Source organism: Anguilla anguilla, chromosome 9, assembly GCF_013347855.1.
Source record: "Anguilla anguilla isolate fAngAng1 chromosome 9, fAngAng1.pri, whole genome shotgun sequence".
Taxonomy (NCBI): domain Eukaryota; kingdom Metazoa; phylum Chordata; class Actinopteri; order Anguilliformes; family Anguillidae; genus Anguilla; species Anguilla anguilla.
In genome coordinates, this window is record NC_049209.1 from 51,331,160 (window position 1) to 51,397,351 (window position 66,192).

The window sequence follows — 66,192 nt, forward strand, 5'->3', positions numbered from 1 at the left end:
ACCAGCTGACACAAAACGTTCACAAAACGTTCTCAGAAGGTTCTCACAACGTTGCCGCTAACATTGACAAGACATTGCAGCAACGTTGCGAGGACATTTTTTTGTTTGCCGGGCGATCTGTGCTGGAATGAAAGAATGTTTGGCTGTGAAGACCTGTCGAGCCGCAGCCAATCGGATCGTGTCTGGCTGTGTGCGGGAGTTTTGGTAGATTAATCCAGAAATCATTTGAAGTGGTGCGCTGGTCTCCTGGTCGCATCGTGCCAGAGGCACAATTCGCAGCTTAATAAATAAAAATATGGAGATATTGCATTGTAAATAAACCACTGAAATATGTTTTAAATATGAGGACATGGAAAATGTATTACAATTTACTGTAGCATTATTGTTTTTAGGGTATGAATGTCTGTGAACTCATGATAAAAAAAATAAATAACTTTTCGGTAAAATTTACTGAAAAAGATTCCATTTTAATTGATTACATAAATTACATTTGTCTTCATGTGGCATATATCTGATTTTACCTCTTATTAATGACTGCGGGCTAAACTCAAGAAAGCAGACACGGGTTCGATTTCTCCGGACCCGATATGAATCGCGTCTGGAGGGAGTCTGGGTCGGGTCCTGCCGGTATCGGATCTGACTTCCTGTCGGCAACATTCTACTGACAAACGGCATCTCATAATACGCGTGCGGAAGATGCCAGACAAGCCGTTGTTAAGCTGGTTGTCAGGTCAGATTGAAAACTAGCAGAAATGGTGCCTAGACACACATAATTGGATGATAACATGTTACAAATCAAGTGACAAACGCGTGTATGGGCCATGCAGACCTCTGACCGATCAGCCGTAATGGGACAGGAGGTTGAACAGGGCCCTAAGTTTTGGGGGTGGGGCGGTAGGCGGGGGCATGGAAAGCCGTGTATCTGATACAGGTGTGTACCCCCTCCCCTCCCTGTCCCCCTCTCCTCCTCTGGTCTGAGTCTAGACTGTGCAACTGTAAATAGCTCTTTACATCATAAATTCGGGGGCGGGGAAAGTGGGGGGGGTTACCATGGAAACGATAACGAGCGGCACTGAGAGAGGGTTCCAGATGTTCAGACCCAGAAAATAAAGGGCCAGTGTGGAAGGTCACAGCGGGGACGGCAGAGGCCGCACCCCCAACGCAAACAGTCCAAGCGAAGGTGGGGTCGACGGTCACCACGGAAACGGATGATGTCATGCCATCCCGGAAAAAGGAGGAGAGGGAGAGAAAGAGAGAGGTCCGTGGAAAACGGTGGGTTCGGTGGGATATGAATCCACAGACGCCATTACGGAGGACAGGAAGAAAGAGAGGAGGGAAAACGACACTGCATTCAGAGCCAAAACATTCCGTCTGCAGCGCAGAGGATCACTACTGAGAGGGGCAGTGTAGTACAATGTAACTGTAACTCAGAGGCTGCCAGTTTGAATCCCAGGTGGGGCACTGCAGTTGTACCCTTGCCCAAGGTACAGAACCTGAAATGCTTCAGTAAATATCCAATCTATAAATGGATTGTGCTTTATAAAACCCTACAGTCTAAATTGCACGATATGCAGGTACCTGTCCAGAAGGTGAATGAGTGTGAATAACTATACAGGGTGGAAGAGTCACAGGTACAGCAAAAACTGCAAAGAAAGCAGGAAGCCTCAATCCATCATCGGCTTGGTGCACTTCAAACGCAATCCATGCCTGCAACGCAAGGGTCCCGGTACAAGACCGAGACCCAACCCTCCTCATTTTGGGCAGTATGATCTCCTGTGGGACCCCCCTGTGGCTCCTGGGGTCTGGACTGCATCTGTAAGCTGAGGTAGAGCCCCAGTGGGGGGTGGGGGGTGTGGAGGGGTCTGGTTCAGGACCAGACTGAGGTGAAAGGAACAGCAGTGTGTGCAGAGAGCAGGAAAAACACACACAGGGCCGAGGTGAGCCTGTGTGTTTATATTCCAAGGCTGTGCAGCATTGTTGTCATAGCGGCGTGCGTCATGCTAATAGATGTGGCGAGCGCTAGCATCAGAACCTCCTCCATCCCTCCCTCCCTCTCTCTCTCTCCCTCCCACCTCCCCTCTTTCCTGTCTCACTCCCTCCATTGATGCCCTTCCTCTCTCCTTCTCTCCCTCCATTGATGTGCTCCCCCCTCTCTCTCTCTCTCTCTCTCTCTCTCTCCCCTCCCCTGCATCACAGCAGATAAATGTCTTTGTCTGGGAAAAACAAAGCTGCCTTCCTGCTACCACCCATACAGATTGGCTGTGAGGTGCCCGGTGAGCTGTGATTGGCCGAGAGGCGCCCGGTGGGCTGTGATTGGCTGAAAGAGGCCCAGCCCTTGCAGTGGGGGGCAGGGGGGGTCGGAGCGAGGCTGAAAACAGACACAGCGGGGGCTAAACGCTGACACCGCGTCAGTGCTGGAGCACAGAGGCTCTGCCGCAGAGCCCGCGAATAAACCACACACACACACACACACACACACACACACACATGCTCACACACGCACGCACGCACGCACGCACACACACACACACACACACACCGCAGTGCACACACTCCCTCACACACACACACACACACACACACACACTCACACACACACATGCTCACACACACACGCACGCACGCACGCACACACACACCACACACACACCACACACACACACACACCGCAGTGCACACACTCCCTCACACACACACACACACACTCACACACACCGCAGCAGAGCACACACACATACACACACACACACACACACATGCTCACACACACGCGCACGCACGCACGCACACACACACACCGCAGTGCACACACTCCCTCACACACACACACACACTCACACACACCGCAGCACAGCACACACACATACACACACACACACACACACACACGCAGACCAAACACCACAATAAAAGGGAGGCTTCCTTACGGCCAGGAAAACAACAGCAGCTCTGTGAGCTTCTCCCAGTGACACAGCAGGAGCCTGGCTACCCAGATAACTGCTCCCCTGCACAACCAAAAACCTGGATAACTGGTCCCCCGCACAACCCCATACCCAGGTAACTGCCCCATTACACAACCTCCTATGAGCATAATTGCGCCCCTACACAACCCAAAACACGGGGTACTTAGTCCCTTGCAGCCCAAGTCATCTCTGCAGCTAACCAACTGCCTACAGGCTGCTACCTGGCCTATGGGTCACTCACAGCCTACTGACTGGCTAACTGGTCACCGGTAACTGGCCTTCCCAACCAGCCGGTCCCCAGCATCCGCACCAACGCTCCACTGTCCTTAGATTGCATCACCGTGTTATTTAACAGAGGTCAGTCCTGCTAGCCGTTAGCCGCGGCGTGCCCCAGCAGCGCGGGCAGTGCCCCCCAAGCGTGGCTACGGCAGCCCTCATTGGCTGCCTGAGGCCGTGCCGTTTACCACCGTGCGCTGCGTGGTGCGCGCCAGCGCCCTTCGGCTAACTGACGCCGGGCCCGGCGACCCCAAATATGAGGAAGGGCAAGATCGTACGACACCAGATCCCATCAGTCAATGCTACAGGAACAGCCCTCTAAAATTCTAATTCAAATTCCAAATGCTTTATTGGCATGACATATTCTGAAATATGTATTGCTAAAGCGCAATGGTCAATCAGAATTATAACAACAATGATGAAAAGGGAATAACAATAACAGTGAATATGAAGATTAAAATATGACAGTGTATTAGTATCTCTCTCTCTCGTGCTCTCTCTCTTTCTCTTTCCTCTCTATCTTTCATTATGTAACAACGTTGATCTGGTGGGGGTTGTGAAGGTCCCAGAGAAGGACAGAGGACGGCAGCTGTGTCCCCATCCTCCCCAAAGAGAACACCTCACCCCCGGCCCCGATACCTGCCAGTCTCACAGGGGGCGGGGGGGGGGGGGGAATCACGAAACAGGGTAAACACCACGTCCCCAAACAGGGACGCAGAGAGAGAGGGAGAGAGAGATAAAGAGAGAGAGAGAGAGGGAGAGCGAGAGAGGGGTAAACACTACGGCCTCAAACGGATGCAGAGAGAGAGAGCGCGAGAGATTGAGATAGAGTGAGTGTGAGAGAGATAGAAAGAGGGAGTGAGAGAGAGATAGAGAGTAATAACCCAGTGTTTTTTTAATCAGGCTGAACCTTCGCTAACCCCATTAACCCGACTGCCTTGGTGAACAAGCACTATTTACAATCTGCGCCATCGTGATGAGATGGAGGCAGCTCAGAGAGAGAGGGAAGGAGAGAGAGGGAGGGAGAGAGAGGGAAGGAGGGAAGGAGAGAGAGAGAGAGAGAGAATGAAACAGGGAATAAAGCAGGAAACTGTACCGGTGGGTTCAGTGACTGCACATAGCACAACAACTGCTGCCCGACCACGGACAGCTCCACAGTCACAGACAACTGTACACGAACCACACAACAGCAGCCACATCATCAGGGACACGCCACATCATCAGGGACACGCCACATCATCACGCACAGCCGCGTGAGAACTGCGTGAGAACCTGCCACATAGACAAAGGCAGCCCTGGACGACAGGCGGTGTTTTTTTCCCCCTGCAGACTGAGGGCTGATGCCGCTCGCCACCGTTAGCCGCTCGCCACCGTTAGCCGCAGACCCAGCCCCCCCCCCCCCCCCCCACACCGCCGTACTCACCGCTGCTCCATGACTTGAGCAGGGACTTGATGCTGATCTCGAAGAACCCGGAGTCCTGCTGGCTTGCCATGGCTGCCACATGGAGAGAGCGAGGGGGGGGGGGGGAGAGACCGGGACCGGGACTCGGATCGAGACCGGGGCGGGCGGAGGGGGGGATGGGGCGAACGGGACCGGACCGGACCGGACCGGACGTCACCTGCTGGGCACGAACGCGGACGCGGCTGAGCGAAGCCGAAAATCGCCTCCTTCCCTTCCAACGCGAGATGCTGCTCTCCTCTCCTCTTCCTGACGGCGCTTTCTCTCTCTCTTCCTCTCTCACTCCCCCTCCCTCACTGAGCTCGCTCTCACGCTCTCTCTCTCCCTCACTCACACGCTCGCTCTCTCTCTCTCTCTCTCTCCCAGCAGGCAGTGATGCTCTCTCGCTCGCTCACAGGCAGTGATGCTCGCTCGCCCTAAATGACGAGGCAGGCTGGGAGACCAGGAACCAATCCTCTTAGCAGAGAGAGCAGCTGATAAGAAGTGCCCTTGATCACTGCAGCGTGCGCGTGTGCGTGTGTGTGTGTGCGTGCGTGTGTGCGTGTGTGTGTGTGTGGCAGAACGGGAAAGGGGGGTGGGAGGTGGGGGGATATGACGATGAAGGTGACTGAGAAGAGGATGAGGGGGAGGTGTTTTGGGAGAGACTCCCCTCACACAAGAGATGTACAGGCACTGTGTCCTGCTAACAACAAGCTGTGCAGTTACTCATCATTTATTACTCTCTTTCACAACACCAGCATGCTCCACGCTGATACCTACTGTACACACAAACACACTGGCCCAGTGAACCTGTGTGTGTGTGTGTGTGTAAACTGTCCGAGAGCAAGCATGCCTTACTGTGCCATGCATATGCGTATACATTATGTGTATGTACACGCATGCTATTTGTGCATGTTCGTGTGTGTTTGTGTGTGTGTACAAGCATATGGTAATTCAATGGTGTCCTGCAGCGTGCTATTGCTAAGAACAACACACTGGTTTACACAGCGCTGGAGCACACTGCAACCGAACCAAGCCCAGTCCAGCTGACTGCCTTCACTACAGAATCACAGTGACTGCAGACAGAGACGTTAAAAAACATCACCTACATGCAGTGCAATGAGCTACCTGCTCAACTGACAAGTATTATATTTGTATTACAGCACTTAAACAGTTAAGCGTTCTCCGTAGTTTTTTGTTCGTCCCCATCGCGCTCCTGCGTCGCCTGTGTTTAACCCCTCACGCGCACAAAGAGGCGCCGACAACCGCAATAAACGTAAACGTTTAAAAAAAACGCCCGTCGCCAGGGCGACGGAGGCGCGCTCAAGGTCAGCGCTGCGTCACCGGAGCGCTCTTTGACAGGGCCGGCGCAACCGCGTTCACGCGAGCGGGCAATCCGCCAAGCGAGATAAAGGAGGGTTTAGTCGCATAATTACCGTCAAGATTTTTAAAAATAAATAAATAACTCGCAAGGTCGGTTCGATCAAATTCCACCCACGGAAAATGTTCACGAAAAATTAGCCGGCCAGCTCCTTAATCCCTTTTTATGAAATGCCCACCAATGCCTGCTCCTTCGCTGAACATCGTGCTGCTTCAGCATCCCTGCCGACTTGTTTGTCAGGTTTAAAGGTAAGATCACACCCCATCGTGGACAGGTGTTTATTAATAGACACGCGATACAATAGCTCTCGACTCCCTGAGTTTTCTTCGGCCTGCTCGGCGCCTTAACAGGAACAATAGCAGTAATTGGCTGTCACAGGCCTTGGGGCTATCCTCTGTAACACGAGATGAACGTTAACTTCACACGAACGTGTAAATAATCATTTTTTAAAAAGTGTTAAACTGAGCATTCGAAACACAACACCAGGCTACTCCGCAAATACTTCCGATGACCGACCAATCAGGGACTATTCCCATGGTGTTTTATTACCACTTACACCTTGTTTACACCTTTTAAATTGTGTATTTTTTTTTAACATCTAACGAAAACAAAAGTGTCTTATGGGAGTGTTTGGTTCAGGACACTGCCTATGTTTCACACACACAAGCACGCACGCACACACACACACATACACGTGCACGCAGGCGCGCACCCACACACACACACACACACTCTTTTCCACAGTGCTGCTTCCTGTTTTGCACACAGTCTGTGGGCTGGATGGCAGAGGTATTCACAGCTCGGGTTAATGGGCACAAGTAGGTTAAGTATATAAATAAAGATCAGCCTCAGACAGGAAAAACCACCTTGTTCAATGTCACTCTACATCTGAAAATTCTCTCTCTCTCTCTGCCTCTCTCTCTCTCTCTCTCTCCCTCTCCCTCCCCCTCTCTCTCTCTCTCTCTCTCTCTCTCTGCCGGTCTCTCTGTGTCATACAGGCACCATCCTTGTTGTGTATTACAAAGATACACAGATTCACTTTCTGAACAGGGGCTTATCAGACAGGCAGAGGTGTGGACTCTGAGTGAGATTCCCCCTTCCTAGCTTTCCCCCTCCGCTCCCTGGACACACTCAGAGGGCAAACCACGAGGACAAAGGCATCGATTTAACGGGGATCGCCGATTTTTCGCAGAGCCTCGCGTCACAGATCAGGTGACTTCGCGCTCCCGTGTTTTTTTTTAAGTGAAAGGTTAGCCAGTGTGCACCCGCAGGCTGGTGTGTTTTCCGTTTGTGGGCTGGTGATGCTGCGTTGGGGCAGCTCAGCTTGTTTGGCCAACAACACACAGTCATGTTGTGTCAACACGGCGAGGGATGCCAAGCGTGCCACTCTGCCGCACGAACGTGCCCGCGCTTTTTTTATGACCGCAAGGAACACGGCCCTCACAAGGGTTTGTGTTCTTTGGCGGGGGGACAGCCACCCTTTAGAATACCCCCGTCTTCACAAGACTGTCATGACAACCATGTGACATACAGCAAGGTGGATGTAGTATAGTGAATGTAGTATAATGGTTTGGGAACTGGGCATGTAACTCAGAGGTTGCAGGTTTCATTCCAAGGTGAGGCACAGTTGTTGTTGCCCTGGGCACGGCACTTTCACCGGAATTTAAATATCCAAATATCTAAATAGACTGCGTGTAAAAATAGAAGCCAAGTAGCATTACAAGCTGAGTAGAGAGGTAGCAATGCCTTTTAGCTCATAACGAATAATGCTAGGATATGAACAGGGCAAAACCGATCCTAGATCAGCCCAACTGGTCTGTGATGCTTTAATATAGCTCCTAGTTTCCAGCACTTCTGTTCTAAGATGCTTTATGAATACAGGTCCTGATCCAGGATCAGTTTTAGCTCACAATTCACAAAAAAGCTTTGCTATGTGCACAGAAGGCAAAAGACACAATTGCTCTCAGATGCTTTCTGAATACATGCCCTGGTTTCCAGCACTCCTGCTATGATATGCTTTATGAATACAGGTCCCAATTTACCTTGTAGCTTATAATGCACAAGGCTAGGTCACAGAAAACTAATTATAGATCAGCAGTCCTGCTCAGATGCTTTATGAATACTGGATCTGGTTTCCTGTCCATTTCTCTGTGCTTTTTGGTAAAAGATCAGACTGGGCCCATGGTGGGAGAGACCAGGGGTCACGCCCTCTGCTCTGGGGCGGAAGTGGGGGGGGGGGGTAATCCCCAAACCTGCCACTGTGCCGTGATGTAATCCCCCAACGGGCAGTTTTAGGGTTTATTTTTGACCCGCCACGGTTAAAACGGGGAAAGGGCAGGAGAAAGGGTCCGGGGCGGTGGAAACCACCAGAGATCACCCGGGGTCAGGGCCACAGGGGCCCGGGGCCCAGCCAGCATGGAATGTTCTGGCGAAAAAAAATAAAGAAATAAAGAAAACTTCACTCAATTTGGTAGAGCAACATTACGTGGGCAACATGGCAGTGCGGTGACGTTTCTTGGATAAGTGAGCTGTCCCAGACATTATGGCTCTCACCGGTCTCTGGATCACCATCGTGACGAAAAATCAGTCTCCTCGCCGAAATATGAACAGACAGAGAGACTTTTAACCCACACAGTTTGAACAGACAGCAAGACTAAACCCACCCACACAGTAAGAACAGACAGTAAGACCTAACCCACGCAGACAAGCCTACAGCATATGTTGTGGAATGTGAGATACAAATGTTCTGACAGAAACATACATGAGAAACTTGTATAAGAAAAAGGAGAATAAACAACAAACAGTCCTTTCAGCCCATCTATGTGTGCGCGTGTGTGTGTGTGCATGCCTGTGCGTGTGTGCGTGCGAGCGCATGCGTGTGCGTGTGTATGTGCGTGCATGTGAGTGTGAGTGTGTGTGTGAGACAGTAACAGGTGCAGTGCTCTGACTGCAGAATGAAAGTGCTGGTTTAGAGACTTTCCAGCTGCCCCAGCTTATCACAGGGGTCTCTCAAAGTGAAACCGCTCATGTGTCCATCTCCTCCTGCAGCTGTGCAGGAAGCCCCGCCCCCTGCCCAAACCCCGCCTCTCTCATTTACTCCAGCTCAGAGCAGGTGGCGCTCGGCCCCGCCCCCTTCACAGTGAGCCCAGACACCAGTCAGCACTCCCGTGTGAGTGACAGGCTGCTGGGCACAACTGCACCCCTATCCCTACAACTCTGTTACTGTGAATCACCCTGAAACAGGACACACACACACACACACACATATGTGCACACACTCACACACACACCCTCACATACACACACTCACACACACACACACACACACTTTCCAGTACTGCAGCCCAAACGGCCTCTGTCATGCTACGGTTCTTATGACGGATACACAGATACTGCTGACCTAACACCATAACGACCCCGTCAAAGACAACAACAGCCAGGCCCCGCCCTCTCCCGTCGCCGTGCCAACCGCGAGTGGCTAATTTCCCCCAGATTCCCAGCATTCTGTGCAAGGCCCGTCCCTGCCAGCTGCACCAGGACAGCTGTTTGGGGCTTTGGTCCGAGGCGAACACCAAAAGACCCAGGAACCGCGCCCGTGGACGGGGTCTGGTTACCCGCAGCGGGGAGCGGGAGGTTCAGGGGGTCGGGGGTCAGGGGTCAGGGGTCAGGCGTCAGGGGAGGGGCAGAAGACAGGGGGGACCCCCTTGCCTCTCTCCCGCCCTGTGAGAGCGAAAGTGTCTCTTCACACACAGCATGTGCTGCCGGGCTCTGGGACCCTCACACTTGCTGTTCCCCAAATTTATAACAGCCACATTTGGGGCGTTAGCAGAACCCCTTATCCAGAGGAGGGTACATAAAGCCTTAAACAGGGCTGCAGTGCAGTATAATAGAGAGGGAACTGGGCTTGTAACCCAGTTGTTGGTGAATGAATGAATTAATTAACTAATTAATTAGCTGTCAATTAAATAAAATTTTAGTAGACAGTTATTACACCATTTTACAGTACATATAATACAGCACTATTTTCATGATATTCATTTAAAAATATTGTAGGATTAAAAAACACAGTGACGCCAAAAATGGTTTATTTCCATTGTGGTCCTCGTAGACACTAAACTGGTTTGATTCCCAGGTAGAACACTGCTGAGCAAGGTGCTTAACGTGAGGTGCTTCAGTATATATCCAACTGAAAAAAATGCTAAAAAGTAGCGCAAGTCGCTCTGGATAACAGCACCTGCTAAAAGACACTTAATCCTTCCCCTGTGTTTAACTAAATTCAAAAAGCCATTTAGACTGCGATTTTAAAAAGTCATAACCGTTCACATGCACGCAATTTCACGTCGTCTGACTAAAACATATTCGCGTATCACACGCGAGATTACGCAGCTAAAGTGAGACCACATCGATTGACGCGGCTCTTCAGCCGAGTACACGCGCTTTTTTTTCAGCTTCGCCGTTATAAACCGCGGAACCGAAAGCAGGGGGTCGGTGGGAGAGTCAGCAGACGGCCGAAGCGCTTATTAGACGCATTTTCAGGCTCCGATGAAGAGCAGGAATGCGCGGTATGTCTGCGCGCGACCAACCGCGCAAACGCAGCCCCTGCAGTGCGAAGCATCTCTCCCTCTGTCTAATACGCTTCTGTGACCACTCGCTTTTTCTTCCTTTCTCTCTCTTTCTCTTTCACGCCCCTCTTTCTCACCCAACTGAGAGTCTCTGGCTCGTTCTCTCTCTTTATTACCTACTTTTTCTTTCTTTTTATCTCTCTCCGTTTACCACTCTCGGACCACTTCCATTTATTTTCTCTTCCTTTCTCAGGCTCTCTCCATCACATCCCCCTTTTTCTCACCCTACTGTGACTCTCTCGCTGATGTGCCATCTCTTTATCTCTCTCTCCCCCCTCCTCTTTCTCTGTCTCTCTCCCCCCATCTCATGTGGTGGTGCCGGGATGTTCACAATAACAGGAGCCTGAAATTGTTTGGTTTTCCTCTAGGCTGTCTCACAGCTGCAAGTACACACATTTAGTGTCGTTACTTTGTATTTTGAGCAGCAAACTGAAGAAATGCATGTCTCTCTCTCTCTCTCTCTCTGTCTGTCTCCCCCTCTCTTCCCCCTCGTGCAACAGGTGTTGAAACTCCACAGTAAAACTAATCAGTCATGGGTATCACGAAAAGATTCCTTCATTGCTCATGATGTTCACACTATAATATGATAGTCTGCTCCTGGTGGTGGGGTAACACTGTGAGAAGCATTCTTCTCAGACAGACAGGCAGAGGGGTCAAAACGTTGAGGCAACGTTGCAAGAAAGGTAAGCACCTCTTTAAGGACACACAGACACCCGTCTCCGGGCACAAACAATTCCCCTGCCTTAGCTTCTGTGATTCTCTACAAATATTTCTCACCATCTCAATACCAGAGCAACCCTGTCATTACAGTGAGTCATCAGGCTTACAACTCACCACAGAAATAACCACAGAAAATAAACCACAGAAATAAAGCAGGACAAAGCCCGTCATCACAAAGCTTTGTTCAGACGCGCCTAGACGCCCTCACTTCAGTAACGAGGCTAATTAATGTTTTTCCCCCCGATACAATCGTGGCAAGACGCAAGCTAAATCTCACATTACAGACTGAGCGTGAATGACAGGTGAGCAGTCAAAAGGTTGCCGGGGTGGTTGACTCTCAGCGACGGCAAAGCTGTTATCGGACGCTTCACGATAGCGAGTGAAAACGACTGTTACGGCAGCAGAATGTTACCCTCGGCAACATCCGGTGAAGCAAGACCGAATTTCGGCTTTCGAAAGCGTCCCTGAGGACAGAGGGACATAAGCCAAGGAGGTAAGGGAGGAGAAGGAGGTCTTATCCAAAAAACACGGAGGGAGGGAGCTTTTCCCCGACCTACCGTCCAGGATGGAGGGCCGGCGTTTGGAGTGGATCTTTTTAAACTTCCCGCGAAAGTCGTTGGCGGAGGACAGGGCCAGGGGCAGGCTGCTGATGCGCCCCAGCATCACCCCGTCCTGGTCCTCGCCGTGCTCCGGAACGATCCGGGCCACCACGCCGCCGCCGCCGCCGCTCCAGAGCTCCTCAGAGGACATCTCCAAAAAAAAAGAGGGGGTGGGGGATGTGGTTCCCCAAAACTGTGTCAATCTGTCTGCGGTCGCAGCATCCAGGCAGTGAGAGGGGGAGAGAGAGTGAGAGAGAGACTCTCTCTTCTTTCAGCTCGCGATGCAAGTTTGTTCTCTTCCCGTAGCTGTTCTTTCTCTCCTTCTGCTTCTTCTCTCCTTCTTTTTTCGTCTTGTCCTTCCCTCGTTCTTCTCCCTCCTCTCTGCGGTCCGTTTCCCGTGGGGGGGGGGGGGGTTCTGATGACAGAGCAGCTCGGACTGAGGCTCTCTCCGAATGACAGACGGAACCCTTCGCACCCGACAGGGCAGTTTAGCCTGTTACAGACGCGCGCGCCAGACCGTCAGGTATAGGGTTACTGCCACTCCCCTTCTCAGCAGAACGGAGAGAGAGAGAGAGAGGGAGAGAGAGAGAGAGAGAGAGAGGAGAGCAGGAGAGAGGCAGAGAGAGAGAGAGAGAGGGAGAGACGGAGCACCGACTTAGACAGTGAGAGGGAAACAGAGAGTAAGGGAGATTGAGGGAGAGTAGCACGTGCTTGATAAAACAAACACACCCACACACACACTCACACGCTCTCTCTCTCTCTCACACACACGCACGCTCTCTCTACTCTCTGTCACACATACACCCACACAGACTCACTCACACGCACTCTCTCTCTCACACACACACCCACAGCCTCTATTACTTTCACTCCTCTCTTCTCACAAATCAAATAACAAAAATGACTGAATGTCAGCTAATCTCTTAGTTACAATATAAAATATTTCAATAAAATGCTATCAATCACAATTACTGTACATTAGATGTAATCAGGCCAAAAGGGAGTTGGAAACCATTCAAAAGCATAAAAAATGTGTCCAAAATAGACAGGAGTCGATAAGCTCGTTTTAAATTTAAATTTAAACCATCCACATATCTGTGTTGCTGTATATTTGGAAACACCCACATTGTTATTGTAATCTATTGCTATTGTGTTATTGTGATGACGAGTAACACCCATCTTGTAAATACATTTTTTTTAAATAAATCATTGTAAAAATCATTAATCAAACCAGCGCCCTTAATCTCTGTAGAAGGAACAAATATTTCTTAACTGAACTCACCACACAGGGAAGCAGTGCGAGAAAGAAACAGAATATGTTTACTGTGCATTGGAGCGACCGCATGCTAAAGCTGAAGCGACAGTTTGTACTGCTCACTCTCAAATTCAAATTCAAATTCGAATGCTTTATTGGCATATTTCAAAATACATATTGGCAAAGGGTCGTGATAACAAGAGTTATAATAACGTACAAAAATCCTGTCTGGCAGTGACCACATGTGCATTCCTCTTTGGGTAGCCATGTTGTTTTTTGTGTCTTCATTTTTCAGTTGCTAAGGTGTGGTTACTGGACCAGTACTTTGTTTAGGATTTGCCACTGCTTTTTATCCCTCTCTCTCTCTCTCTCTCTCTCTCTCTTGTTTTCTCTCCCCCTCTGTCTCTCTTTCTCCCTTCTCTCAGTCTCTCTGTCTCTCTCTCCCTTCTCTCAGTCTATCTGTCTCTCTCTCCCTCTCTCAGTCTCTCTCTCTCTCTCCCCCCCCCTCTCTCTCTCTCTCTAAGCAGAGAGAAGGTTCCAGAAGGCCCAGAGCAGCAGGAATCAGGCTAAACTGGGCCGTTTCCACAGTAAGTGGGCCGTGGGGACGGCGGGTCCCACAGAAACGCCCGGCTGTACCTCCGGGGCCCGCGATGGCGCCTCTGACTCACCGTGTCTTAATCTGAGCGCTACAGCGGGACACAGACCCAAAAAAAAGCAGACGGGCCCCTTCTCACGCCACCCTACACCCCTACACCCCCCCCCCTCCATCCCCGCACCCCAAACTGATGAAAGCCCAATAGAGCACTTTTCTCAGTCCACACAGGAACTGCCATCAGCTGAGAGGAAATGGGACAAGTTCAGCCCAACAAGACTTTGCTGTCTGGAGATAATTTACCCAGCTCATCCAAAACGCTACTATACGCAACTTTGTTCTTTTTTACAGCACTGCCATAAGGTTTTAGCAACGTTTTTACGACATCTTACGCATTGTCTTTTTTTTTTTTTTTTTTTTTTTTTTAAACCACACCCCCCCAAACTACAACTTTCCAGCTATGCTATAAATAGGTCCAGGTTACACACACACACACACAAACACAGGCTCACACTCACATGCACGCATGCACAGTGCTTGTTTTTCCCCTGCAGGAAAACATTTTTTAAACAGCATCGGTGACCCAAAAAAAAAAAAATCAGGTCAAGAACACAGTGTTTTCAGCAGATTCCGCGACCTAAAAAAGAAAAAAAAAAAACTATTTAAAAACTTTAAAAGATCTGGAATCACAATGGGCCCCCAAGGCAGGGGCTGAGGTGTGCTCTGGGACAGGGAAGCCCCGCCCCCTTGTCAGCCTGACACCTGACGCGTCCGATGGCTGGAATTTAACAGGCCGCCTTGTTCTGCGAGCCCTATTAAGCACACCCGGCCCTTCTCCCTCACGACGTGACCCAAAGCACACAGACGCAGCCGCGGAAAACACACATCTCAGCGTTTACTTGTCAACCGCCTCTGTAATTCCCTCTGAAGCCGTTAGTCGTGGAAGCTGGGCGCTCACACCTGTCGTCTGTCACCTGTACACCTGAATGCCCCCCCCCCCCCAACGTTATCGTCAAAGAAACACACAGGGAACAGAAACAGGAAAGAGAGCAGGGAAATCGACGCTAGTTCGCCATGACAACCGGGGGAATCTGAGTTTGTTCAGAATTCATGGGATCGTGCAGCCAATCAGAAGGTAAGGGGTGATTAGGTAGCCAGGTGTAGATGACACCCGTTGTGTGAGATTTTTGAGCAGGACAGCAGGGTTAACTGCCATGGTCATTTGGAAAATTTATGACACGTCGTGGTGGGAGATCGAAAAAAAAAAAAAATGTTGAAGAAAAAGAAAAGAAATGTGGTTTCACAGAGCTGCACCTGAACCTGCACCTGGGGTGTGCCACCTGTTCTCTATGGGCACCAAACCACACCACCCCCCCCTGGCGTTGCCCACGTTCCCTTTGAAACATGGCTGCTGACTTCTGTATTCTGACAGCGTGGGCTCATTCCAATCGCTTATTTTATCCATCCTTGCTTCCTTTCCTAGCCTACTTTCCTAGTACGGAAGGCCAAAGGGGTCAAAAAATACGGGAATAGATACGTAAAATCACGCGGCGTTGTCAACACGTCAGGAGGCAAGGAAAGGAAGCAAGGATGAATAAAATAAGAGATTGGAATAAACCCTGAGCTAACTGTCATAGTCCTGCATTTGATGTCGGCCACACCCCTTTTCAGTGACTCGTCCAATGGGACTGAGGGGATTGGCAGGGCCAGAGACACAGCTCCAGGGTCCACCCAGGACATAAAAGGCTCTGACTTCATACACTTTTTACAGATCTATAATGCACCCGTCCTTCAGGACATGCACCTCCGAACTAACCCATAATGCACCTGTCCCTCAGAACTGACCCATAATGCACCTGTCCCTCAGAACCGACTCATAATGCACCTACCACTCAAAATTGACCCATAATGCACCTGTCCCTCCGAACTAACCCATAATGCACCTGTCCCTCAGAACTGACCCATAATGCACCTGTCCCTCTCAGTCAGCAGGTGTCGTTCACTCTGACATAATAAAAAGCCAGCGCGACATTTTCAAACCCAGTTTGGCGAGTTTTTTTTTTTGGTCATAGCTAAACTCACCGAGCCGCACTGGGGAAGGTAAAAGCAAGGTCAGCCATACAGACGCTTTTTACTGCCGGTCAATGTTAAGGAGAGACAATGACTGAATCCAGCCCAGTGTCTCTCTCGAAAGGACAAAAGAGCACTGAAATCAAACATGGAGCTGAAACCCACTGCAAAGCTTTTTGTGTGCGTTTGAATGAAAATCTGATCGGTAGGACGGTGTGTTCTGGTCAATGAGTGATTTTGTGCCTGAGCACCCACACACACACACACACACACACACATACACACAAACACACACAATATGCACAGATCCACACATACATAAAACACATGCACACACACACCCACCCAGCCTCGCACACACACACACACACATACACACACAGACTGTGTACAATACCTCTGACTGTCACTGTCCTCACAAAATGACTGAGAACAAAACACCCCGAAAAATAGGTCAAATGCAGGACGCGTTCTGGCCAAACAACACCTGCGCTTACCCACAAGCCACCTGCGCTTACCCACAAGCCATAACTCTGCTTCTCATGATCCAATCAGATCTTCATTCAGGAAGCCACACACCACATCAAAAACACATTTCATTTCATGTATTCAAATATGAAACCTGAAAGACGGCGAAGCCTCAGTCAATGACAAAGCCATCGGGGAACAGGGCTCTCAGTGTGAAGGTTGCAGGCTTGATTCCAGGTGGGACACTGCAAGGGCTGTACCCCAGAGTAAGGTACTTAACCTGAATGCTTCTGTAAATAATCCAACCGTATTAATGGATACTATGTAAAATAAAGAGAAAAAGTAGCATAACGTTTGTGCAAATACACAAACGTTATGCTACTAGGAGATATTTTTCTTCTCTTTTTTTTTTTTTTTTTTTTTTAAACAAACTTCCTCCTGAAATCTTTTCAATGCGCCTCTATCACTGGTAGGCTCATTTTTCTCCTCTCTCTCAAAAAATTTCCACGACCCAGCTCCGCCCCCCCTCCCCCTCCCCCTCCCCCTCCTCACCTGCTTGCACACCTGTTGACCTGAGGGTGGTGAGGTCAGACTGGCAGCTGTCCCACCCCCATCCCCCCCCCCGCCCCAAATCTGCCCCACCCCAGAGTCTTGCACTGCTGCCACAAGGCCCAACCTTGTTTGTAAGGAAATGAGGTCAGTCATGTATACACTACAGATGGAAAGTTACAGACAACCCTCGGTTGAGTCCAGGCCACTGGTATGATATGGTGCTGCGTTTTAACAAGACACCGTCAGTCAAAAAAAGTGTAAATCCTGCTCTGCTCCTCCTAGCCAAGGCATCTCAGTTTGACTTTTTTTCACAATCAAATTCATGCCGAAGCAACTCAGGTTAAGCGTCTTGTTCGAGGTTAGGCCAGAGCTCCGCTTGAGAATCAAACCTGCAAACCCTCAGCTACGGGCGCTAGTCATTACTGAGGATTTACCGGAAACATTTGGAGTTCAGTCACCTGGGAAAGAGGTGGACAGCGACGCTGAACAAACCAGCCTGAAGCCTCACTTCAGTAAAAACAGTTCATCTTTCTCACTTGTCCAGGAAACTGTTCAATAAACGCTGCATTTTTTACATAGTTAAAAGCACACTGTTGATTTTTCAGCATTTCTGAGGTGAGCCCGGCCATAAATAAAATGTGGCTTTATCTCCAGACCAAGCGCAGGGAGAGCAAATCGAAACTGACTGCATTTACAGGATCTGTGGCGCCATCTACTGTCCGTGACCAGAACCACATGCGTACACACACACACACACAACTATACATAAGGCAACACACATGCCTTCTCTCTCTCCCTCTCTATCTCGCGCGCACACAAACATGTGTAAGGCAAGCACATGTGCACATGCATATGCTCACACACACACACACACACACACACAGACACGCACAAGAGAAGCAGCCGGCAAATGACACAAACCGTGAGTTTCCTTTCCACATTAGAATGCAGTCACAAAGAGACAACTGGCCACTAGTAAACCAGCTAGTTCTGAATCACTACTTCGGTTCTAATGCAGGTTAAAGATGAGAGCAACTACAGAGGCCTCTGCACCTGCGCAGAGTTCCACACCCTCAGCGTCTCACTGTGATTTCCACACAAAGAAACGCGAAGGGAACAGCTGCTCACTGAGCTAATTACCCCCCAAAAAAAGTCAACTACATACTGCAGGCATTTACAGTATGTCACAGGCAGTGCAAGGCTGTTTAAGAAAAAAAGGAGGAGGAGGAGGAGGAGGATCGAGAGGAAACCATTAGCAGGGAAATTTCAAGGACAGGCATGGCTGCAGGGCAGGACACTGCGTGAGCAGGATTGCCAGATTTGAAAACAATGAACCTGCCCCAAATCCATTTTTCTCATTAAAAACCATAGCCCAATTGGGCAGGATTCCACCCAATCTGGCAACACTGCGTGGGAGAATTCTGCGTGCTGTTGCCATGGGGAGGAACAGCATTCCGTGGCCTGAGATAGAGAGAGAGTACCCTTGTAGGCGTTGGCAGTTGAATAATTGGTATGCGTGCGAGATGCAAAGAGATTGCAGCATCATCGTTTCCACCAACATCCTGAGAAGATATATATTCCGAACAGAGCAAACGTAGGAGGGCTGTCATCGCCAGGAAAGCATGCCTGCCCACACATGCAGAGCGGAGAATATCTGGGACCATGTAGTTTCTTTTAGGGTCATCAATGCCAGCACTGTTTCTGCAAGTGACTGTTACCCGGGCAACCGGCATTCCCACACATCCATCACACGTGAGCATCTGCCGACCTCCAGCACCACCAGTGCAGCAGGGAGCGGCACACCAGCAGTGGCAGTGTAGTAAAGCGGTTAGCTAGTAACTCATTGAGGTTGCGGGTTCAAATCCCAAGAGGGACACAGCCATTGTACCCCTGAATAAAAGCATCTGCTGAGCAGTTAAATTATGTAATAGCAGTAATGAGCAGTAACTGGAGAGGCCAATCCTACAGTACCACTGTACAAGAGAAAGAGGGACTCCCTCCTACAGCAGTGCAAAACAGCATTCTGGGGACATTGGAGTATTCTACTGCCCCACCCCCTACCCCCTGACAATTCCTTTTCACCTCATCCATCTTGATCCAAACACACACACACAAACATTCCGATTCCAACAACACTATAAAAGCATGAAGGCTGAGGTCCACACTTCTCATTTAACTGTAACAGTGAGGGCGTGATATTCTACACGCCCGTCAAAAATACACTACGCCTTCTTTTGCCAAATTGCCAGGTTAGATTAGCATCTGAGCTGTGATGGAAAGTGGAAAACAAACCTTACTGCCCCTCCTGCCATATCACCCCTGCCCCACCCCCCCAAACATCCAATTCCCCTGTGCTGGGCCCTGGGTGGCAGCCAAGTCCCCCCCTCCCCGGCCTGCCCCGCCTCAGCTTTCAATCCTGCCATCTGGACCACCATTTTTCCAAACCCCTCTTTCCGGATACCATCTGCTCCCCCAGCATGGATCCCCCATTACACACACAGACACACGCACACACACACAGACACACACACACACTCACAGACAGACAGACAGACACAGACAGACAGACACACACACACACACTGACAGACAGACAGACAGAGACACACACACACACAGACAGACAGACAGACACACACACACAGACAGACACACAAGTTCAAATAAGCGCTATTCTAATTAGACATATTACAGCGCATTTCCAAAAGAGGAAGCTAGTGCCGTTTAATGGTGAGAGGAGTACAGATCTTTCTCTAGGTATAAATACGCATTATAAACAGGCCTTGATTTTTGCTGTAACAGGTCTGAACTCATGACTGTAGATTTAGAGTCACCAAATGAGGCTCCACATGTTAGCCCAAAATTATTGTAATGCTGTGGTAAAAATGTCAAAATAAACTACTGTACCACCTCAGGATACAACAGGAAGAAAAATAAACAGTATTTATATTGCCTAAATATAAAACACCTAGCTATGTGGACCACCTCAGTTTAAAAAATGAACCTCAACATACCCCAGTGGTAAAACGTTGGCTTTTAAAAATGTACAATGCCTGCGTGGGGAAAACTGAAACAAAGAGCAGCCACCTCGTGACTTCATACGTCTTCCAAGCCAATCATTCCGGTTCAATTTCCGAAACAGCTGCATGCATCATCGGTGATTCACTCTCGTGCCAGACGCACCCCAATAAACCGTCTTCACCAAGTCTGCAGATGTAGCTGATGACTTTATCAAAAACGTTGTCTTAAATCATCGTTCGCAGAAGCTGGAATTAGGCTACATCATGACAGCTCAAGCCCCAGTCAGGCACTCCTGCCATGACCCAGGTATGTCTGGGGGCTTCCTACTCCAATAGCTGATCCAGGATCAGCCATCTTGCCTAAATCAGGGACGTCAGAGTCCAGTCCTGAAGAGACGGCTATTCCACATCTTTCAGCACTTAAATGATTGGTTAAAGAAGGGGTGTCCAATCTTATCTGAAAAGGGCCGGTGTGGGTGCAGGTTTTTATTTTAGTCCAGCCCTACGTTCCTGATTTAACTAATTAACTAAACGTGGTCTTCAATCAAGACCTTGATAAGTAGAATCAGGTCTTAGTGCTGGGCTAACATAGAAACTTGCACTCACGCCAGCCCTGATCGGATAAGACTGGACACCCCTGGGTTAAAGAGATCACACACCTTGTTTCACACACACAAGGCCTAAACTGGCCGCAAATTGGGGGGACAAAAACTGAGAAACAGACAGATGCTGAAACTCTACAGGAATGGCTTTTGCGATCCCCAGAGAGACTGGGATGAGATGGGGGTGGTCCCTAGAGAGCGGCCAATAACGAGGCCTTTTATTGAACAGCCTCAGGGGTCCTCAGATCTGCACCTGTCGTCTCTCACGCTGCCTGACTGTTAATCCAATGGGGGGGGGAACAATAAAGGGGGGGGTTGGAGGGGACTCTGGGGGGCCTGCAAGTCAGGCTGTGCCCCAGCTTTTATTCTTACCTAATTGAGCAATTAAGCAGTTAATTACACGGTTAACTCATCTCACCTGGTTTCTCTGGGTCTGGATTGGGCGGCCATTTTAAAAGGCAAGCCACTGACTTGTTTAAACAGTTTCAATTATTTTTGCAACACACCAAACTAAGCTGGTGAAAAAACAAATTATTTTAAAAGTTAAGGACAAAATATTGACCGAACGCGAGCCTGTGTTGGAAAACAAAGGCTTTTAAAAAAAAAAATGGCAACAAGCCAAACCTGCGCTAATCAAAAGCACTAATCGCTGAAGCTGTTAATGCACGTGTTTCAAACGAGGCGACTAATCACTCGGCCAACCGACAAATATCAGAACGCCCAGGGTCGCCACGGAAACGGTGACACAGTTGTGTGGGAACGCAGCCAGCGACGTTCCCAAGGATTCATGGGAGATATCAGAGGACCTCCTGCAGCTGATGTGTACGAAGTAGTAGTCTAATGCGATGCCCTTTTTGCCCCATCTGTCAGAGGTGTTTAAAAACACCTTCTTTATTATCCTCTCTTCTAAATGGACATGGAATCAAGGTATTGTTTTAAAAGCCCAGCGTATTAAATATTTGCTATCCAGGAAGCGAAGATCCAGGCAAAACAGAGAGGACACGGCACAGAATGGATCATTAGCTTCCCAAAAAAAAAAAAGAACAACTCTTCAGACTGAAAACAATGCATTAAAGGCCTGCAATTAGGCCACACCGGTCCATCCAGATGGCATTTCCCCTTTCCCCGTGAGAAGAATCATCTAAAATACGACTGAATGCCAGCTGGCTCGTTCTCAGGGGCGGCACCAAACGGCAATTAGCGACCTAGCCTAAATTAAGGGTGCTTTCCAACACTGGTACAGAAACCATAACCACGCCCACAATTAAACAGATCAGACACAGTTGTACCTGGAGCCAAGCACTGACCATTTCACTTAAACTGTGCTGAGCAACAACGCAGAACCAGCAGACCCTGCAGCTCTCCAGGACCAAGGCCCTGAACTTGGTGAACTCACCTGTGGTCTTGAGTGTATAAGGATAGTGAGCAATCAACCAATCAAATTCCCAGTCTGTCCTGAAAATTGTTCTATTTCTCTAAAGCGCTTTGTGTAAAAGTCAAATAAAAGGTGCTATAAATAAATAAATAAATGTGCAGGCCTACATCATTTGTTTTTGTATCTTGTTTCTTGGCACAAACAAGATTCAAAACACAAGCCGTTTTTTTTACACTAGAATCGACAATGCAATTAATATAGAGAAACTTCACAACAGCATGACGCCATCGAATAAAAAAATGTAAACAGTACCGTGCATTACAGCAACATCCGTAAGCGAATATTCAAACAAACAAACAAACAAACAAACAAACAAAAACCGTCGCACCTGATGGAAGTACAGGTGTGCTCTTTCATTAACACACCTGTGTTGGAGAACGCAGATATCAGCGGTCATAGCGTTAACAGGTGCTCGATAATGCCCAACACAACTCACAACACACATTTCAGCTACGGATATTAAATATTTATGCCCACCCAGCCTCATGAATGACTGATGTACCGGAAAGAAAAAGGAAAAAAATGGTAGACACGCAAATGGATAACAGCAAATGGGTCGCAGCGGGCTACCTACATAGTTGAACATCCTGAATGGTTAATATGGAATGAGTTCATTAGGCCTGCAGTAGCGCTTCCATGCACGATTTTAACTTCAGTTTTAAAAACCAGTATAAACCACAGAATTTTCAAGTTCACAGACAAAAAAAAGCAGGCTAATGTTAAAGACGAGGGTTGCTGCATGCGAAATTGTGAATATATTGTTGTGAATGTCAAGCGCACACATTATTAGAAATATCACCAAGTCCGTGATCATAATTCAGACACAAGTTATTGTAATCAGAATGGATACGTGTCGTAGATCCGTTACATAACAGACTATCTGTAAATTCAGTAATAAATTCAGTTGGCTAACCACCTTGCTCCTGAAATGTGCTTCAAGACACTAGTCTAGTGTATTCTGTTGTGTTCAGGGACCAAATTAAGATACCCAGCAACATCAAGAACTACAATATTAGGAACATGATTCCTAATATATTCTTATCGTTAAATTAACACACGTAGGTGGTTCATTCCATATTTATGATTAACTTAAAACCAAAATCCAGACCAACATTTTAATCAAGCTAAGCTACTGCATTTTAGACGTAAAGTCCAACAATTCTTTCGGCACATATTTTAATCTGACTGTATAGAAACGGTTTTCTGAAAAACCGTGATGATGTTTTTTCAGTAACGTTGTCATTAACAACTTGTTTGGCTACAGATGCGTCTTGGCCAATTATCCAACGAATCAATATTAATTTTAAACAAATATCGACAAAACATGCAAAGCGATCTCTATCTAGACTATACATATTTAATAAATAGCTAGCCATGTTTTGCCTGCACACATATCTCACGACATAGTTGATGAGACATGGGCAGCCCACAGTATCTAACGGAGGCTCCACCATTCAGCACGCAAATGAATTTAAAATAGATTTTTACCCTTTGAACGAGTGGCCTGCGGTTTATTCTGGCATCTCCTCGACAGAAATTTCATCCAGTATCCGTTTCAGTTGGATCCGACAAAGCACTTCATAAAATCCGCTGTTCACTTGGCAAATAATTTTCACAATCGTGTTTTTTTTCTTACTGATGGACTGTCAGAGGCAGGAGCCAGGGAAGGACAAAGCTCCACCCTTAGCAACCAATAAAATACCGTCTGTCCCGAGAATGAGGAAAAGGGCCGCGTCCATTGGCTAACGACGACGTCAATTAACCTCGGAGCTCCTTTGTTTCCTTGGACCGAGTTGTCATGAAGGATGCTCTGGTGAAGTACCGTAGCAGGTGCGGATGAGGCGTGCCTTTCACCTCGCTTTGCAATTCATCTCAATCAAAGAACGCTTTTTAAAACAATAAGCACGTACTTCCTGGACATTCGGTTAAAAGTGGAATCGGTTTGTTGTTGGTTAATAAAACAGCACTTGGTATTATGAACATAAAAGAAAATGCGTTGAAAACATTCACAGCATGTCTGGTTATCTCGTTCTAAATTAGCGACTGCAAAAATACTCTACCATCGATTTCGCAGAGAAGGATTACAAGGATATATACTTTTGCACGAACATCAATACATATTAGGCAACGATTTAATTTCTTTCGTGAGATGGCTGAGGAGCAGGCGGTAGCCTATTGTTAATCTGTCCCTAAAATGCGCCAACAATCCTGTCCCAATAGTTGAAGTTTGGAGAGGGAAGCGCCGAGACAGCTCTTCTCGTCACGACTCGAACCAAACGATCAAAATATAGAAAAAAAAAGAAAAAGATAGTCATCATCGCCAGGTCACCGCTTATGGAAATTTGAAGGGCAAGATGTCTATCTGCCAACTTAAATTGGCACTTTACATCTACCGACGGTGGAAATATCAAGAAAAAAGAGTGAATGAAAATACCAAAAATGACATTCACTGTGTTTGAAAGTCTATCAGGAAATCAAAATTTCCCGGCCACACCCGTGTGATAAGGATGATGTGCAACATGAGTCTCACGCAGAATCTCATCACGTGAAATACAAAGCACGGTGACGTGTCAGTGTAGACAGGGTAGGCACCACGTGAAAATTCAACAAAAATAAATGGGTTTTTTTTCTATGGTTCAATATTTTTTAAATAATGAAAGAAACGTATGATTATATGGTTAAGTCAAGGGACACATTGAAGCCAGTGACGTACTGCAGCCAACCTACCTTTCTCACTCTGAAGGAAGGTGTCTGCTCGCTTTGCGTGTGTTTCAGCACCAGTGATCCATCTGAGATGCGGATTGGCTGAAGAGTTCACACACCTCTGGAGCACACACTGGAGCGATAACCTGAGGCCATTACTGTACTACAGATTAATTCAAGGGCCCACCTCTACACTGCAAAGCCAACCAGACATTTTCAGTATATTCATAACCAGATAATATACAAGAGTGCATGTACAGTGCAAAAGAACTGTATCTGCAAGACATGTCAGCCATGTCAAATTTGATGGGAGGTCAAGGTTAGGTCAACAGTGTGGTAGAGTTATTGTGAGATACCAAAAAATTCACCAGCTTACCAAAGACATAGTCACATGCAGGGCTTATGGGATTTCCCAGCCAATTCATCAAAATGTTACTGAAATGTGTTTTTTTTTTATGCTGCTGTAAGATTAAGGTCAACTGCCAAGAAAATTAATAATACATTATCATTATCTGAGCTACAGGAAACAAACTGCTATATTTGACATAAATGCCTGATAGAGACATATGCTTGCACAAGATTTTGGTACAGACACACACACACACACACACAAACACACACACGGTGCAGTCCATAAGTATTTGGACAGTGACACAATTTTTGTTGTCATTGCTCTGCATATAAGATTAAAGTGGGGAGACTACTGGTATGTATGAAAAGGGCAGTGCCCCATGTTTAAATAAGGTAATTCCTACTACATGGATCTCCTGATATGAATGTAAATACCCTCAAATTAAAGCTGACAGTCTGTACTTTAACATCATATTCACATGGTTTTATTTAAAATCCTCCAATGTGGTGGATACAGAGCCAAAAAATACAAAACATTATGTCAGTCGAAATACTTACGGACTGCACTGTATAAAGGCATAGATCATTGCTGAAGGCAATTTGGTTTGTTTTGTTTATTTTCAGCAAATGGATCATTATGGTGAGTGATCACAGGATGCTGGCTCTGACTTTTCTAAGCCTTCTAGATGGAAGCTGCAGGTAGGACATTATGGCTGTGAAGTTGGAGGCCTCCTTAAAAATATGAGACCCCCAAAAACGGGACAGTTCTGCAATCCCGTGGCTTTTTCCTCCAGTAATAAACAGTCTCTCATCCATGGCAACGGGCAGTGTCAAAGAGCAACATATAAATAAAAGTTATTAAGAACCTTTTGAGGAGGTTTGGGTTTTGCAGTTCTATGAGGGAAACATTTTCTTTCTGAAGTGCACATACATCCCTTCATAAATTATACCTGAAATACAAAAAAAGAGGACAATGCATTCACAATTCGGCCTTGAGTACATGTTACAATGTCGCCATCTGCTGGTGGTGAGGGTCCTGCACGTAGATGAATCCCAAGTACAAAACAGGCTCAGAAGGAGTATCCATTGTCTGGTCGGTCGGAAAGCTCCCCCCAGATATTAGTCCGCGCATCTCCACCAAACACCACAGACAGAGACAGAGCCTTCCCGTCTCCTCCTCCGGGTCACACGACATCACTTCCTCTTCTGTAAAGTCACATTCTGTTGAAACTCAAGTTCTGCCTTGGAACTTCTCAGAGTTCCAGAAAACTTCTCAAAGTTCCAGAGAACTTCTCAGAGTTCCAAAGGACTTCTCATAGTTCCGCGGCAAATCCACATTGGCCGACGAGTCCTGTCCAGACTTTACCGCCGGAGTCACCAACGCTCCGGCAGTTCTGATTGGCGGAGGTACGTCACAGGGCGGGGCTCATCTCCCCCTGCTCCGCCCCCCCCCTCCCCCACCGCCCCCACCACCTCCCCCTCCCCCGCCCGGTCAGCCGTACTTGGCGTCGGTGTGCACCAGGGCTATCCGGGGCAGGCCGGGCCTGTGCAGGCGGCATGCTGACGGGCGGGGGGCCTCCATGGAGATGACGGAGCTGGTCAGGCTCTTGCGGTCCCGGCGCTGGGCCGACAGCCTCTGCCAGCGGCACAGCAGCTGCTCCACCTGCTCCCGGAAGAAGCTGGTGGTCAGCGTGTAGAGGATGGGGTTCAGAGCGCTGTTGATGGGCAGGACGAAGATCACCACCCAGGACGTGATGGTGCCTGTGGGGGGGTGGGGGGTGGGTTGAGGAAGGGGGGGTCACAATCAACCCGTCGCCGTTCCTCTTTGCGCAAAACAGTAACTTCACATGCCTCACTGTACCCAGCCTAGCAGGAGTCTAAAGGTCAGATTTGGATTTCCCGGACCACAGAGCCGTATTGCGGCTGGAACAGCCGTTCCTGGTCTCACACATTAGGGGCTCATCCAGTTCATTTGCAGTTCTGTGGTCTGTGAGTCCAACTCCTGCTTGGGTGATTTCAGAGGCCTCATGGTATTCATCTACGTTTATTTAAATTTTGATCCTTCGTATTTATTTAGTGATTATTATTAGTTGTAGTAGTAATAGTAGTAGCGGTAGCAGAAGTAGCAGTGGTCTTTAAAAAACTTTAACTTTATTATAAATATTAAAACTAAAATCGCTACAACAACAACAACAACAACAACAACACTAATAATTTTGCATTATTAATGTAAACTTTCAGACACACACACACACACACGCACACAAGCACACACACACACACACACTGACCCGGTATCTCCACCTCCAGCAGGGAGAGCGTCTTCACCAGGAAGATGGGCAGCCAGCAGAGGGCGTCAGAGAACACGATGAAGAAGAAGCGGTTGGCCACGGCCACGTCCTTGTGCAGCCGGCTGCGCAGGTCTGAGGCATTGATGCCCGTCTTGTAGATGGAGAAGAACATGCTGGAGTAGGAGAACACGATGACCAGGAAGGCCAGCAGGTTGAGCCCTGCGCAGGGAGACAGACAGACACAGTCAGACACACACACACACACACAGGCAGACAGACACACACATGTCCACACACACACAGGCAGACAGACACACACACACAGACACACACATGTCCACACACACACAGGCAGGCAGACAGGCAGACAGACAGATACACAGACAGACAGACAGATGGACAGACACACAGGCAGACAGACAGTCAGACATAAAAACAGTCAGACAGATGGACAGACACACAGGCAGGCAGACAGATGGACAGACACACTGGTAGGCAGACAGACAGACAGAGAAACAGTCAGACAGACAGAAATGAGGCTATGACATAAACTAAAATAAGCACACCCGAGTCAAACACGTTTTTGAAAAACTAGTTGCTGGTAAAATATAAACAACATGACGTATATACACACACAAAATGCCTTCTATGTCCATAAAGTACTTTTCTTTTCTTTTTCTTTTTTTTAAAAGCACAGCAGTTTATTTGCAAAACATGGGGGAATACATGAAAGTGGCGACATTTCACACATTTCCCACAATACTGTGCGGCGTTGCGCGATCCAGACAAATATATTAGACTTCAAATTCCCATTTTATTGAGGATCACCAGGGAGGAGTCTGGCCGGGCTGAAGCCTCTCTGAGCCAGACGAAAAGCCCCCCAGGGAAGGCCGTGTGTTGGTGGGGGGTGGGGGTGGGGGTGGGGAATTCCGCACGGCCTCTTTGATCTGGAGCTGGTGGGCGTGAGCGGGCTGCAGACCGAGCGGAAGCTTTGCCCGGCGGAGTTCTGATTTCTCACGGGGACGCTCTGCGGGACGCTTTCGGGCCGAGCCCCGCCTTTGATGAGGTCATTAAGGAGGGGGCCCCGGCGGACCCCCTGCGGCGGATCTGTTCATTTTCGCGAGCGTCGTGAGCTCGTTAGCTCGTTAGCGGGTCGTCGTTAGCATGGCGTTCCCGTAAAGAGCAGCGGTGAAAAAACGGGCGCGGTCGTTCGGTTTTTTAATTCGCAGACCGATCGGAGCTTTACGAAGGCGATGTGAGGACACATAAAGGGTGAGGTGTCTGGTGAAGTCCGCAGAGCACAGGCATCAAACTCCAGTCCTGGAGCACCGCAGCGCCCGCTGGTTTTTGGGGGGGTGTTCTCGGCACCAGTGGTTCGTTTAAGCCTCTGATTGGCTGAGGAATCCACGCAGCTTGTTCTCGAGGTCTTACTTGGCAGCTGATTGAAAGGAAAGCACCAAAAAACCTGCAGACACAGCGGCCCCCCCTTGGGATTCACTTTGACACCCCTGCTGTAGAGTGTCAGGCCACCCAGCCTCATACGAGTCCCCCCTCGCGGACTGGGGTTCGATCCCCCGCCACGGCACCTTCTGGGATTCAATGCCTTCGTTATGTGACACCTTCTCCTACTTTCCTATTCCACATTATTAAGAGAGTTAAATAGCTAAAATGACCCGCTAACCTCTCAAACGTCTTCCAACTTTTTCCGAGTGATTTTCCCAGCTCTCTCAAATTATATCTTTGAAAGAAAAAAAGCCCTTTAATTAAATCGTCGAGCCAGTTGATCCGCGGTTTGTACACACATCAGAATCCGACGCGAGAAACCAGATGAAGAGTACAGTAACCGGAATAAACTGCTTAAATAGATCGATTTCCCTTGTCCCTGTACGGAATGCTCCCCGTGGTCTACTTTGCGTGAGAACAGGTTGACGGTATAAACAACTGCTTGGCTTACTGAGCTAGTCTTTATCGAACGGGCGGGTAATTAGTGTACACAAACACCTGCACATCAGGGAGCAAGGGTGAGTTCGCCAACCCCCCCCCCCCCCCCCACTCGAACACACCCCCACCCCACCCCCCCAGACCCGACCCCCGCCCCACCCCACCCGATCCAACCCCACCCCACCCCACCAGAATCGTCCCCAACCCCAACCCACCCGACCTGACCCCGACCCCACAGCCCCCCCCCCCCACAGGTTCTCCAGGGCGGCGGCGGCTCCTCACCCAGGAACACCCCGGTGGAGTAGGCCCGGGCGGCGGGCCGCTCCCGCCGGTCGGAGTGCAGCGGGAAGCAGACGCCGTTGCGGCCATAGTAGTTGCCGAAGGGCCCGCGGGCCAGCAGCGGCGCGGCGGCGATGCCGCCGCCCAGCAGCCAGACCAGGGCCAGGGCGGCGGCGGTCTGGCGGCGGCCCGGCCGCAGGCGGCTGAAGGGGAAGACGATGACCAGGAACTTCTCCAGCGTCAGGTAGGTGAGCAGCAGCACCGACACCTCGGAGGAGAGCATGGCCAGGAAGCCCAGCGTGCGGCACTCCACGCTCTCCATCCACGCCTGCGCGTTCCGGTTGTACTCGCCGCGGAACTTCAGGTCGAACACGCCCACGAACAACAGGTACACGCCCATCAGGCAGTCAGCGCCTGTGTGTGTTACACGCGCAGGGGTCAGGTGTGTGAGTGTACAAATATACACACACACTATCACTTTCACTCTCTCACACACACACACGGTCCCACTCTCACTCTCACTCTCACACACACACACACACACACACACACACTCACTATCACTTTCACTCTCTCACACACACACACGGTCCCACTCTCACTCTCACACACACACACACACACACACACGTTCTTTCGTTTACAATCATTTTCTTTTTTCCATTACCATTAAAATAATAAAAAGGCTTTTCTTCCAACTGAACTTTAACTGAGACACAGAGACGTGGAACGATCTCGCAGTCTCTGCTCTGCGCTTCTGGAGAACGCGGACCCTTCCGTGTGAAATTCAGAGCTCGGCTAAAACCGATGGCCTGGACACAGTCAGCACGTGCGCTCATCGCTGACTCACAGTTACACACCGCTCACAAACACACACAGTCAGGAGAGGCGGTCTGGGAGACTGCTGATCAACTAGAGAGAGAAAAAAAACCAGATTAAAATGTGTTTTTCAGCAGGTCCGAAAGCGATGGAGAAACGTTGAATCGCACCCCTGACCGAGGCGCCTGAGGGGGGGTGGACCTGGAATGAAGCGCTCGTTACGCGCGTGACGCGGACGGCGGTGTGTTAATTTGCATTTTAACGTGCGGATCGGTCTCTATGGGGACTGGAGCGTGTGCTGCACGCCGCGTCCCCACAGTGAACCGAATCAGGCCTCTGACGCACAGGTTAATTACAGCCCTCGTCCCGAGTCTGTCATTTCACTGATCACAGCGCTTTTACAGTGCTTGTGTCATCGCCGTGTTCATGTACATCTCAGCTATCTAGCTGCAGGCGTGTGCTTGTTAACCTGTGTGTGTGTGTGTGAGTGTGTGTGAGTGCGTGTGAGTGTGAATGTGTGAGTGTGTGTGTGTGTATCTGTGTGCGTGTGTGTGTGTGTGTGTGTGTGTGAGTGTGCGTGTGTGAGTGTGCGTGTGTGTGTATCTGTGTGCGTGTGTGTGTATCTGTGTGCATGTGTGTATGTGTATTTGTGTGTGTGTGTGTGTGTGTGTGTATATCTGTGTGCATGTGTGTGTGTGTATTTGTGTGTGTGTGTCTGTGTGCATGTGTGTGTGTATTTGTGTGTGAGTGTGTGTGTGTGTATCTGTGTGTGTGTGTGTGTGTGTATCTGTGTGCATGTGTGTGTATTTGTGTGTGTGTGTGTGTGTATATCTGTGTGCATGTGTGTGTGTGTATTTGTGTGTGTGTGTGTGTGTGTGTGTGTGTGTGTGTGTATGTGTGAGTGCGTGTGTGTGTGTGTGTGTGTGTGTGTATGTGTGAGTGCGTGTGAGTGTGCGTGTGTGAGTGTGTGTGTGTGTATTTGTGTGTGTGTGTGTGTGTGTGAGTGTGTGTGTGAGTGTGTGTGTGTATCTGTGTGCATGTGTGTGTATTTGTGTGTGTGTGTGTGTGTGTGTATTTGTGTGTGTGTGTATCTCCCGGTCTCGGGCCCCGAACCGTGGAGAGGAACACACCTTTGAGCGCCTGGTCTGATTGGTTAACGCGACGCCCGGTGCGTGCGCTCTCTCCACCAGTCGGCACGGCCGAGCCGAGCCCGGTTCTCAGGCGGACCGAGTATCACATCGTGTTTACGTTTAAATCCGAGAACAAAGTGTTCTCATACGTCCAGACCATCCTGCACGGAACACTTCCATTTTAATCAGACTATTTAATCGGAGTTTACAATGAATTCACTGTAAAAAATCACACTGCGTGAAATACATTTTCCGTCGATGTGAATTGTTGTATATTTATGAAATTTACAAATCGCCACGCGTGATCTCATCGATCCTTTTGATCGACGGTTCGTTTTGATTGACAGCCTTGTCCGACGCGAAATTCCACATCACGGCAAAGAAGTCAGGCGTCGCTCAGCGCCCTCCTCAGCCCCGGGACAGGTGGAAGGACCAGCTCTTTCACCTGTGAGCCCAGCCCGAATAATGCCCGGATTTAAAGTGTTGATTCGGCGAAGCAGCGAGGAACAAGTGATCGCTGAACTGCAGATCGCCAACGATAGCCAGTGCGCACCGGGAAAGCGCTGCACAACAGCACTTTCTGCTCAGTTGATCGGCATTGATCAACAGTCACTCGTGCCGCGTTCCGTTACTTTGAACGCCAACTACAATCTGACCTCTGTCGCCGCATTAGTTGCCATGATTACTTTCACTGGAGCATGTGGAAGGCCTTGGCAGAAATGTCCATCCAAAGTCAAATGGTTTTAAAAGATTTAAAAACACTCTTATCAGCAGCTGTGCACTGACATGTTAAACGAAGGCCTCTTCGCCCCCGCAGTACCGGGCTCTGGGCACTTGACAGGGAGTTTTCAAAAAATGCTTATCGGAGTCGGTCCTGTCGGTGTTTCAGAACTCACACTATCATCAAACGGCTTAACTGCTTACGAGTGAGAAGTGTCCTCTTCAGTTTGTCATGCTGGCGGAGTAAAATAAAAATAATAAAATAAAACAGCTGAAGTTGAAAACATAAATGAAAGGGAATCAAAATTAACTGACATATCCAGCACAGTTGGGGGGGGGGGGGGGTCACAATTCACTTTAACCAGCACTGGCATTTGTTTATATGATTTTTAAAAAGCATTTTCATTTGTTTGAGTAAAATGAAACAAATATCCAAAGCTTTCTTGTAATTGCCCTGCGATATATCGGCCTGTCCAGGGTGTATTCCTGCCTCTCACCCAATGCGTGCTGGGATAGGCTCCAGCACCCTGGCCCAGGTAAACGTAAACAGGTGAGGTAAACAGGTAAAGGTACACAGGTGAGCTAAACAGGCAAAGGTAAAAAGGTGAGAAACAGGTGAGGCAAACTGGCAAAGGTAAAAAGGTGAGATAAACAGGTGAGGTAAACAGGTAAACATAAACTGGTAAAGGTAAACAGGTGAGGTAAACATAAACAGGTAAAGGTAAACAGGTGAGGTAAACAGGTAAAGGTAAACAGGTGAGGTAAACAGGTAAACATAAACAGGCAAAGGTAAACAGGTGAGGTAAACAGGTAAACATAAACAGGTAAAGGTAAACAGGTGAGGTAAACATAAACAGGTAAAGGTAAACAGGTGAGGTAAACAGGTAAACATAAGCAGGTAAAGGTGAACAGGTGAGGCTGAACGAAGAGCGAGACTCACAGCAGAGGACCTTGATGCAGGCGGCGTGCTGGCTGTTCTCGGCGCGGATGAGGGAGCGCATGCCGATGACGAAGAGGTTGCCGAAGCAGGTGACGAAGGCCATGACCCACACCGACACCCGCAGCACCGCGTTGGCCAGCAGGTCCTCGAAGGACGAGATCCCGTCCGAGTTGGGTCGGCATCGCCTCACGTGGGGGGCGTAGGAGCAGTACTCAAACTTCTTAAAGTATCTGAAACAACGTGGGACGCCTGCCCTTACCGAAAGGAGACGCACTGCAATATACTGCAGCTACGCTACGTGAAAACATAACGATAAATATATTTCACACCAGTGCGTTCTTATGTGTTGCAAGAACTGAAAGAGCCTTTAACTGTACATCTGTCCATATATATTGTGCCATTTATATCTTGATTTTTCAATATATTTAGTATGTTCCATTTCCATAAGAACATACAAAAACGTGACGAATCCAAACTTTGTTGGTAAGTGGCTAGGAACTATGGGAAACACGCTGGCATGAACAAGGTACAGATGCCTTAGGTGTTTTTTTAAAAACGGTTTCCTGTGAAACCACTGTCTAATACCCACATGTAGGACAGATTTGCCATCGGTCGAAACATCCGGGTCTGGATATCTGGGATATCGATGCCCTCCAGACCACTGCGATTTAAATAAATAACAAAAAAAAAGTATTATTCATTGCGTATTCCAGTTCACTGTAAATCGGGTTTATATACAGTACATCTTTCGATACCACTTTTCGTAAAAACACAAAGACAAATAAATCTTTTGCGAGGAGCTTTTATTTACATTATCAACGTGCTAAAAGAGAATTAAAAAAAAACTAAATACATTTACATTACTTCAGTGCTAAAAAAAAAGATTTAAGACCTTATACATGAAACCAAACTGGCAGCCATTCATGGTGGCAGCAAACAATAAAATCTATTTAAAAAAACTATTTTTAATCTGTATGACTAAGCAGCACAAGACTAATCAGACTAGATCAGGTGCCTCAGAAACTATTTTTTTTGATACCTTGCCCAGCCAGTTTCAAACACTGCCGAAGGTATGTCTGGTCTTTTCTTTAAATTTATTTATAGGGGAATCCTGCTCTGTGCCCTTTCCAATTCATCACACAATACAGCAGATTTCTATTATATCCAGCATACTTGCATGCCAGGGATGCATTAAGCAGTATCGTCAAAGCACACACACACACACACACAAACACAAACACACACACACACACACACACACACGCGCGCATGTACACATAGGGGGTATGTCCTACCCCACGCCTTCCAACCACAGATACTGTCTGCGACCCTCCAGGCCTGGAATTTGACACCTCTGATATATAATATAAAATTCAACTCACATATGAGTTTGGGGATTTTTAAGCCAAGATGCGGTGTGAACATGCATTTTAACCCCTACAGAGATTGATTTGCAATTGTGCATAACCGACAAGTCCAGATATCAGTTATAGGAGAATTGAAAATCTAGAAATAATAAACGTATCTGAAAAAAATCTGTGGGCACTGCTTGGTGATTTAACACTCAGTGATGATCCTGGGGCAAACGTGAATAGCAATGCTTCTAGGGAACAGAGGCCATGTGACCATGTGATCAAGCTTAACGAATGAGGGGCCACTTCTGTGAGAGACCCTCTGCGACGGAACCTCCGACAGAGAGAGGCACTGAAGGCCTACGTGAAAGCCCAACATCCATTTCTCCCCACTTTCCCCACAATGAGAAACACTTCCCCCTCCCTCTCAATGTTCCAAACGGAACATTCTAATGCTGATGTCACAATCACTAGTGTGGTGACTGAAAAGCAGCAGAGTTCTAGAACACTTGACGAAGAATTTTGAAAATTGAAACCTTACTCTTCAAAGGGTTAAAACCGGACATTTGATGTAGTTATGTATATTCAGATATACTGCATTTTCCATTCTTCTTCCCACGGTTTAGAGGAGTGGCTTTCATGTGCAGTTGGAGCAGGCAGACTGCTGGTGGAAATAAGTTCTCTTGCATGGAGGTTTTGGGACAGCACTGTTGCGGAACAAACGCCCCCATCACCCACCCACCGCAAGAGATGCTTTTCAGCCAATCGCATGCAAGCCACAGCCGCTCCAGAACAATTTTACACCGGGCCAGCAGAGTTTCTCACCACACCCGTCTAGGGAACCACAATCCATCGAATCCTGGATCCGCCCTTGCTTATTTTTCTATCGGTACTGTTACTGTTTTTTTCCATCTGTGAGTGTTTGTTCCTCACCCTATGAATGTGTCATATAAAAAAAACATAAAAGCGCAGCCAAAAATCTGTAAACCGGTCCTGAGGGCGTGGATAATGGCCCACAAATAGCATCCACCTGACAGAACTGTGTTTTCACAATGCACAAGAAAGCGCGGGGGGGGGGGGGGGGGGTGTGTGACTCACAGCGACTGGAGCTGGATCAGCGGATCGAACTGACCGAGGCGCACACGGTGCAAAGGATTGTGGGATATATTTCTGCAACAGACAAGAAGTACAGTCATTTCTCCCCCCATGATGGACTCCAGCGGCAATGGTGTAAACGGAAATAACTAAATTATTTTAAAATAAAAAACAGAATTACTAATTCCAGATATAAACTTTTAGGAAATACTAGGCTAATTGAAACAGTAGATATTAGCTTAGCCGCAAACAGTGCCACTAATCAATGGGGCCACTGGACTCACAAAATCTCCAGAGACTTGAGCCCCCGAAACATGCCGTAGGGGAGATCCGTGATTCTGTTGTTTGACAAGTCACTGAAAAAAAAAAAAACCAGAAGAAAGAAACATGAGCAAAGAGCCATTAAACCGAGAAGGACAGTCTGTCCCTGACACTGAAAAAAAAAAACAGGCCTCTGACTGCACAATTTACAGGACAAAAGAATTAATGGTGAGAATTAAAGTATAAGATTTCCATCTCCCTCGTGCAAGGAAAGATACCTCCTCCCTAACAACACGGAGAGAGGAAGGGAGGGAAGGAGAGAGGGAGGGAGGGGGGAACAAGAAAAGTAAGGGGAGAGAAATGAATTGTGTTCTGCAGTCTCCTTGATACAAAAGGTCACATCTTTAGCCACTTACATTGTGAGTCAGATCTTTCCGAGCAGTCTCTGTTGTCAGGTTGTCAACATTTGCGAACGGACCGTCAATCACCGACTTGACAGCTCGTCAACCGGCCTAAACATTTTCGCTATCGTGAATCGACCAATCAGCGCAAAGGAACGGCACCCACAATTTTCCATTGTAAAATTCCACACCCTGTCAAACTGGAACCAAAAGTTCACCCACACAGAACGGCTGCATTAACTGCCAAAAACAGCCACGCCAGACAGCGTCACACGGATCGCTGGCACCTCCTTCCCTACAAGCTCAGGCAGCGATAAAAACAACAAAACAGATTCCATATCATATACCATTTTTTTTTTTTTTTTTTTTATATAAAGGTTTATGACCATTACATTTGCGTCATGTGCTTTGAGACAAGGGTATTTTTGCTCTGATTGACAGAGGGCTGACTCCACTCAAAGGCAGTGGAAACCTTGGAGGCGGGCCAACACCATCATGCTGGAGGAACGAAGTGAGTCAGGCTGGCATGATCAATTTAATCAATCAAATATTACTGCATTAGAGACTAGGGCACAAGACAGAGATGAATACAAGAGAACAGATAAAATAAGATGAATATCAAATGATTAAAATAGGAGTTTAAAAAAACAACCCAATTTAAAAAACCAGACTACAAAGGGAAGATCTTCCATCATTTTCCTCTTTCTCCGATGCGGATGATAATGGGTAGACCAAACGCAGAACTGAGCAGTGCATTCTGGGATAGGTCGGCTCTGGGTAGGGTGTCCATGTGCGGGAAAGGGGGGGGGGGGTGGTGGGGTGGGTAGGGGGATGTCTTATGGTTCAGGCTAGTCTATTCATGCCTGTTACATTCGCCCCTCCGAAAAAGATAAACAGCTAAGGGGGGGACGTGGGGGGGGGGGGGGGGGTGTGAATTACTTACAGCTCTCCCAGCATGCTCAGGGGCTGGAAAGTGTTCTCTGGGAGCTTCCTGATTCTGTTGTCACGCAGAGACCTAAAGAGGATTCGCGAAAATGATTGTTATAAAACACAAAAGGTCACAACCAGGGGTGACATAAACGGAAGAGGAGTAGGATGATTTTAAGGGTTCTGTGGAAACATATTAGAACATAAAATTTTCTGGGGTGGAGGGACCCTTTCTGAGATCTTTATTCATAGGGCTCAAAATCCCCGGTGGTGCCCCTGGTCACAACAGAGGGCGCATTCATGTACTTATGTATTTATCACAGTCACAGCTGACCAGAAAAAAAATGATAGGTGGGGAACAACAGAGACTGATTCGTGACCATAGTAACGCTCAGCCACTGTGTTGCACAGTGAATCGGTGTGATGGCAGCAATTCTTTAAAGAATAAGAACCCACAAAACACTGAATTACACCGCTGAGAGCAGTGCAGCTGCTGGTTCATCGACCAGCTTTGCAAATGGCCACTGCAGTCAGCCAATAGCAGACAGCTTGAGGGCAAAGCAAAATTAAAAAAAAAAAAAAAAAGGACCAGCTGTGAAGAGAATAGTTCGCAAACTTTCACACCGCTAACAAACCGCAGTGTTAGAACACTGCTTCGCCAAAAGACGGTGCGGGCCGTGGTCCGATGGGCGCCTGCTCGCCAAGACCCGAAACGGCAGAGTGCACTGCTCTCTCTCCCCGTCTCCATGGACACTCTACAGGCACTGAAAATCTACTACGGAGCCATTACAACCCAGTGAAGCGTCCAGCGTTCGTTCAACACCAACAGTGTCAAATTCAACTCTAACCCCAAAAACGCGGACCAAATGTTATCCATTAGAAATGAACCAACACTGGTGAGAGGTTAATTAACGCGGGGCGTTTTACGGCGCGCCGCTTGTCGTGACGCAGAGACGCCACGCCGTGGGACCGGATTCTTGCATCAGAGCAGGCTCCGCCTCCAACGCCGAATCAGACCGGCTCTCTACCGGCCTAACTGGCAGCGACCAGCCGATAAAAAAAAACAAACACACACAACAGCAGACGATGCTCTCACCTCTTAGGAATGGCGGAGCGCGACCCAGCGTGACTGGAGGCTAAAGGGCCGTGCAGTCGTAATCAGATTAATCTCCTCCCGCACGTCTGACGTTTAAAAAGCCAGAGATTGACATGGTTACATTGTTTTGGGGTTGCGCTTTTACCAAACACTCTTTATCAGGAGCAGCCCGTCTCCCCGCCTCTCTCTCTACGGTGAAAAATTCCACGGCAAACCCGTTGTCCCGTTAACGATCGAAAGGGTAACGGGATGACGTACGCGCGTTCGGCCGCCGAGCTCTGACGACGCGGGCGTGTGCGAGAAACGCCGATCTAGAGCGATTAAAAAAGGCACAAATACGCACAGTCCCTGCACAGCAGTACGGACTCGCAGTAACTACAGAAAAAAAAGTTTTGCGTCACTCTTAAAAAACAAACGCTAGATTGGGAATAATGGCTCCGTTTCGCGTGACGTTATAGCCATTTAGTCGACGCCCTAATCCAGAGCAATTTAGCGCAGTTAGCGTGAACAAAGGAAAAGGTTTAAATTCGTTAATTGCCAAGTCCCTAGTAGCGATGAATGAGAATTCCACAGCCAGGCCATAACACCCTGGAAATAGGTCATCCTTTGTCAGTAGAATTAACGTGCGGGAGAGAGAATTATTATTATTGTTATTTTTGCTAGAACCATCAACTACACTGTCAGCATAGCCAACTAACCATTAAATCACACTCAGCTACCCTATGAATCATAGTTACAGTACATTAAATTGCCAAGCAGAGCAATGTGCAGTAGTGAAAGAACATCAGAGCTACTCTCAGGTATATATAAAAATGTGGCATCACCAAGAAGCCACAGAGACCCATTTATAATCAGTAAGGGTAATATTAACCTAGCAAATGACCATTCGTATCGGAACAAAAGAAGGTGCAACTAGACAAGTGGCACTATTCTACAAAACATAACCAACTGTCCTGTCCAGGGACGGAGTGTGGCACAGTGGGTAAGGAACTGCGCTCGTAACCGAAAGGTCGCAGGTTCGAATCCCGGGTAAGGACACTGCCGTTGTACCCTTGAGCAAGGTACTTAACCTGCGTTGCTTCAGTATATATCCAGCTGTATAAATGGATACAATGTAAAGTGCTATGTAAAAAGTTGTGTAAGTCGCTCTGGATAAGAGCGTCTGCTAAATGCCTATAATGTAATGTAATGTAATGTAATGTTATAAAGTGATGGGACAACAGATGTAAATTAGCTGCTAGCTAACTCTGGTGCAATTACTTTTTTAATTGTGCACTGTCCCTGTAAAAATAAACAATAAAATAAAATAAATAAATAAATGGTCAAGAGGTGAGGAGATCCTATCAGATCCAAATATCAATTTATTTTATTTTATTTTATTTTTTTTGCAGATTTATGAAAGTGGAAATTCTGGGCAGTGAGAGAAACACCCCGACGGGAAGGACAAAATGGCCAAAAGCTTCGCTGGATAAAAAGCTTGCCAACGCCACGGCGAACTCAGTGATAAATTAAGCCCTACGCTATGTTCGCGGAAATTTCCAGAAGCTCAAGAATTCCGGAGTAAGGAACCGTGTCACCACAGCATTTACCGCTAAAACCTTTCATACCCCGAAAACATATTCCACACGTCTTTAATTTCACGCTTCGAAACCCACGGACAAAAAGAAGGCGGAGACCAAGAGCTCCAAAAATTAATTAAATTAAATTAATAATGGGAAAACAACGGCAAAGTGTACGCTATGGAAAAATACCATATGGAACAAGAAACAGAACTGTCCTGCATGAAATGGGATCAAGGTATACACAATAATATTATACCCTTGATCCTGTAATAGATTAAACAAAGCGTGTATTTACTTGATGATAAACTGTCAAACGTGTACAGTATGGATGACCCCCCCGAAAGTGCTCCCATTGAAGCGCCACCGTGTGGCGGGGATGAGGTAACGACTCACAGCACGGTCAGCTCATCGCAGCTCAAGAGCGTGGAGAAGTTCAGCGTCTCCAACCGGTTCCCCTCAAAGTCCCTGTGAGAGGGGGGGGGGAGAGGGGGAGAGAGGGGGAGAGAGGGAGAGAGGAGGAGGGAGGGAGAGAGAGAGAGATGGAGGGAGAAAGGGAGAGAGAACGCATTATTATTATTATTATTATTATTATTATTACCTACTAATACTGGTGTTGTTTGTTGTTGTTATCACAGTAAGATATAGCGATTGTTCTATTCAATTTATGTTCATGTGAGGAGAGACTGTCGGAAGAGTCTGAATTTGATAGAGCGAGGGTAAAACCGAGGGTAAATAACGGTTTTAAAAAATCCTTCAAGGATTATGACAACGTCCGTGATGTATGATGGATTCTTCTAAAGCCCTTCAAGGCTAGACAAAAAAAAAATGATATTCAGTAAATTAATAAATAAATAAATAAATAAACGGGAAAGAGAAAAAAGTACTAACCCAATGCAAAAGTTTGTTGTCTATTTAATAGCAAGGTTGCACAAATAATGCATTATTTGTGCAATCTAAGGGGGTTGCTGTACAAGAAACCATTCAGCAGGCCTTCTATTAAATTTTCAGCGATGCGGGGTGAGGGAATGGCAATCATGTCGAGCGCGGTCACTGTTCGCCGATTAATTTATCGCTCTCTGTCTGTGAGGCCAGTTTGATTAGCATCCAAACTCTAGGCAGGCTGGAGGGAAAAGTCGAAGTTTACAATGCCCATTAGTACAGCCCCCTAATCACACAGTAGGAGAAGACAACAGGGAAGCGAACTTACAGCCAGCTGAGTGAGGGCATGTAGTAGCACAGTGCAGTCTTGGGCAACTGCTCCAGGGAGTTATTCACCATGGACCTGCGGAGATCACAAAGCAAAAAAATGAAACTAACACTACCCAGCATCCACCACCCTGACCACAACACCCCCAGCAGACACTATTCTAATACACGTTGGCCATGTTTTTCTATACTGGGATTTGAGTCTCCGATTTTTTTCTGGAGTTAGGGGTTTGAGGTTGCAATTGCTATCTGAACCTTTCGCACACTGAGGGGTGGTTGAGACACAAATTCATCACAAACTAACGGTTAATTTTTTTCAATCAATTTCTCAGACCTGGCATGATATTGCCCGAAAGAGACCGCGAACAGGACCTGTACGAATCATTTTAAAACCTTACATTCCGGTCGAAAACCAGCCAACGGTCAACCCTAACTTCAAAGCCACATGCCTACTAAAGGAACAACGCAACCAAAAACTAAGCTAATTGTTCTGCAACAGAAGGTCACAGGAAGGCTGTAGATTTTCAGCATACAGTTGGACATGAAAAAAATAGCCCAAAAAAAACTAAAATGGTCTCCAACTGCTCTCCCAAACGTGCGCTGAAGCAGAACTGCCCCCGCTGGCCACAGAGGCCGTTTGATCGCGGCCTCGGCGTCGGACGGCGAGCGATCCCCACGGCTCTCGCGTCTGAAGTCCGTGTCACATTAACGAGCACATTGCATTAATTAGTGCTGGTTTGAACTTTCCCCAAAAAGGCAAGGGGAGTCCCACGGAGGCTGTGGGGGAGGGGGCAGAATGCAGATCGCTCCTGAGAGCAGGTGGGAGAGTGGCGTGTGGCTCCGCCTCCGCTGGCCTGACACAGTAGCGCTGTACTCACGATTCTGGCACGTCTTGTACTGTTCTACAAATGTTTCTGTGTCTCCATTCGTCTGTGTGTGTGTGTGTGTGTGTGTGTGTGTGTGTGTGTGAGTGCGTGTGAGTTTCTGTATGGGTGTGTGTGTGTGTGTACACGTGTGTGAGTGTGTATGCCTTTGTGCGTGTGTGTGTGTGTGTGCATGTGTGTCTGTGTGTGTGTATGCCTGTTTGTGTGTGAGTGCGTGCATGTGTGTGTATACGTGTGTGTGTGCGTGTGTATGAGTGCGTGTCAGTGTGTGTGCGCATAAGTGCACTCCTATGGCTTAGACAGGATGCCTCACTACCTGAGGTGACGAACAGACACACAAAGAGAAGACGGATGATGGAAAGATGGTGAGCAAAAAAAAAAAAGATCCATCAGCGCAGAAGAGAGGTGCTATCAGACAGCAGAAACAGGTAAAGGACAGATGGAGGGGTGAGAACATTCCCTTCTGCGTCCTGAACAGCACGACTTCTTCCAGTCCATCACAAGAGGAGGAGGAGGAGGAGGCGGGGGGGGGGTGTTGCCAGTCATATGTAAGGGGTGGCCAGAAGGCCAGATACAGAGAGGCGGTCATTTTGTTGCAATTTTGGCCGGGACACCACAGATAACAGCCCAAACTCCTCTGAAAAGCACCGCGGGAACTTAAATTACCGCAGTGAGTCAGGGGCCTCCCTTCAGCTTTCATCTCATCTGAACGACTGCACCTCCAGCATCACAGTGTCCCCATCACAGTGCCAGGGTGTTGCATTTTCTTTTTGGTTCAGAGGGAATGAGTACCCCCGACTGACCCGCAGGTAGTAACTAAGCCCACACCTGCTAATCAATCTAGTTACGTTCCATAAGGCTATAAAACCTGGCAGGTTAGGCTACCTCTGTGCTGGACCGATAGTCCAGCAGCGTCCCAGCTCACACACATAAAACATCCTCACAACGCTGCTGCAGTTTCATAGCACTGACACGACATTCCAGCAACGTTGTGAGAACGTTTTTTGTGTCCGCTGGGAAGCTACAACCCTGATCATGGAATGAGGGAATAAAAGCGTACTGCACATCGAAAAAAAAGGCCTTTCACTCACCAACCGGATAAAAACAGACAGAGTTAAAAACACTCACAGGAAAAACAAGGCGCTGAGGCCGATGAATGTGTCCTGGGAGATCTTCTTCAGCGGGTTATCGTCCAGAATTCTGAAATGCGGAAACAGGAATAAGCCGGCGTGGTAACTGCATTTTCATACGCGTCACATCTTCCTGCTTTTTGGTCTACCTTGACATTGAGCAATGTCAGCTTGTTCAATTTTGCTTGGGATTGAAATAACCATCTCCTTTCACTGTTACATTTTAAATGTATCTGAGAAGTAAAAATGCAATTAATTAATTTTTTAAAAATTCTGCACCTAGGAGTTTCAGGTGTCCCTAAGAAGCACAATAGATGAAAGGCAGCAAAAATGTGACCATTTTCAAACCCACATACTGTATACACAACATTTTTCTATGGCAGGAAAATATTACAAAGTATGAAAAAACAGTGACAATACTGCAGAATCACAAACCCACCGGTGGCCACATTCAGACACAGCTGTGCAGTGAGTAGCTGCTGATTTAAAAAAAACACGGAATGCCCGCTCCCACGCCTTCTGGTAAATTGGAAGCCAGCGCTTCCCGTTGGCTAGCTCGTTCGATTAGTCATAACTCAGCTACAGCTCCCAACCCACAGACGAAAGCTAGCATCGGCAAATGCCGTAAATCTTTTGTTTGTTCCTCAAAACACGTTTACGGGATTGCAAATGGTGCATGTAGGTCAGACTCTGGGTGCGGAGCCAGAGTTACAACAACTGAGGCCACATCCTGACTTCTCGGTGGTTTCTGCCACATCCAAACTGCGTTTCATTTGGTAACCATTTCAGAGTAGTTACGGTCAGTTCTAACCCTTGTGAAAATGTGAAAAGACCCTTGTGAGGAATAAAAATTCAGTTCGATTTAGGATCGTTCACACGGATAATACTGAATGAGCTGCGATCAATGTTCTAGCATCACTGCTCAAGTGTTATATTTGAACTTGAAGGGGCATTATAAATCATTTTCTCCCTGTACACACCACACCCCCCCACCCCCCCCCCCCCCCCCCCCCACCCCCCACCCCCACCTCCCTTGGTCTGACCAGTGGACCTGGCTTCAAGTGGGCATGCCTGTTAACTTGTAACACATCGGACCGTTCCCATAGCAACGCCCGCAGAAGTGGATTTAGATTCTGTGGTTGGCGGTAATGTACTCACAGCCAGTGTAATGTGTAAAGGTCACTGAATACTCCAGGTCTCAGTGCAGTGATGCAGTTCTGACTGAGAGACCTGAGAGAGAGGGGGGGGGGGAGGGGGAGAGGGAGAGGGAGAACGAGATATGTTTTATCACATTTCTTAAGTTTAGTACAAAACAACCAAAGTAGCAACCTTATATGCAACCTCGTACCTGCAATTTTTCCTTGTTTCGGAAAACTAAACAAATTAGAGCACTGGCGTTTCTGAAAGCCCTGGCACATTCCCATGCATGGATTTCCTTTCATGGATCTTCAATCACCCAAAGCTCAGCTCCGTTTTTCCCTCCCCCAATCAAAACAGCCCGAACACAGACTATCCATCACACCAAACCTGTGAAAATCTTTTAATAACATTCACGTGGGCAATGTGTCCTTTTTTTCCTCTTCAAACTTCACCGCATTTAGAGAGAGTGTCTAAATTCCAACACAAGATAAAAACTGGAGAATCATAAAGAGATTGCAGGCTCAGGTAACAGGCACTGGTTAGCAGGTTCAGGCATTTTCAGGTGAGAGAATTAGCTTCACTGTTTTGACACAAGAACGTCGACGACTCTGGACTGCTTTTGCACACAGTCAACGTTTTTAGCTTAATCTTAATTTAGCTCTAATCAGTTGGTTTTCAAGATGAGCTCATCAAATGAACATCCAATGCATACACACAGATGTAACGTATTTGGGAGGGTAGCCCTCACCAAGCAAATATTTGCCATAATTTAATGATTCTGATTAGAAGGACGGATAATTAATTTTCCTTCCCACCAAGGCACAGTTTCCCAGCAGCACTTTCCAGCTAAATCCGCTTGTAACTCCTTCCACTGATTCCACGCAACGCTACACTTTATACCCACTGACATCATAACCTTGGTTATGGATTAACAGCGAGCAGAGTATTCAAGCTTTGAGCCAGTCATAATAATAATGGCATTAAAATTCAAGAGCCACATTTCTCACTGGCTACACGGTTCATACGAAGGACACAAGGATGAAACCACAGCCTAGTACAGCCCTTTCCTAAATGCTTTGTACACACAGTGTTATGTCAGCCTCCATGGGTTTGTTGCTGGGGAAATCGTGTTGACCCTTTAACCCTTTTGTGATGTGAGGTCACAAATATGTGATTAGAATGTCCTTAACTGAACATTCTAATGCTGATGTCACAATCACTGCTGGTGACCGAAAGCAGTGGAGTTCTAGAACACTGACTTTTTGGAAAAAAAAAAAAAAAAAAAAAAAAAAAAAAAAAACACGTCCTGAAAACCGACTCTTCAAAGGCCTAAAATGGACGAAAGAGGACTCACAGTTTCCTCAGTTTGTACAGCCCACTGAACGCACGGGTGGAAACTGACTCAATGCTGTTGTTCTGCAGGAACCTGTCAGAGAGAAACAAAGACTCGTTTCAGAAAGTTTTTTTTTTTTTTTCAAATCATTTTATAAAGGGCTTTTCAAATGATACATCCCTTAACTTAAAGACCTCATCACATGTTCCCCTTCGTAACTTAAGATGGAGTTTATTGTCAGAACTAAACCTTATCTTGTAACTTTTAAATTAAAGGAATGTTTGCAGGACTTTAATTTAATTTAATTACATAAAGGGGGGGGAAATTGGCTTCTCGGCAGCCGTAAGTGCACAGAACCATGAGGACAGGCATATTCACAGAACCCCACAAATGTCCCGCCGTCCTGCACCGGCACGGACATGTTCGGGGACGCAGGTCTTTCAGCTCTTCGTTCAAACGTGAGCGAAAAGAAGGAACATAGGTCTGATTTCTGCACTACAGGATAGTCATCATTTTCCAGTAAAATAACGGGCCTGTCCAGTTTGGTCTCAGAACAAACAGTTTTTCTTCATGTTTGTTCTTTTGCGGGTGATACAGGAGTTCTTTCAGTCGTAATTTACGCAAGACGTTCGAACGCGACCATCCCTGCACCCGTCGCCTTGCAATAAATTCAGCTCCTGGTGGTCTGCCAGCAGGACAAAGACAAACCCGAACATCACGAGCCATGGAATCCCAGGAACCGAACACGCGTTTCGTCCCTGCGCATGAAAACAAACTCCCAGCCACTTAAATCGGCGACAAGACAAGAATGCGCCTGATTGGCCGAATCCGGGTCCTCCCTGAGCCCACAATGCTTTGCTTCTTCTCCGGTGCTAACAGCTGAACTGGATGACTCGGCGCTCACGGGGAAGAAGGGATTTTCTCCTTAAATGTGAAGAACGACAACCTGAAGTGCTGAAAGCCCCTTTCTGGACTGAATGTGATTGTGTTGCAAAGTCGGTCACGCGAACACGCCGAGCCCATTTGAGCCGCAGGGTGAATTAAATCACCGGTTTATATCCCTTCCAACTGCACTCCATTATAAAGCGAAAAAGCTGAGTGTGACAGATTAATGATGTTCTGTCACCGACGAGCATGCATAATCTCAAACAATTAGTGTACCGTGTACTTCACAGAAGGCAAAAGTGCATTTGTTTCTGCATGTTTTATTCAGGGAAATAAGACAAGTACCACATTGGTTTACTGATTAATAAATTGCTGAGACCTGCAGAAAGAAACATCAGAATTCATGATAAAACAAACAGAATGTTCTCTAAAAGCAAGCAAATGCTTCAACCTGGATTCAATCAACATTTGTCCCTACACAATGTAATGCAAGTGTTAAAGGGGTTTCTTCCCCCAGCAAAAGCAGTTTGTCTCACCAAACTGCTTCTGATAGATTTAAAAAACATTATGTTCTCAAATTGAACCTCATAAAAAAGGAAACAGTTTTACAAAACCTACGCAGTCTGGCTACATGCAACCAACAGTAGCCCATTAAAAAACAGCTGATTTCAAACCAATGAATAAAAAAAAACAGTTATTTTACGCTGGTGATATGGAGTATGCATGAAATGGTGCAATCTTGGTTGAAACCCTAGGTCCTCAAATTCCATCCCACCAAATTAGCACTGAGAACGTTGCTCAGAGGATAGTGTTCCATAATTGTAAGCTGATGTCATAGTACCGGTGATGTCACTGCACCAATCAGAACCACCCGCAGAGAAGATGAAAAGGAAGTGTGATTTGAGTACCTGGCCAGTCTCAAGAGTCTGTGCTGGGCATCACTGATTGGCTGTCCTCCCCCAAGTCTCTACAATTTTCCTTCTGTTTCTCTGCAGAGCGCCTTTGTCGCAGTTCTCTGTAAATATTGCTATCCAAATAAAATTTGAATTTGATTTCGATTTGGCGCTGTCTTCAGGGGCGTATTCGAGGGCAGGTGTATTCAAGGGCGCTGGAATGTTAGGTGGATGTTTTTTGAAACGTGCCCAGCTAACGGGATAACGTCCTCACAACGTTACCGGAATGTTCCGTCGATGCTATAACGCTGCCTTGCGCGGTGGCAACGTCGCAAGGACATTGCGTGTTAAACTGGGTGCACAGGACCGAACTGAACTCCAAGCTACAGGACAGCGATTGGATGGCTACTTTGTTGCCATAGCGCTTGCGTGTTACACGTACCTCCATCCAGCGCTTACGTTGTACTTTGTATCGTCGTCTCGATGTTGTGGCTTGCAATGCCTCCAAGTTTGACTTGGCATTGGCTAGGTCAGAAGGTAATGTTTACTGGAACTGGACTTAATGTGTTCATGGCCATGAATAGCTGCTACAAAATGAGTATTGTGCCTTATCGGCCCTGTGATTCTTCCAGTGACCTTCGGTATGCACTTACTGCACGTCGCTTCGGATAAAACCGCCTGCCAAATAAATATGATGTAATGCAATGGATGGTGACGGTGCGGGAGATTACGTGTAGGCTTTTAATACTGCCAGTAACACATTTCAACTTTGTTTTATTTTAACATACTGAACTTGTCTCGGTATGTTACCCGCACCGCCAGCGTGCTATCCTGTTCGACAGGCGGAAAGCGTGAAACGTCGACAGAATGTTCAGCCCCCCCCCCCCCCCCCCCCGTGAACGAGCCCCAAGGCCTCGTGGGAACTCACAGCCTCAGCAGCTCGGGGTACTTCTCGAAGGCGTCATCCGGAAGCCTCTGGATGGCGTTGCTCCTCAGGGACCTGTCCGGAGGCACGTTCACAAAAAAAACAGGCGTCACGGAGAGCCGCGCGTCCGTTTCCCGCGCCGAGCTCGGCAGCGCGACCTGTCCAAAAGAGCAGCAAACTCAGACCCCCCCCCCTCCCCCATTACATTACATTACATTACATTACAGGCATTTGGCAGACGCTCTTATCCAGAGCGACGTACAGCAAAGTGTATAACCATAACCAGGAACAAGTATGACGAAACCCCTAGAGAGAAGTACCGGTCCAAGTGCAGGGAACAACCGCATAGTTGTTCGAATTAAAGTCTTTACGAATTAAAGCACGTCAGAGGCACTTATGGATGGCGACATTTCGGAGGGAAAAGACTTGGGGCTCGGTTTCAGGCAGCGCTGGTGGGGGCCGCCCGGGGTGTCGTCGCCTTGTACCTCCGGGGGTTCGTTAAAAAAAAACATTTTAAAGGTTCCGAATGCCGTCAGCCTGAGCTGGGAAACCGGGCCGTGGGGAACGTGGAACGTCTAAAGCGGTTACAACCCTTTCGGGGGAAACGTGATCGCGCGGCGGGTTGGAGGCGCGCAGGTTTTTGCGAGCGGGGGCGGAGCTTACAGCAGGGTCACGTTGGCGGACACCTGGGGCACGGTGTTCAGGTGGACCTGCACGCACTGCAGTTCGGTCTCTGTGCACTCGCAGTGTTCTGGGTACTCCTGCAGGTCTGCAAATAAAAAAGTAATCAAATTAAAAATAAGCCAAACACTCCTCAACGGAATGCATCTCTCAACCTGCAGTGTTCGCGTCAGACGCACAGAATCACAAAAGTCAGCTATAAAATATCAGGGCATCCATCCATCCATCCATCCATCCATCCATCCATCCATTATCTACACCCGCTTATTCTTACTGGAGCCCATCCCAGCATGCATTGGGCAAGAGGCAGGATACATATCAGGGCATGTTCACTGGAAAACCTATACGCAGGCTCATTAAGGGGCTTGAGTTGTCTCAACTTTTTAAAAAAAAAATGGGATAGATCATTATGGCTTAAAAAAGGGCTTACTATAAAAGTTAAAGGGCAGTGAATTATTCAAGAGATCAAGTTGCCCTATCCAAATGGTTCAAGGCAACCTGATGCCTCAAACCGTCCAACTGAGTACATGTAATGCACAGATTCTTCAGAGTATTCATAAGGGGCCTTGGAGTGCAAGTGCTGATCTGGAATCAGATTTGGTCTGTTAGGTCATAATGGATAAGGTTGGGGTCTGTTAGGTCATAATAGGTAAGATTGGGGTCTGTTAGGTCATAATGGATAAGGTTGGGGTCTGTTAGGTCATAATGGATAAGGTTGGGGTCTGTTAGGTCATAATAGGTAAGGTTGGGGTCTGTTAGGTCATAATGGATAAGGTGGGGGTCTGTTAGGTCATAATAGGTAAGGTTGGGGTCTGTTAGGTCATAATGGATAAGGTTGGGATATGAACAGGGAAAGCCAGATCCTGGATCAGCCCTCTGGTAGTGAGGAAACCCACTGCCTTAGATCATTCGATGTAGAACAGCCACATCTATATTCACTGACATATAAATTTCAATTCTGATATGCTAATTTTAATTGAGCTGTAATGAATTATTCTGTTTTATGCCGACACTAATCAATTTAGTACAATTGCATTTAGGTTTCAAAAAGCCCTTCAAGATGGTTTGGGAATATGGGCCCAGAAGAGCACACGAGATGCACACACACACTCACACACACAGCAGACACACACACGCACACACACACACTCCCAGCAGACACACACACACACTCCCAGTAGATACACACACACACACACACACACACTCACAGCAGGCACGGGGGAGCTCCTGCTGGTTCCTCCTGATTGTGGTCCGGTCGAAGAAGTCCGCCCAGCCGCTGTTGTCCCCTGGAGAGCACAGAATAACGGGACACTTCAGACGGAGACAGAGGCGGCCCCCTCCTGTCCAAACAAAGGGCAGAAGCGTCGTGCGCTGGTAACATCTCGTCCTGTCATGGAAACTCCACGCATGCTGAGTGAACCCCACACAGGCTGTATGAGAGACTGGACTGCCCTATCACTGCAATACTGCAGCAGAGAGAGAACATAGCTGCTCTCCTCCAGTGCATTCCTCCATGCCCTCACAATATACCTTCTGTCTTTGGTTCTGAAGCACACACGCCCTGTGTTTCCTTCTCTCCTTCTGAGACATACACAGTCTGTCTTTCCTTCTCTCTTTTTCACACACACACACACACACACACACTCACTCTCACACACACAAGCGCGCACACACAGACATGGTTACACACACACACACACACACTCTCACACACGCACACGCACACGCACACGCACACGCACACGCACACGCACACGCGCACGCACGCACGCACGCACGCACGCACGCACACACACACACACACACACACACCCTCTCTCACCGCAGTTCTCCTCGTCGGCACCGTTGGCACAGTCCTCGTGCCCGTTGCAGTGGAGCGCCTGGGGCAAACACACGCTCAGGTTCCCACAGGGGAACTGCCCCAAGGAGCACTCCACCTCCGCCCTGCTGGCCACCCCTGCAACTGCAGGCAGGAACCGAGACAGAGAGAGAGAGGAGAGAGAAGGAGACAGAGAGAGGTAGTGAGAGAGGGAGAAAATAGAGGTTAAAGATGGTGAGAAAAGGGAAAGAGACAGAGGAAGAGGTACAGAGAGAGAAAAAGGGTGAGAAAGAGATAGAGGCAGATAGAGAATGAGAAAGAGAGAGAATGAAGACCTTTGACACTCCTTTATTGCAACCAATCAGAGCATCAGCAAGGTCTATAAATACACTTAAATGCTAAATAAAAACAAAAAGAAAAAAACATGACAATGATGAATGAAGAAGAGAAAGAAAGAGTGACTTTTTTCATAAGGAATGACCAGGTTCCTGAACTGCTCCCCTTAATCCGATCACCTGACCATTCCCCCGTATTCTCTCTCAGTATGCGTGGTGAGCATTCTGATACAAAATGGCCACTGTCCATCACCTCCGATGGGCCCTTCATAAACTTCCCCACTTCCTTATAAAGCTATGTGACATCATGAGATGAAAGTTGCATATATAAATGCAATCTATCGTAATGCTATAATAGGCATTATAATTCATTCATTTGTTCTCTGGATGGTTTGTGACCATCAAACATCTCGGCAAAATGTCAGTTTGCCCTGGAAAATGAGGTGTTTTTTAAGTGAAGTGAAAATATGGGTAGGAGAGATGATGAAAGGGAATTGCTAACGACTCGATCACTTGTTAATCACAAAGACAGGGAGAGCGACAGAGAGAAGGAAAATTAAAGTGGGGGAGAACAGGGAAGGGCTGGAGGAACGTGATGAATTTTGATAACCCCGAACAATGAAGCAATTCCTTGCACTGCTCGTTGTTATTCAACTGCCAATTTATCATCGCTTTCAGAAGCGACTTCAACCACAAAAACGATACCGCAAATTGCTAAATAAGAGAGACAGTTAAAAAAAGGACACTTGTTCTGTATTTAACACAGTCGAGAACATTGTTGCATATTCTGAGGGTGAACATAAGGAAGATTGTTCTCTCTAATGAACCTGAACTAATCTAAATGTTTGTCACTTCAGAATCTGAAAGAAATCTGTTGAATTCTTTCCTCTTGATCATTCTGCTCATAAATTACCCATTTAAAGCCAAACTAGTTTAACATAACAAAAACAAAATAATAATAATTGTTTTTATTATAATACATTTTATATGTATATACCATTGCGGCAATACTAACAACATCATGGTAAATATAGCGGTCATGTTAATGATGCTATGGTAAATGTAGCAGCCATGCTAACGATGTCATGGTAAATATAGCAGCCACGCTAACAATGCTATGGTAAATATAGCAGCCATGCTAACAATGCTATGGTAAATATAGCAGCCATGCTAACGATGCTATGGTAAATGTAGCAGCCATGCTAACGATGCTATGGTAAATGTAGCAGCCATGCTAACGATGCTATGGTAAATGTAGCAGCCATGCTAACGATGTTATGGTAAATGCAGCAGCAATGCTAACGATGTCATGGTAAATATAACGGCCATGCTAACAATGTTGTGGTAAATGTAGCGGCTAACGATGACGCAGACGGCCTATCTGGTGGCCCAGCGCTACAGGCTCCGCTGTACCGCTGATGAAATACGAAGACGAGACGGATTCCGCTCGTACAGTGCGGCCCCGCGGTACAGTATCTGAGACCGAGGTCAAGCCTCTCAGAGAACGAGGCGGTACAGATGGACAGACAGAGAGGCGGCCCCAGAGAGAGGGCTGTCCTCGGGGGTCAGCAGACCGCTTCCTTCCCCTGCGCGAGAAACGCTTCACCGCACGCCCGGGGATCCTTCCAGGGAGGAACGATCTGATTGGGAGTAGGGACGAGCAGTTCCCCCCCCAGTCCTGGCGTGCGATGGCGGGAGCGGTCCGGCGGATCATACGGGTAAGGCGCCGTTCCAGAGCGCCAACGGGGGCCCCCGCAGTCCGCCAGTGGATCACTGCGAGGGGTACAACTCGCCGCAGCGGAGTCACCCAGGGAGGGAGGGGTTTGGTTGCCGGGCAGGAGCGCGACTCATCGCTCAACAGTGACCCCTGCTGGTCAGAGGGGTGCTCGCGGTCTATGTGCTCGAGCTACATGCGTAAGCCTCAGTTTGAACTGAGGCAGCGGCTTAGGGGCAGAGGCAGAGCTTGCATGTTTTCGGGGGGGGGGGGGGGGAGGGACTTCGTAGCAATGAGCCATACTGCCATTATCAAGTGTGCATTTCAAACAAGAGGGGCAAAAACGTACCTCGGAATCTTAATTCCTCCCAGTGACATCATGTTAAGCACCCACAGACTAAGACACCAGACTGCGGGCGCCCTACAGATAAGCACTTACTCTGCTCACTCGCTGACAAAGGACATCGCAATGGAAACAAAGCCATTTAAAGGCAATTAAAGTGTTGCACTTCTTGTTCTTTATGAGCAGAGGCCGGCGAGTTCAGCATTAACCAGGGATTAAAACAAACAGCATCAAGGCTAGAGAAAAGAAAAAAGCAGCGCTTGCATCTGCATGCCAGTTACATCTGGCGTAGATGCCTTGGGGGGTAGCTGGAAAAGAGCCAGCTGTTCAGACATGACAGGCATGACCGTCATCCTGCTCAAATACACAGACACGAGGGAGGATTATTACCAGAAATTTGGAGCCTTGAAAATGACCAGGCTCTTGGGCGAATGCGAAAACCTCCTGCTGCGTGGGAGAGGTGAGGCCAATCGAAACGTGGGCAGTGTGCAATGATCCTGGAGCCACCCCCTACTGCAGTTTATCATCGCAGGGGAGAGCAAATTTAAAAATATTTATTTATTGTTGTGGTTGTTATTACAATTATTATTATTATTATTATTTTTATTATTATTATTACTGAGAAAGAGATTGAGGAGCAGTGAACCAAGCTCAGATAATGTAACGGATGAAGTAATTTTTTTATCTCAGATGCTTCTGCAGCAGCCAGGCTGATTAGCAAGCAGCACAGTCGTATTCTGTACAGCACAGCTCGCTGACCCTAATGGATTCAGACGCACGTAGATTGATTTTGACAGCAGTATCAGACTCGCTTGTAAGTTTAATCTGTCCGAGCCTGGCTAAGTAAGACGGTAAAATCCAATGACAGATCCACCTGCCTGACACGCACTGCCCAAGAGGGAAAAGAAATTGAGCATTATTTCCATAATTACAGAGACTGTGAAGCTCCTGTAATTAACAGCGCTTGAGATTTCCGTTGCTTTATCTTTGAAAACAAAAACGTGCCGCGTTCCTATCCGAGCTTAGAAATGGATGTGAGCATTTGAGAGTTTTTCTGAGAAGAGAGGTCACTCTGGTGATTGCTGAACAGTTCGTGAAGAAGAAAAAAATAAACAAAACGCGCGCACACACAATCATGAGACAAAAACTGAGGAAAGCAGCTGGATGGATCTAGGCTATTATCCAGCCACAAAAAAAAGAAGAAAAGAAAAAAAAACTACCAGTTTCCAGACAGGAAACAATCAAAAGAGGGAACATCTCAAAATTCCACAAGATAAGACTTCCAGGGAGGACTGTTTGAAGTGTACCAAATAAACCTATGCGCAAGTTCCGCCGTGCCAGTTTAGTAAACAAAATGACCGCGTTCAGGAAATCTGAGCGCTGAACACTGTTTGCTAAGGTTTAGCCTCGTGCGCGCGCGCATCTCTGTTTAGTCCCAGGGTGCAAGCGAAGAGCGAAATCCATTCCCATTAAGAAATACGCTGCTTCATGGATTTGCTGTCATGGAGTGAAATACCACCCAACAGCCCACCTTGAAATAGAGGTTCTGATTGAATTTTGCTGTCTGATAATCTCTCCTAAATCTGTGATGATGTTTTAGAGCTTTGTACATGGAGCCGCAGGCTGCACACAAAAAAAAAAACTACCCCGATGAGTCACATTCCGAAACATCTGAGTCTTTCAGCCTCATCTAAAAAAAAAAAAAATGTATATATAAAAGAAAAAAAGAAACAGAGATAGTTTAAAATGCTCCGCAGCGTGCACAGACCTGGCAGTCCGCTCGATGTCCAACACAGGGCCATTTCAAATCAAATGCACCGTTAAACGGTAGAGAACTGAGATATGAGTGGGGTTAGACTATAGTACATTACATTCGGCATTATGTAGTCCGGGAAAATTCACACGGCTGTATTTGTACCTTTCTCTGAACGCAGTCAGATATTTACTGATGCAATACTAGAAGTACCTATCCTGAAGGATTTTTTTTACAGGTTACTTATAAAAATGCGAAAACTGATATAAATCATCATGCTCAACCGCTTAGAGTAGAATGGTGCACAAAACCAATGAACTGCATTATATAGCACTAAATAAATGCTTCACGTGCAAGAATAAGGCTGCAAAAATCTGCTTGTGCACCTCTTTTGTGAGCAGGGGAGGGGGGATGCAGGAGACATCCCTAGGCAGCCCAATTTGTGTGTGCAAACAATTTCTTTTGTACTATAAAATTAATGCACCATTCTACTGTAAGCGGTTGAGCGAGATGAAACCGATTTTCAATTTATTGTACATGGGGCGAGACTCTCGGCAGAATGTGCCCCCCCGTGGGGGTGGGGCTTCCATCCGCACCATTCCTTCTTCTCTTCCTCCACTTTTCTCCCTTCCCTATCCATCGCTCGCTATCCTTTCTACCTGTCTGAAAGGGGGCAATAAATAAACAAATCCATCAATCATCTTATACCCGCTTATTCCTGGTCAGGGTCGCGGGAGGAGCCTATCCCAGCATGCATTGGGCGAGAAGGGCAGGAATACACCCAGGGCAAGTTCGCCAGTCCATTGCAGGGCACAGACACACACACACACAAAGACGAAATTCAGACTGTAACCCTAGCCTGCATGTCTTTGCATTGCACCACCATGCCACTCTAAACAAATAAATAAAGGAGGACTGTCCTGCTTTCTTTTTGGGGCAAAAAGTTAATCATACAATGATAATAATCATTCCTTATTACTCATACAATCCATGCTGCTACGGCAGAAAATCAACTGAAGGTTAATGAGAATTAAACCTGCAACCTCTGAGTCAGCAAGTCCAGCTCCCTAACCATTATACTACGTTATCATTGCAATTGTTATTATTGCTAAGACATTATTAATTGTGTTTCACCGTTAACAAAAAAGCTGGACAGTCCTGTTCGGTTTGCGCCCAGACACCACGCCCCATTGACCCCTTATGGGTCGGCACAAGCATAACTGAATACATTGTTCATTTAGTGCAATGACGACCCTCCGCCCCCCCCCAATCCTGGTCCTGTAGAGCCACAGGGTCAGCTGGTTTTTGTTTACAAAAGCCAGTTCAAACCCATTAAACGAGGTGAGCCGAGTCAGCTGTGTGATCAACTGCGTTAACCGATCGATTGCTGCGCTTCTCCAGTTCTGAGTCACAGCAAAAAGCCAGCAGACCCTGCGGCCCTCCAGGACCAGGATCGAGGCCCACTGATATAATTGCTACGGTAGTGGGGTTTTTACAATTCCGAGATTGCAGATCCAAATGCCAGGAAAAGCCACAGCCGTCACACTCCAGAAAAGGTGTTTTATTGAAGTAAAATATTCAACTGAGGAAATTTATACGGGCCATTTGTAAATTGAAATAGGAAATTCCACCATGACGGTTTTCATTTTGGAAGCACAATGAAGGAAATAGTTATGCACATAAACATTATATAACGGTGAAATCATTTATTTATTTATTAATTTTTGCCAGGCACAGGGAGAAGCGTTATGAAGCCATTTAATAACACTTTAGCATCATAGACTGTAATATGAACAACCTTGGGGAAACACTCTCCTATGTAACCGTTAATAAATCAACCCATTCACTTCTCTTCCAAATAAAAAAAAAAAATCAGTATGCCCTGTCCATTTTGGTTGATATTAGCTAATGCATTGGCTGCCATTTGTATTTTCCCTCTTGACCCCCCCCCCCCCCCAAGCCATAACACAATCACTAATTCTTCTAATTTTGCCTTGATAAGAACTGTGTCAGACAAGCAAAGACATGGGGAGAGGTGGGGGGGGGGGGGGCACTTCCAGCATCTCCTTAAAAAGTTTCTCTCAAAGACAAATAACTAGAGTGCTTGAAATACTACACACCAGCAAAAATTCTTGCCTACAAAATCAATTTACACCAGTATTCACAGCATACAGTCTGATTGCTTGTTTTGACAAGTGAAGTCTAGACTCTGGTGAAGGTCTGTGACCAAGACATTCGTTTTCCTTGAATTTTGAGTGTTTTGTACTTGATAATAAATCTATATTTCTGCCTGTTCTTTGGATTTCATCCATTTTTATAAACCAGGCAGCAGGTCTTTTATATTCGTCCACTTGGAAGTGCTGACTAGTTGACACGCGGCACTGGAAATTCACAAGGATCTCAGGGGAGTGTTTTAAAATGTATTTTTCTGTATTACTCACGTCTAAAAAGTTGAAGCATTTCTAACCCGTGCCTGACCCAGGCCTGGTCCTGGTAAAACCGCAGGGTCCTGGCTAACTAGCAAATTAACCAGACGGGATGGGGTCCACCTGTCCTCCCAATCTCTCGTGCCCCCCCCCACCCACGTTCTCCTGGTCTACCCTCCCATTGGCTCTCACTGGGGGCGTGTCTCTGGACATTCCAACACACCACAGGGGGTGTGTTCTTCTGGTGAGGAATGGGGTAGGGGTAAGGGTATGGGTGGGGATGTGGGGGTGGGGGTGGGGGGTGGGGGGGGGCGGTTTGTCTCGCTTTTTCGTTTCCAGGCTGCTTGCTGCAGACTGACTTTTATGAGCAACTACCTTCTGGGAATTGTGTTGGTCTTTGTGTTTTTTTTTTTTTAATGATGCATTCCATATAATACATAAAAAAATAACAACTGCCGTATTTGGTCAGTTTTCGGAGAACATCCAACAAGGACAGCGTTGCCAGATTTCGGCGGAAACACGCTTAGCCAAAATCCCACCCAGGAAGCCATTCCAAACAGCAGTCCAAATGCTAGACAGGGTCTCACTTGGTGCCAACACAAAATTTGACAAAAAAACAAATAGAGGAACAGTTCTGTGGACCGCTGTCACAGCCTTGGACAAAGCACAACAGCTGTCCCCAAAACTGCAGGCCGTGAGAGGGGTTGCGATGGGTCACTAAAATGCATGTGGAACAATAACCTGAAGGATTATCATCATTTCCCATAATGCACAGCAGTCAGACACTGTGCCAGCTACAGAGCATGTGCAGTTTCACTGGTGCAAAGGCTTGTGTGAATGTGTCACATACTGCGCATGTGTGTGTGTGTGTGTGAGTGTATTTCACCTTGAAAAGTCTCCAAATGAATCAGCATGCAGTTGCAAAAGGTTCTTACAAGAACCAAGAAACGTGAACATGTCAGTCCACTGTTCGCATCTATTCATTGGTTGCCTGTTAAATTTCAAATTTAGAATTGAAAACAAGGTTCTTCTTCTGTCTTCAAGGCCTTCTTCTGACTTCAAGGTACTGCTCCAGAATATCTCATTGGACTACTTATCCCTTTCCCTTCACCATGACTACAGTACTTCACAAGTCGCTTGCCATTCGAAGATAGAGAGAAGAATTAAATCTATACTGGACAGCAGGAGCCTTCTCCCGTTTTATGGAATAACCTCCCATTTCATGCCCGGGATTAATACGCAAGCTCCCCTCTTTAAGCGTTGGCTTCGAAGCTGACTCCTGAAGTGAATCCTACAGTTAAAGATGTGCGGGAAGGGTGCGTGAAGACCAAAGATCTGTCTGGTGAGCTGCACTGACAGCACTGATGTTGCGTCACTGCATGCGAATGCTTACTACAGTTCAGAGCAGCATTACTCCAGAGATCCCTTCCCTTGTGTTGTCTCTCCACATCTGTCTGTATACTGGCCTCTCCGAACTCACACCAGCCATCCACCGAGGTGAATGCTCATTCAGAAACTCTCCCAATCAGAACAGCAGCACTGACAAGGTGCTTTCATGAACTTGTGACACTGGAGCAAATTTATTTTTAAAAACGCATTTAAAAAAAAAAAAAACATTCGCTTACAGCCCACAGTGGGTATCAAGATTACTAGTTTATTTTTAACATGCCCTGTCTTGTTGCCGAGCGTTGGGGATTCATTTTATAGCAGTTCAGAGCTGTTCTCTAAAATAACTACGAATGAAAAGCATCAAACACCTGTTACTTTTTAGATTATTTTCAATATTCATACACGTTTTTAATCCATTTCTGCTAAAAGGGAAGAAAAAAAAAAAAGCAAAACAAATTTACACGGGGTCACTTAGGGAATACCAAGTCGCATTTGTGCCCGGGACAGAACAGGGTGTGCGCACGAGCTGTTGCCATCTACACAGCTGAATGCAACGTAGAAGCCATTTGTGGTCTTCTGAGGGTTCCGAGGACAATCAGGTTTTTCTGAAAAATCAGAGGCGCATTCGCTCGCAATCTGTCGCCCGGTGCAACGGCGAACCGCGACGTTTGGTCGGTAATTCAAAGGCTGATCCGTTACAGTCTGTCCTAAAAATTGCGTACCAGATCTGTCGGCTGTAACAAAGGCTTCATTGTTTCAAACGTTTCCTGACGAAAGTTTTGAAGTTCATCAGGCTGGTAGCCCACAAGTGTCTCCTTTAAAAGAAAGGTTTAAAAGCTCGACCCGGCGCATCCGCACATGCACGCGATGTCGGTCTTGCCTATATGGTCCATCACTTCGCATCCAGCAAAGTCCATCAATGAGTTTTTCCGTTTTCAAATAGGCTAATATGCCACAGGCTGCTGCGGAAAGCCAGAGCGTGCACAGCTGCAACGATGGAACGAGCGTAATTAATTACCCAGGGAGAAAATGGAACGCCTGCAGCTAGATCTACTTTTAACTCTTACAGTTCTGTCAGGTACAAAATTGGGGCATCGTGCACATCATGCAATGGCAATCAGCAATAGTGAAATGCAATGTATGTATCTAAGTCTGTATGCATGGGTGTGATAGAGATAGATAGATATCATATTTTGTTTAGTAGTAGGGCAGTATGAAGATACAGTGATGATAAAGGATTAACCACCATCGTGGCAATTAGATTTCATGAAAGATCAAGGAGACAAAGACCTACCCTTTCACTTAAAAATCACCCTGAAGAAAGTTGAATATTTTCTACGCATGCACGCTGGGTTGAAACGTAAAACTAGACAATTGAAAAACACAGAAAATATAAAAGCCAAAATTTCAAGTTGCACATTAAGTCTTTGTTTTACCTTTCAGTGATGCTAATGTCAGGTGGATACGCAATAAAACCAGCGGAACATCCCAGCGCAAACTCGACACTCCAAATTTAATTGATCCCATCGTTCCGTGTTTTCATTCCAGGTGACAAACGCACGCTCCTCGTCTTTCTGGGCTTCCAGTGTGTAAGAATTCACCCAAAAAAGGACATGCGCACGGGAAAAAAAACACGCCAAGGTGCTTAGCTAATTTATTTAAAAGTCTGGAGCTTAAAAAAAACAAAGTCTCTTAAAATAGAAGACATGTGGTCGGCTTGTTTTCTGTCTCCATTAACTCTGGAATGGGTGGGAAAGAAGATGATATCCGGAGGAACAAGACTGAGTGAAGTCACCAGCCAGTCCGTTTCAAAGAACGCTCGGGGCGCCGTTTAAGCGACACGGCTACGTCACAGCTACTCCACAGGCTGCTTTGACCAATCCGCGTGAGCGTAGTCTGGTTTGCGCTTTCTGTTTATTAAAGTACGCTGGGCTAGACGACCGGCTATTTTTTGTAACACTGCATATAAGAAATAAAATAAACGAACTGCAATCAAAGAGCTCAATCACGGCCTCGTAACAATCAGAGTGATTGCCTTGTCCCAGTGTGCGCAAGCGAGTTCACTTGCGCAAACGCGCATGTGTGGACTCGTGCATGAACGACAAGGATACTTTCCCTTCTTTGATTACGTCTAATTAGTTGATTAGGGTTAACACGTGGGCAATATCTTGTTTGCCGGTGAGACAATTGGAAGACCTGTGGATCTGAGGAAAACAAATTGAAATGACCTGCAGTTGTCTAGTCCCTGAGCTGGAAGAAGACAGACGAATTATAATTACAAGTGGTGTGTAGCTGCGTAAATGGTTCATATTTCATTTACATTTTACCTGGTATGCCAGGAAAGCGAAATGAGCCGAGGTTATGAAGTGCGAAAAATATGATACGTCCTCGAATTAGAAGCAGAGTAGCGAAACGTGCAACGGTAATTATTTCATTTCATTACGCTATAACAGATTTCATCAAGTTACACCATATCATGTCTTGCATTCATTAAGAATCAAAGCGGATGGGTGCTGATCCTGGGCCAGATTAAGTTTTTTAAAAATTATTATTTGTTTTTTATGGATTGGGGATTACTCCCAGCCCGACACTTTAGCGAGTAATTGCGTAGGACTGGGTGTTCAATCAACAGCTGTGGAAAGTGATCGTTCAAGATGGTCAACCGTGAAGACCAGCTGGAACAGCAGTTTTGCTAATAATCAGAGTAATAGTAAAACATGGCATTCTCTCTCTCTCCGTTCAGAAAGTGTTTTGCACACAGTGAATTTAAAACTCATTTGTATGCTACTTGCTTTTGAATTGTGCCAAGCAATTCTACAACAAGACTGCATAAGGCTGTGTTTCACATCTCGACCAGTTTCATATCGCATTGAATGCAAATGACAAAATGATAAAATAATCAGATAATAATAATAATAATAATCAACAGAAGAACACTCTTTTCATTAGAATAGACCTCAGGAAACTAAATGGACTTTGTTGGACGGAACCCATGCGGTCTCTAATGGATTACGAATACATTTGCACATAAATAACATTCACGAGGAGGTTGCAGAGGATTCATCAGGCTGCATTGAATGCAAATGACAAAATGGCCGTAGTGCATGAACAAGAAGGCTGGGGAATCCACTCTACGGGGCGGCTTTTTAAAAAACAACAACAGACTTGATTCCTTTTTGGAAAGAGCGATTCATTAGTCGGTTGTATGTGTGCATGCATTTACATTATTACATTACATTATATTGCATTTATTTAGCAGAGGCATTTTTTCTGCTGTGTTCATTCTTAATTATTGTTAATTTATTTACTTTAGCTGTTTCAGCCCTCTAGATGGGTTGGTTTTTTTTTTGGGGGGGGGGGGGGGGTGCCCAACATGGGGCTGAGCATCTCCAATTCCCACCCTAATTTGGAACGGCCGATCGTCTGCAACCGATGGCTATTCGGGAGAGTATAGGTGTCCATGGTTCTCCTCTGAAACACGTGGTGTAACCAGATGCTTCTTTATGCACCGCAGAGTTCAGCCAAGCTCACACAGTGTGGAGTCGGAGGAAGACCTTTCATATTCTGGCTTGATCATCACCAGACAGCGATGAAACGGGACCCCCTAATCGACTGAACCCCGACCCGCAAACACACATCGCCCTGTGGAGCTTCCAACCACAGTGGGCACCGGCACGCACCACAGCATGGTGCCTTACCCGAGTGAGCCACCTAGTAAGAGTGGCCTATTTGGTAATTAGGTAATTACTGAATCTGGCAAAGATATGGTAATGCCGGGAGAGAGTTGAAAACTTCTCCTCCTGAGAGGGTGCGGCTCTCCCCCACATAGAGAGAACAGCCAAAATGTTTGTAGATATTCATAAAATATTCAGAAGAGCTCACAGATACAGTAAATCCAAAATTCAAATATAGGGCAATTACTGGAACCCCGCCCCCTCCCTCTGCAGGATCCATCAATAATCCATCTGCAGCCCACACACAGTTAGTAATTTTGTTCACTCTATATTTCATTTTGAACGCGTCCTCTTGACTGCCCCACTGGTCTGTAGGCCTGGGATGGCTTCAGCACCATGGACAGCGGCCTCCTCACCTACAATGCAGGCTGAGCATGGCTGAGCTTCCCCTGCAGACCTGCACAGCTGGGGATGGTCAAAAGGCTAATCTGCCTCAGCTGCTGAGGTTAACCAAGCTTAGCTTTTCTGAACCTGCAGGATTTCCCTGGCCAGATGTGCTGGATTTGTATGTCCATTTATTTTTATCTTTTTTTACCCATTTAAAAGTGAATAAAATGGCATTGGGATTATTTACCGATGTTTCTGTGTTTGGGGTTTTCACCTATTCTCACCTGTCACACCTGATGTCATGTCACCCACTTTGCTAATTCTCACATTGTAAACAGTGGTGATTACTTCACTGCTTTTGGCTGCTGGGGGGTGGAATGGTTAAGGTGACGTTTTAAAAAGGTCCCCTATTGGGATCAGTTTTCAAAGCTCTGGTACAGAGCCTGGCCTTTGATTTGGCCCCTCTTGCCTCTGCCTTTGTTGAAATTAACACCCCCCCCCCACCCCTCACCTCCCACCCCCACCCCCGCATCGCCCCCCACCCTCCCCCGCAGGGCACATCTCCAGCTGCAGGCCATGGCTCTGTCTACCCCTCCAAGCGCCCCACCAGCACCCGAGGGTGGGGGGCAGGGGTGTTCTGTCAAATCTGCCAGGAGGGTGCCTGGGGGAGGGGATTGGAGGACCCAGCTCCCCGAAGTCTGACTGCAGTTTTGGGCATGCAGGGGGGTTGTGGGGGGGCGGGGGCGGGGGGCGGGGGGGTGTCTCCAGGGATCAGACTGAGCAGGATTGAAAAGGGAAGGCAAACAAAGGGAAGGAAACAGACAAAGGTAAAAAAAAAAAAACAAGAGAGTGGGAAGAGAGAATGACAGAAAGCTGGAGCCTCAGAGCTGCCAGGTGTATTGTTCGGCGCGCGAGCGTGCCTGGCACTTTAAAGGACATCAGCGGGGTCCTCTCAGCACCCTGCGGGGAACCGCACACACACATAGCGTTACATAAGAACATAAGTAAGAAACACGACAGGATCCGCAGGGAATGCTTCTTTCACATAGAAGTAAAAGAGCTAGAGAAACAGGTTGACTCTCAGGAGGTTGGGATTCGTAGAAATGTCTTAATAACGCTTTCCTGAAAAAAATTACACAAAAAAACTTCATTCACCGAAACACATTCGAACGTGTTTTAATCCAAAGTGGACAATGAAGCATATTTCCACAAGTAAAAAACATTCAGTTACTAAATTCCGTGAACAATCTTCACCGAAGGGCTTTTAAAATAAGGTGAGGCGTTACATGGCTGCACAAAGCCACTCTGCTCAGTTCACATTTTGCTCACATTCTGTGGGTGACCTTTACCAAACCAAGATATCATTGCCGGTGTTTGGGTTGATTAAATAAGATTCGCCAGTCAGGGCAGCTATTTTCAATAAGGCTATTAATAGCGAAAGGGAATTACGAAATTTAGATTTTTAAATGTTTGCATTTTCATGCAAATGAAGTGGAAAAAGTGAGAAACGTTGATGGAAATTACCTTTAGGCCAATCGAATAAACAAATACGAAGCCATGAAAAAGAATTTGCCCCTTCCTTCCTGCAAATACATAAGAACACATCTAACCAGAAATATGTACAGCACAATATTAAACCACCAAAACCAAAGTAACCTGTTTAGGTTTTTCTTTCATTCAGCCCTCTGCAGTTCACTGATTGACCTTGACCACTTGACCCATCGTCTTCATAGCACGTTTCAGCAGGACTTGCTGGTCCAGGGTCAGTTTTGCCTTTTAACTTATAATGGTAAAGGTGAGGCAGTAGACCGGGAAACTCTGATCCCGGATTCGTTCTCCTGCTCTCGAGATGCTATATGAACAATAGGCCCTGGGACTCCAGCCGGCGGTGCCATCCCCAGCTAACTGTGATAGCAGCCGCAAGCTAATCCATCCACAGTCACCAAGGGGGGGGGGGGGGGGAACAAAACCATGCAGAAGAGGATTGTGTTCTTAGGATAAGTGAGGGGGGCGGGGGGGGGGCTTATTTTAGAAATACCAATTTTTTAAATGGGGGGGGGGGGGGGCTTATTTTAAAAATACCAATTTTCACTTCGGATAAGATGAGCCCCTTTTCCCGTTCGCGGGCGCTAGAGCCTGCCGACACCGGGCAGAGCTGTGAGAACGCGCAGCTGCGATCGCGTCGAAAAAAAGGCATTGACACTCGACAGCACGAGGCAAGAGCTTTCACGTACCAATTACTGCAGGACCACGTCTCGGCAATTTCGTCGAGTGTTAGTTTTCGAGTTATTCCGCTTTAAAAAAAATAATAAAAAAAAGAAACAAAAAAATCGACAAGAAGCAAACCAGAAGAGAAGAATAAATATAGTTTAATAAGCCTTTCAGATAACAACAGCACAACCTTTATGATGGAGTGCTGTTAAGAAGCACATGGGGAAATTTTCATGGGGGTTTTAATCGTGCTTATTCATTGAAATGTAAAATCACGGACGGAAGAGCTTCCGCTAACTGAAGCGGAAACTTAATGTAACCCTTGTGGGGAATGAGACAGACATTCACTGTCGAAATTCCACCTGCATCTGTCAATGGGTCCAATCTGCCCGGCTATCTTTTCGCCATTCTTCTCTCATGACTCAACCATCAAAAATGCCGAATAAAGTCTGTGAAAGGCGATACAGGCCTACATTGCAACACACTGTAGTTTATCAGCTTACTGAAATGTGCAAATGTGTATGGTCATGCGCCAAGATTAAAACCATCAGCTGACATGCTTTTCACATATGTTCAGCGATAAAAAATAAAATAAAAAAACGTCAGTTAGGCCTACACTAACATGCTGCAATCAGTTCGTACCGTTTATTTTTAGATGTGTTCTGTGAAATTCACTGCATGTAACATTATGACAGAGACAGCAGGTCTTTCGTCACAATTACGCAACGTCAGGCAAACACATACAGAATTTAGGTAGGTATTCAAACTCGGTCCTGGGGATGTACCCCTGTGTGTTCTGGATTTCATTCCAAACACAATTGCAATCCCAATCTTTTTATGCAGTTGTAAGTCGTATACTGCACATTGTGAACAGGAGACTTTTATCTTAATAGCATGCATAGCTATTTCTGACTCAGTGTGGCTCAAATAATCTCTCCAAATATGACAAAGCACTTTGCGAAGAAAAATAACAGCTTCCTAAAATTCTGTCCTTCGGTTCAAGTTAAAGCACAATGGCAGCCCGTACCTGTGGAAAGGCATTTGGAAACTGCAGAATAATTACAAAACCACTAAACCACTGAAGAGTAGGGAGGCACGACTACGCTATGTTGCTTCCATTTTAAAATTACATACACCTATTTCTTTCATTGCTCCCTTTCCCCCCATTTCATTTCATTATTAGAATATTTTTGGGGTTAT

The 66,192-nt window shown here is 47.0% G+C and overlaps 2 protein-coding genes across 13 annotated transcripts in view; both read right to left on the reverse strand.

Moving 5' to 3' along the window:
- fryb (furry homolog b (Drosophila)) overlaps nucleotides 1–23,644 on the reverse strand; it is an 84,632-nt gene extending 60,988 nt beyond the window's left edge. For 5 of the 11 annotated variants that reach the window (XM_035433971.1, XM_035433967.1, XM_035433968.1 and 2 more), the window contains exon 1: nucleotides 11,958–12,328. In XM_035433971.1, coding sequence (XP_035289862.1) covers nucleotides 11,958–12,150 — 193 coding nt within the window. In that variant the 5' untranslated portion in view covers nucleotides 12,151–12,328. Of the gene's footprint in view, nucleotides 1–4,662; nucleotides 4,922–11,957; nucleotides 12,334–23,481 lie in introns of those variants that run through there. The other 6 variants (XM_035433976.1, XM_035433970.1, XM_035433975.1 and 3 more) reach the window with 4 other exon arrangements.
- A 2,876-nt stretch (nucleotides 23,645–26,520) lies between these two features.
- Nucleotides 26,521–60,711, reverse strand: rxfp2a (relaxin family peptide receptor 2a). 2 transcript variants are annotated; one of them, XM_035435292.1, is made up of 18 exons: nucleotides 60,157–60,711; nucleotides 50,764–50,904; nucleotides 50,150–50,227; nucleotides 48,921–49,026; nucleotides 48,261–48,332; nucleotides 45,576–45,647; nucleotides 44,240–44,311; nucleotides 43,080–43,151; nucleotides 41,069–41,143; nucleotides 40,255–40,326; nucleotides 37,220–37,291; nucleotides 35,899–35,970; nucleotides 35,618–35,689; nucleotides 33,757–33,828; nucleotides 33,168–33,397; nucleotides 29,562–29,972; nucleotides 27,339–27,557; nucleotides 26,521–26,808 (listed from the first exon to the last, which is right to left on the reverse strand). In XM_035435292.1, exons 1-18 carry the CDS (start codon nucleotides 60,245–60,247, stop codon nucleotides 26,540–26,542), a joined length of 2,268 nt encoding a protein of 755 aa, XP_035291183.1. In that variant the 5' UTR covers nucleotides 60,248–60,711; the 3' UTR covers nucleotides 26,521–26,539. The 2 variants fall into 2 exon arrangements, with proteins under 2 accessions (XP_035291183.1, XP_035291184.1); XM_035435293.1 differs by lacking the exon at nucleotides 45,576–45,647.
- Between the last annotated feature and the right edge of the window lie 5,481 nt (nucleotides 60,712–66,192).

What these genes read in the sequence shown, in the direction of transcription:
- rxfp2a (XM_035435292.1), bottom strand. Translation starts at nt 60,247, where the DNA reads ATGGGATCAATTAAATTTGGAGTGTCGAGTTTGCGCTGGGATGTTCCG. An exon ending in TCCGCCAACGTGACCCTGCT is followed by an intron (nt 48,333 to 48,920) that starts GTAAGCTCCGCC and finishes GCCTCCGGACAG; the next exon opens with GTCCCTGAGGAGCAACGCCA. An exon ending in CTCAGCGCCTTGTTTTTCCT is followed by an intron (nt 41,144 to 43,079) that starts GTGAGTGTTTTT and finishes TGATCTCCGCAG; the next exon opens with GTCCATGGTGAATAACTCCC.